Below are 65,689 nucleotides of genomic sequence, written 5' to 3'. Positions count from 1 at the left end.
CCCATCCTCAAGGTGGGCCCTAGTGATCTTAATGGGCCAGGCCTGCGCGAGGGGTGAGTCGCGCAGGGCCAGTAGGACCGTCCTCGAATACATTAGTAATCCAGCTGTGGGAGATCAAAAGAAGGGAGGAAGGGGGGGAAGGCAAGGATTTTCGGTCTCGGCCACACCAAAGAGTCCGACCTCGGGGGTAGTCCTTAAGATTCCCCATGGGGTCTCCTTCCATATGGAATACCCTGACAGGAGTGGTCTCAAACAACCTGGCCAGTGTAGGTAAGTTAGAAGCCTGTGTGATGGAAGAGGCAGGGTGACATTTTAGAGCTCTACCAGAATACCAAGCCTCTATATCCCTTTTGCATGGAGAACAAGGACAGTCTGGTAGTTATGACTCTGCTAACAACTTTGTTTTGGAGACTGCAAAACATATTGATCTACTTGTGCATGCAGTGGGTATGATTATGGCAAAGGTGAACATTTCCTTAAGAAGAATAATGCTTCAGGAATGAATGAGGAATGCCTGGTTTATATTGTCAATTGCCTTTCAGAGGTATCATTGGAATGGAAGGAGAGTATTAGAGCAATATGGCTAAAGAAAGAGTGTTCAAATATGGTAATCATAGGAGATAAGCATGCTCTTCTGTCTTTCCTTATTTACTTGTGTAGGGTGTCCTGTCCTGGTACTCTTTACTATTGGAATGGAATAGAGCCTATTCATCAAAAGTCTAGAAGTAGGGCTGGTTAGATGCTTAAACTCCATCTATGTGGATTATGGAATTATAGAAATTAATTGTTATGGATTATTTTTAAATGTAAACCCAGGCAACACACTGTTTACCAAATATTAAGGTGACTATGTTAAAAAAATCAATAAAATATATATTTTTAAAAACTACTGAGGAAATAATTCAGTGCACTTTAACTCATATCTATTAACCTGATGTCAATACCCTAGCCTTTGTGATATCACTGGTTTCATAGCAATCCTAGCTCAGGGACTCAAGTTGCAGGCATTGGCCTCTGTAAAAATTTGAGCCTGAATAGTTCCCATTTAAAAGAGATAAATGCAAAATCCTCAACCAATTGAGACTACTCTTGTCTCCTCAATGTCTGTGAATGGGAAAGAAAAACCACCCATGAGGGAAGGGAATCAGATACATCAATCAGTACCAGGTAACAGCATTGTTCTACTTCAGTGCCATGTCTCTCATCATAGAATTGCCCAGAGGAAGGACTACTTATTGTTCATCAAGATGCATCCTCAGAATTGGTAAGTCTCAGGAGGAGGACAAATACTTCCCCAAACCAGTCCATCTGACCCACATGATATTTGCCAGCAAGGGTTGCTCACCTCACTCTTCATCTTCTAAAAAAAGGGTTGATCCCACAGAATGAGGCTATTGGTCTGTCATTCAGCCTCCACTTGATCATATTCCTCATTGTCCAACTGTTTATATGCTAGTCCAATAGTAGACAACAATAGACAATAATAAAACTTGAAAACATTGTCATAAATATGTTTTCTTCCTGGGCAAAAAAACCCCTGATAAATATTCCTTGTTCCCAAGAATAGCATCATTACAACTGCTTTGAAAAATGAATTGGAACACTGCTGTCCTACATTTGCCCTCCACAATGACACCCCTAACAGAAAAGGACAGATCAAGTTTTAATGGGAGCCTCAACACTGAATGTATGAATGGCTGCCCATTCTTAAGAACAAAGATATGTTCAGAAATATTCTTCAAAAGGAGCAAGTTTTTCTTCCACAATTTCTTCCATTGCTTTTAACAACATTTCTTGTTGACAACATTAAAATCCCAAACATTGTTGGGATTTGTTCTGGTGCAGCAAGAGAAGAGAAGGACGGTGGAAGGAAATGTCTATTGTAATTACTGATCTATTGTATAATAGAACCTTCAGACTCTAGTGAGACTTTCAGCCAGTATTTGGGTTTAAATAGTCACAACTGCAATAAAGAATTAAAAAGAGATGCTACATCTCTGTGGAGCTTGTAAGAGGTCTATTTTCCTATATAACTTTTCCATAACTTTTCTCCAGCTTCAAGTCTCTAAGCAGGAAAGGTAGCTTAATAACACAAGATGGTGAAAGGATGTGGAAGGGTAGATGAGATGTAAACATTTATTTCTTTTAGGTCCCAAGGAAAGTATTCATGGGATCACTGGTGCCCACAGGCATCAGATTGTACAGCCTGCCATTTACTTAAACAATCATTCTGATTCTCTTAATCTTCAAGTACGGTATATTTACATATTTCAAGGTTTCTTCTGGGGAATTTGAGGATATTCCTAACAGTGGAATTTTCTCATGCCTCAGCACCTCAGCTGAAAGAATGTCCCCTGATAGTGTTTTCTCTTAACAGATGAGGAGAAAGAGAATAATAGAGCATCCAAACCGCACTCTACCCCAGCAACTCTGCAATGGTAAGATCTGTTTCTTGAAAAAAACACATTTATTCGCAAACAACTATTTTCAGGTAAATTAGAAATATTCAAGGGTATGATAAATACGTAGAAATGATTTTGACACTTTTGCATTGTTCTGGATTACTGACTACATCAACATTCTAGTTTATGCTCATTAAGTGTTCTGTGCTCAGAATTCAGGGTCTGAGGAATAATTTCTTTTTAAAAAATATGTTTAAAGGTTCTGTGCTTTGCTAGAATTTCAAAAGACAAATAAATAGCTCTAGCAAAACCTAGCAAAACACTATAAAATATCAATAAATGTATGCACATAAAAGTATTCAGTTATATCTCTTTTAGTTACCCATCTAATCACTGGAGACATAGAAACATAGAGAAGGGTCTCTGGAAACTGATTAGTTGAACATTTTCATATTCTTTTCTGAACTTATGCTCTCCTAAACTGTGTTAGCAAATGGTTATTCTTTCCCAAATATTTAAACAGCAATTCATTTCTTGCTATTGTTGTTCTTTTCCAGCAACTAATACTTCAAGCCTCCTCAGAAGGCAATTGCTTAGTCTTTCCTATAATTTGATGGACTCGTTTCAGCCAAATTGCCACAGCTAATTATCTCATAAAGCTCTTCTCCCAGGAGAAAGCAAGCCAATAATGGTAGCATCCTTAATCATAGAGGTTAATACATCCCAAAACTCCCAGGATATTCAGCTTGTTGGAATGTAGCCATTATTTGCTACCATGTTCCAATTGCCCAAGAGAGGCAATAAGCCATTTTCTATCATTCAGGCCACCATCTTTAGCAGCATAGCTGCCCTTGCGGCTTGTTTGTCCTTGCACTTTTATCTGCCCTAGTTGTGCTTGTCTGGGCTCATTGCAAAAGAACTTCATGTTCTCCTGAGTACAATAACGATCACCCCCTTTGTTTATCTGCATTTGATTCTAAGCTGCCGTATGCAGATAAACTATACATGTTTGATCATAACTTCAGCCTGTAGGACCTAAAATTTCAATGATTGTGAAGTAGAGGCACATCATTCTGCTTCCTAATAAGCCAGCAGCACTTTACCTCTTCCTCTTTTAAGCAATGTGACAATTACAATTAGTTTGGTCAGGGGGAGTCTGGAGTGGCATGAACAGCATTTGAAAAGGGATAAAGAGGAGGCAAAGTAGCTATGGCAGTGTGCCAGTCAGTCTAAACTATGTTTGGGCTAGCTAACATAATTTGATTTGGTCCATATATCATGCTTATTCATATATTATAGATTGCTTGTCTGAGCTTAGTGTGATGTGTGAATTCAGCCTATTGTGGCTTATCTGGCAAAAGATTTTTTTTTTTTTTAGCAAACTACAGCATAGCATGGTATATTAACCTAGCTGATGTTAGTTCTAGCTTCATCTCTGGCCAAGACTTTGGAAGACCAATGAATTGTGGTGGCAACAACCTGAGTGAGCTACATCCTCTGCATCTCATTTCAGGTTGTTTGGCCCGTGCAATCAAGGCTGAGCAGAGATGATGGAGCCCAACCTAACCAGCTGAATGAGAATGGAAGCTGCAGGGGATGAGTATGTGTTGGTGGGGAGAAGATAGCAAATAGAGAGGAGAGTTTAGAGAAAACAAAGGAGAAAGAAGCGAGGAAATGGCTGTGAGCATGGGAAAGTACATTTCTGTGCATCTGTTTTTTTTACTTCACAAATTAATTAGTTATTTATGAGTTTTGAATTGGCTACCATGAACTTGATGCATTATGTTCTCTGAAATCATCTGCCTTTTGTCCATGGATTCATTGATTATTCCATAGCAAGTGAGTCAGGCACATTTAGTGCTCTGTATCTGACACAGAACCTGGAATTTCTTAAGTTGATCTGTGTTGGCTTGAATCCAGTTATGTAGGGATTAATGTTGAGAATCTTGTAGGTTTATTGTCATAGTAAATATTGTCATAGGCATCTGGTACACTATAAGGACATACATGCATACATACATATATTTTATAGGCTGTCTGCTCCCAACAACACTGGGCAGCTTATAATTAAGGTTTTTTTTTAAAAGCATAAAACACCCACAAAGAGATTCATGATGGCCCCAGAAACTTAAAAAAAGTTCATTAATAATTTCATGAACATCATCAGGGTGGGAGACAACCAGATCTCTGGGAGGATATTATTCTGCAGGGCAAGGGCTACAGCAGTCATTCTTCCTAGGCCCCATAAGATGACATGAAGTAATGGGAGCTGGAGCACACCTATTCTGCCTGATTGCACCAGATGGACAGAAACAACTGAAAACAAGCAGTCCTTCAAATAATCTTGGCCTTTCGCCTTTATAGATGATAAATAGCACTTTAAATTGTACCTGGAAATGTATTGGTGCAGCTGTGGAACAATGGGGGGGGGGGTTCATCAACAAAGCATACCTAACATTGTCCATATCACTGCATTCTGGAACAGTTGTAGTTTCTGAATAGTTTTCAAGAGTAGCACCATGTGCAGCACATTGTTGTAATACGTTTATGAGGCTATGAGTGACTGTCTGACTGTCTGATGGGGCCCTGGTCCAAGAAAGAGTGCACCTGGCACACTAAATGTACTTAAGCAAGTTCCTCTTGGCCATAGCTAGTACCTGCTCTTCCAATAGAAGCTGTGTATCCAAGATGACCCTCTAGTTGTGCACTAACCTTGAATAGGAAAATGTAACACCACCCAAAACCAGATTGAAGATCACCAGAGCCTGAGGCTACCCATGAATTTTGGAAGTACTTTAACAGAATAACAAAGTTGGAAGAGACCTAGTCCAATCCCCTGCTCAGGCAGGAAACCCTATACCATTTCAGACAAATAGTTGTCCAATCTTGTCTTAAAAACTTCCACTGTTGGAGCATTCACAACTTCTGGAGGCAGGTTGCTCCACTGATTAATTGTTCTAACTGTCAGGAAATTTCTCCTTAGTTCTAGGTCAGTGATGGCAAACCTTTTAGAGACTGAGTGCCCAAACTGCAACCCAAAACCCACTTATGCATCGTCGAGTGCCGGGTGGGTGTGGCCCATTGGGTGGGTGTGGCCCATTGGGTGGGCATGGCCCGTTGGGTGGGCGTGGCTGCAGTGGTAACGGCGGACTGGGTGGGACTAAAAAGTTCAATCAATCAATTCCAACTTTGCAAGATCTTTTTTTTTCCCATGAGAAGTTGAAATTGACTGATTGAACCTTTTTTTTTTTTTGCACACAGCAGCGGAGGCCTAAAGCGAAAAGGTTTTATAAAACCCAGCTGAAGGCCTAGGACTGGGGCAATGGCACACGTGCCCACAGAGAGGGCTCTGAGTGCCGCCTCTGGCACCCGTGCCATAGGTTCGCCACCACTGTTCTAGGTTGTTTCTGTCCTTGATTAGTTTACATGCATTGCTTCTTTTTTTTTTTTTTCCCAATTTTTTTTTATTATTTTCCATCATAAAAAAAACAATCACAAGCATAATAAACACAATAACAAGTAAAAACCCCCCACCCCCCCGGACTTCCCAAACCTAATCCCAGGATAATATTCATATATGAGTACACAAATACTAATATCCCTAACTCCACAAAATATCTTAATCTACAAAAAAGATAGAAAGAATAAACAAAAATTAAAAAAATCTAAAAACCTAAGTTATAGTCTACCACTCTATGCTTCTTTTGAATATAAACAATCCATCTTCTCCATATTGATAAAAATTGTTCATTTGAATGATTCTTCAAATAAGCCGGAATCTTTGCCATTTCAGCAAGATACGAAACTTTCAATCTCCAGTCTTTACATGCATTGCTTCTTATCCTGTCCTTAGGTGCTTTGGAGAATAGGTTGACTCCCTCTTCTTTGTAGCAACCCCTAAGATATTAGAACACTGCTATCATGTCACTCTTAGTCCTTTTTTTCCATTAAATTAGACATACCTAATTCCAGCAACCATTCTTTACATGTTTTAGCCTCCAGTCCCCTAATAATCTTTGTTGTTCTTCTCTGCACTCTTTCTAGAGTCTCAACATTTTTTTATATATCATGGTGACCAAAACTAGATGCAGTATTCCATGTATGGTTTTACCAAAGCATTTATAGTCTATCCCAGTGATGGCGAACCTTTTAGAGACTGAGTGCCCAAACTGCAACCCAAAACCCACTTATGCATCGTCGAGTGCCAGGTGGGTGTGGCCCATTGGCTGGGTGTGGCCCATTGGGTGGGCATGCTGCGGTGGTAACGGCAGACTGCGTGGGACTAAAAAGTTCAATCAATCAATTCCAACTTTGCAAGATCTTTTTTTTCCCCGTGAGAAGTTCAAATTGATTGATTGAAACTTTTTTTTTGTACACGGCGGCAGAGGCCTAAAGCGAAAAGGTTTTATAAAACCCAGCTGAAGGCCTAGGGCTGGGGTGACAGTGCGCGTGCCCACAGAGAGGGCTCTGAGTGCCACCTCTGGCACCCGTGCCATAGGTTCGCCACCACTGGTCTATCCCTCTCTTAATGCAGCCTAGAACTGTGTTGGCTTTTTTGGCAGCTGCAGCACACTGCTGACTCATATTTAAGTAATTGTCCACTAACACTCCATGATCCCTCTCATAGTTACTACTGTTGAGCCAGGTACCACCTATACTACACTTGTGCATTTGGGTTTTCTTGCCTAAATGTAGAACTTTACTTTTTCACCATTGAATTTCATTTTGTTAGATAGATTATGGTGAACTAATTAACACTTCCAAGACTATATAGTACTTCTTTTAGATATTACAGCTCTTTATGGAACTGTGATAATGCTGAACTAGAATGAAATGTACAGTTGCTGAAAGCATTCTTTAGTCAGATACGTTCCTTTTTAATCCAGTTCAGGTTGTCAGAGCATTCATTAAATTCTACCGCTCTCTGTATTTGTGCCCTCTGAATGATAGATGGGTATTTTATCATAATAGTAATGAAAATTAAAATAACAGGTGGTTATGGAGAATTATACCTGATTACTTAACACAGTTCATTTAACTACAAATTATTTAATAAGCTATAATTGAGTGATCTTTTTCAATATGCTAAGCCATAAATCAAAGATTATGAACCATAATCAGTGGTGGGATTCATCCAGTTTGCACCATTTCGGCAGAACCTGTAGCTAATTTTTTGTTGTCCAGGCCCAGAATGGACTTCCGGAAGCAGCATCCACACAGAGAACCGGTTGTTCACATATTTGAATCCCACCACTGACCATAATGATTGTAACCACACAACCTACTAAGTAAATTCCAAGCAAAGCAAATTATGAGTGACTTTGATGCAGGAATCCAGCCTTCATTCTAATGACACGCCAATTTTATAACCTTGATTTGCTTGGATTTTTAAGAGTATATAATAGAATGCCAATGAATTTGTTTAGCAAATAAAATATACTGAAATGTTGCACATAATTTTAAAGATAGTGTTTTAAGGACATTGCTGATAAAATAAATAATCCAAGTTCATTATGACAATATAGGCTAGCCCAGAGTTCAAAATATGAACTCCTGAAATGACAAAAATATGTAAAACTATACAATGATCAAAATGGTTTTTGGTCATTAAAGAAAAGTTCAGACATAGCAAAAGATTGTTTAGCACAGACTAATGATTCACCAAGAAAGAATGGAGAGAAAAGAGGAAAATCATTAGATATTATGAAGAGAAATAATTGAGAGTCTTTCTTCCTATCCTGTCTTAGTCAGAGAAATTGATGTGCCAATTAGCACCTATGGCATACAAACAGTCTGTGTCCCTTGAAAAGAGGTTTTGTTCAGGGTCTGTGTATTTGAGGGCAAATGCAGCAATGATATTGTAGTAGACAGAAAACAAGAATAGATGCTGCCTTTAGAAACCAATTCTATTCAACCACTCTTATGTCTTAATGAAATTTTTGTAGAAAAAAAAATCATGTTAAGGCTAATGAAGTATTGGGGAGGAGAATCTCCAAACAATACAGCAAGACATATAAATCAGTTTTTCTAAGGAAGGTCTCCGCTAATTGGCTCACAGGTTACTTTAAGTTATTTTCAAATCCATATTTCTCTGAACTAGTGTTAATTGAAGCTTATTTTTATGCCACAGTTTAATAAGGTATTATACATAACAGTACAGCAGAGATACAAAGCTTAATTCAACCTATTAGATACCTAATATTCTTCCTCGATCATGTCTCCACTAAATAGTTTGGTCTTCACTGACCCAAGTATGCGTCTTCCATAATTAATCCTTCTAATGTTATTGGACATTACCAATGTTATTCCTAACAGTGTTAACAGCAGAAAGAAGATTTAGGGGAGCGTTTAACTGTAGAAGCACAGATGCTTCTGAAGTGCCCATCCTTCTAGTAATGCTTCAGAGGCTCCATTTACTTCCAAAAGTAGATGCAAGCAGCCAAAGAATTGCAAGAAGAGCTCTGAGTATTGCATGACATAATCAGAGTTGCTACTTTTAGCTTATGCTCAATTGGTAACAATCCATATTGTAGCAACCCAGGTAAGAATCAAGACTGCCTAGAACTGTTTTACCAAGGATGTTGTTGGGCTCTCCTTTGCTAAATGTATTCAAGCAGAGGCTGTACAGCCATCTGCTGGCAATGTTTTAATCTGGATTCCTGCACTGAACAGGAGACTGGACTCAGTGGACTAAATTAGTTTTCTAATTCTATGATTCTGTCTTGGCTGGAATTACTACAGAATGAAGGATGGATGCTATGGATGGAATACAGTGAGAATGGGGAGGGAGGAGAAAGGATAACAGAAGGTTAGGCTAAAGACATAAGTAAGTGAGCTGATGTAAATAGCATGGGAATGTAACTATGACTCCATATGTAAACGGACCTTAAGATAGTTCCATCCTTAGGTGTTTGGTCCTCAGGTCAAAGGTAGTTTTAAACTCTGGATTGAGGCAGGAGATACACTATCAAGGCTTACCTTTGTTATCTGCTTAGGTAGCAGGGTGGTTTAGATGAATTATATTACAAATGAAGAGCATATTTTGTTTTTCCTTTAAACTTTGAAAGAGAAGACTGGAAACGAATTCCAAAGTGATAACTATGTGTGTAACTTTGGCTGTAATAGGCTGTCATCCTCTAGCTGCACCTTGAAATGCTAGTAGAATTATTATGTGGTAAACTTTACAGAAAGGGTGCATAAGGAGCACATTGGAACAAGCACTGATACATGACTATCTTGGAAAGCCTTTGATGATATGGCAGGTCCCCTATGTGCAGTACACAGCTTTTGATGCTAGGATTGTTGTGCTAGGAAATGGAGCAAATTGGTTTGGAGGAGATTTGTGACTTCTTTTCTTTCAATTCTTTATACTTTAGTAACATAAATGATATTACAGAATCCTTTTGGAATTGAGTTACATATAACTGCAAAAATAAATAATAGATAATGCATCTCAAATTGTATTTCTTTTTACTCATTGATTGGATTCATACTCTGAGCAACACCATAAATGATAATGTGAAAATAGGGTAAATAGATTCATACCTTACAAAAAATTTAAAAATTACATTATGATTGAATGTGCAGATTATAAGAAACAGCTAAGAATATGTCTTTTTATGAATCTGTTTAAACATGTGCAAATTGTTCATTAGATGCTAATCTACTACTTGCTGTTCATTTCTGAATAGACTCATGTAAACATATGTTTGCTCTTTTCAGTGAGAGAAAGTACTTTTAAGAGTCAAAGCTAAAATATAGTGTTGTAGTATTCTGGGGTTTATTTTCATCTATGAAAGCATTGTAAAAAAAGTATATTTGTTTTCTTTGCTTTGTCCTTATTTTTAAGGCTGGAAGAGAATTACGAGATTGCCGAAGGTGTCTGCATCCCTCGAAGCGCTCTCTACATGCACTATTTGGATTTCTGTGAGAAAAATGATACCCAGCCTGTTAATGCTGCTAGTTTTGGAAAGGTGAGTATAACAAAACTTTCCAGCAACTAATTTCAGGGATTTACAAGATAACGACTATGGGATATAATAATAATTTATTAAACTGTATGCCCCCTAACTTCCAAAAATTCTGGGAAGCTCAAAACAATCAAACAAAGAAATTACAACAGAATCAATAAAAAATAAAAACACAGGAAAGAATGGTAGGATACATGAAATGAAGCAAGGTGTCTAACTCTCTCTTACCAAGGCTGGGGTGAAAAGCCAGTTCTTCCCTGCTCTTCTGAAAAACAGCAGAATGGGAACAACTCAGATCTTGGGGGAACCTCATTCCAGGGACCTATACGTTCCCCTTACATATTATCGTTATTCAAAGAAAAAAATAAACTGTTGATAGAACATTGTACAGTTGAAGATTTCTTTAGAGGTTCCAGGGAGAGGAAAGTTTTTGCTGGTTGAGTTTCACAAATTCCTTTGGTAAGATTAATTTTTTTAAAGTAACCCAGATAGCTTTGACTGACAGTTGATTCTGATATTAATGTCAGACTAAGAAATATCTTCAGAGATCGTTGCAGGCAATATGACACCAGACTACATAAAGGGTGGTGAAAAGTATAATGGGTGTAGCCGGTGGTGAAAGGGTTGCATGCAACCCACCAAAGTGCTACTTGCCTTCTCCAGTCCTTTATGTCTAAACCTACTGATCACAAGCCCTGACCCATGCCTGATTTATCTGGGCTACCACTAAAAGCCCCATTGCCTATCTCACCATATCATTTGGTGGAATCAAGAAAACTGTTCCTAAAGAAGTCTTGTTTGGGGGTTAGGAGTGTCCCTTTTTCTATCAAAAGACTGATAGTTCTTAGAAGATTGATCCCTCCTTTCCTGTCTAAAAATAACACACACACACACACGTTGCAATATAAGTTTCCCATCCATTGCAAGGAGACAATGCTTTGGATCACAGCTAGTATAACCCTAAAAGGGGATTCGGGCTTTATCCTCAGTCCCCAGTGTGATGCACAGATAAGTTTTGATTTTTAACATCCCATTGACAGGGGCTCCAGACCTTTATTTCTTAAAGGCAGGCCTTTTTTTGTCATAGAACGCCCAGAACGGAGTTCTGGCACCTCTTTTGGATGGAACCTTGTAGGGTAGGCAAGGCGGGTTGTATGACGTGTGTGAGTTCCGGCACCTTTTTTTTTTTTTTTTTTTTTTTACAAAAAAAGCACTGCTTAAAGGGTAAACAGAACTATATTGCTTTGCAAGTTTCAAGAGAAAAATAATAGTAAACCAATAGGAATGTTTTATTTGTCTTTGGGGTAGTTGAAGAAAAATCCCATTTGAGGAGTACTTGTCATACTTTCTAAATGACAACAGGCACCCTGCTCCCCTCTGAAAATTCAGAAAAATGCCTTCCTCCCTCCATAGTGCCTGGGTGCCCCCATCTCTGTCTGCCCAAACTGAAAGAGAGAGGGGTGGGATTAATGTGTAATTAAAGAGAATTTGGAAGCCTGAGATGTTGCGGAATGTTAGATCAGTAGCTGGAACAGCATGTGGTGTTCTTTAGGTAGGCTTCATTGAATTAGTACAAAAAGAGAGAGTCAGAGAAAGAGGCTGCCTGCCTGTCTGCTCATTTATCAAATAGCTAGGCTGAACTTTCACAGCTCCACAAAAGTGTTTTTCTGTTTGCTGATTTCCCCCCACCCCACCCCTTACTTCAGAATATAAATCTGTACAGCATTTTCCCCTGTTCTAAGGCTTATGAAATAAGACATTTTGGTTCCCCATTACTTAATAAATAAATAAGCAAATGTGGTAAAAAAAGGAAGATAAATAATTATGGCATGTCAGGTATTTGCATGATACTTTGACTCAGTTCCTTTTACAGGCCTTTTTGACATTCCCTTAGACTGTGTGGATGATTCCATGTATAACAGGAAGCAAAAGAAGGGATGTGTATGGAAAAGATCCATAAGATTAATTTAATCAGCTAAATCTTAGTGTGATTCCAGCTGAGGAGTTCTGCAGTGAACATTAAAAATGAAGCAGGCATATTTGTAGTTATAAATTCAGTTTTTCCAGTTTGAAACAGAGAACACTCTTATTTCAGACTTGGCCCTTCTTATTAAAATAACTCTCTTTTTTACCAATAAAGGAGAATATTTGTAGCTCAGGATTGAAATGAGGGGTCCTTGGTGCTCTCTGAGCTTGGTTGTTTTCCTGCAGACATTTCATTCCCCAACTAGGTAACATCATCAATGCTAGTCAATGCTAGAGCATTAGATGCCAAGATCCCTCATCTCTTCTTTTTTCTTAGTATTTCCTTTGATGTTTCTGTATGTAGTTTTATTTAAGTATATAGTATTAAGAATGTGGAAGAACTTAATTTAGAAGCAATTAAGTTAATGGTTTCTATACATTAACAGTACATTCTGCCAATAATCTTCTCCTCCAGCTATTTTATTTATAGATGGTTATTTATTGAATGTAGGGAAAATTCAAAATATATAGCATAGCTATAGACAAAAGAACAAGCATATAATAGTGCAATTTGATCAATTCTTTTCCATGTGTGCATATTTTTGCAATCAATATTATCTCATATAATGTATTTTATGTATATTTTTCTTTAATATATGCATTTGGAACAATTTTTGAATTATAACTGTAGGTTCTTGAAAATGACAAAAATATATATTTGTGCTCCTTAATATGTTCCAGTGATATAAAATAAGTGATTCTAAAACAGCTTATTTTGTTTCCAGTCAATTTTAATTCTTTTCTTACTTTCTCCTCAAATAAGCCATTGCTAAATATACGTGACTGGAATAGGATCTTATGTTTCTTAACATAAAATTATTATTATTTAATTATAATTTACAGATAATAAGACAACAGTTTCCACAGTTAACGACACGAAGATTAGGAACCAGAGGCCAATCAAAGTAAGCAATAATGTGTGTTTCATAATCACAGAAAGGCTAAATGTGTTATAGAAATGTGATTGTGGAAGATTTTATGCAATGTGTCTATGGCAAATGCTTATGTGTGGTGAGAGGAAATCCCATCGATAAGCAAAGCTGGTTCAGTAAATGGTGTTGCTTCTTATGTTCTACCTCTTCTGTTTGATAGAATCTACAGGCTTCCTAGACTCTGATATAACATGGTTAGTTGTAATGGAGGACTGGGTTCCCATGCCTCTAATAGTTGCATAGAAGAGGTTGCTTCAGCAAGTGCCAACATCTTCTTTTCCTCAGAGCTATTCAAGGTACAGAAGCACTGTCTTCTGTTGAATCCAGATCACTTTGGACTCTGATTTGTATGCCATTGCTTTACCAGTGGCTTTTCTAGAGCTTAAGAAAAGTGGCAGTGGCCATTCCATATACAAAGAGCAGTGGCCATGTTATCAATCGGTACATGGGTGTGTATACTATAAGCTGGAATTATATTCTCTGTTTGGTCCTATGTCCCATCTTCTCTTACCTGCTCTTTATCTCTCCTGGAACTTTGATAGTTATAGCCTGCAGGAGAGAGGATGGTTATATTTCAGACTGGAGGAATAACAGACTGGATAATCTGTGATTCCCAGTTTTAAAAAAATAAGACCAAATGCAAATATACAAATATGTTGATGAATTATATTATAAATTATAACAGGTTGCTGTTATTATAAATGCTTATGAAAAATTTGATAGGTAAGATTTGCTTCCTCCCTTAGCCAGGTGGGGATATGTGTTGGTTGTTTGCCTTAGCTGTGTCTGCCAGTTTCATTTGTGTGATGCAGTATTTTTTATTCTCCAACAATGGTGCTCTTGGACTTGGTGTAGAAGTATATTGTCATCATGTCAATTTATCTTTTCTGTAATGTATACTCGTGACATGACATATAAAGGCCCCATGTTCCTAACCTTTTATCACCAGACCATTTTAGTGCATCAGAGCGGTTTCATAGAGTATGGAAATCTACACTTTCTATTATAGATGTACTGTGCAATAGAACAGCAGCCAATCACAGCTTTCTAAGGAAGGTAATACCTTTTATGTCGAGTTCAGTGCTTGAGTTAAGGGGTGTAGGCACAATGAATGTGAGAGCTCAGTGCCATTTAGTCAGATATGGGTGCACTGGACAACTACTATTTCAGCATTTTTAGCTAAATAGATAGCAACATCTCTTGTGGATGCTGATGTCATGTACCAGGCCAGCCAGTGCTTTATGTTTAGCAGTCATGTACCTGCCCATGCTGAGGGACCAATACCACAGCTTCTCTTAACTTTTCCCAATGTTTCTCGTAAGCGATTGAATCACCAGTCCTCAGGCACATATGTGTTTATATCGGAGGCTACTCTGTAGAAGAAAAAGAAGAAGGAAACAGGGGTGTGACAGAAACAAGGTGACATCACAGTGGGATTGAAACTAACTTTTCAGTCCTTTGACAGATTTGGGGAGGTTATGCAAAACATACTGAAAAAATTACTTGAGGCTTAAATACACTTATTTTATGGATTACTTTGTTTAAGAAATGGTATTATTAAAAGTCTGTTAACGTACCAACAAGTATTGCACACCAAAAATATGTCTGGGAGGCTACAAATTAGGTTGTAATTTATCCAGTCCTCCCAACACCATTATACTTAGCAATAGAAACAGCTAAAAGTTCTGCCAGCAAACTTCTAAAGGAAGTTGCAAACTTCTAAAGCAGGGGTAGTCAACCTTGGCTCTTTTATGACTCATGGACTTCAATTCCCAGAATTCCTGAGCCAGCTTAGCTCCTGGCTCAGGAATTCTGGGAGTTGAAGTCCACAAGTCATAAAAGAGCCAAGGTTGACTACCCCTGTTCTAAAGGAAGCTACCAGTGCACAGTAACTCTGTGGCTGTCCTTAAAAGGGGCATGTATAGAGAGCTTAAGAAAAAATATTAATTGCCATATAACAAATTATATACTATTTTTTACCCACAGAAGAAAAGAAGGTATAGGATTATCCCTAGTTTTCTTCTACCAAATATATCTGGCTAGAGCTGAGGCAAAAGCACCAGGTTCTGCCAATTTGTATCTTTCTTGGGTGCTCCTGTGGATGGAAAATGCAGCTTGTTAAGCACTTGAATCATCAGCCTTATGTTCTGATGGTGAATTTGCACTCATGCATTAACTTGCAAATTGGCATGAAGTCTGTTTTGTTAGCAATTTTCCTTTTTAACCATACTTGAGTGAACAAGTTCTCTCTCTTTAAAAAAAATGTGTATTCAACATTTCAGGTACCATTACTATGGCATTGCAGTGAAAGAAAGCTCCCAGTATTATGACGTGATGTATTCTAAGAAAGGAGCAGCCTGGGTCAATGAAACAGGAAAAAAAGAAGTAATCAAACAGACAGTGGCATATTCACCACGATCCAAACTTGGGACGTTGCTGCCAGAATTTCCAAATGTCAAAGATCTAAATCTGCCAGCCAGCTTGCCAGAAGAGAAGGTGACGCTAGTAAAATATTCATTGGCTTGCTTTGGTCTCTGCTTTTTCTCTGTTGAGGAAAGGCTAACTTAAGTATGAAAAAGTGCCTCTTCAAAAGATTGAGTTTAAGAAGACTGTGACTTGATTTATGAAGGACTTGATTGCTTGCTGTACTTGAAACAAATAATTTCTCCCTGATTTATGGTATTTATCCAGTAATCTATAGATGAAAGAGACTGTACCTTCTGTATTGGTTCAAAGTAGACAATACGTCAAAGATCCATGATTGAATTTTCCAATATTTTTTTAGTAAAAACCCCCACCAACTTAGGGAAAGTAGATTAGTGCAAAAAGGCAGAGGACCAATTTTTTTCCTGGCATCATATCCCTAACTTAATTACAATCCAAAACTGCAACTAGCTACTCTCAGGAAGGAATCAGATGCAGTTAATATGTGGTGGTGGTGGTGGTAGCAAAATAATTTAATTTGGGCAAATGGCTCAAGCCCACCCCCAAGTACTGTGCTCCCAATCTTTCCTCCTCCCTTGAATGCTTTTAACTGCGAAACAAATTTAAGCAGAGAAATTGGATGGACAGCTTGACAATTTCTCAGGGATAGGACTTTTCTCTCACAATGGGGAATTCAGAATTTTGAAGGAGTAACTTTCTAGTCCAGAATGCTTCTGCTGGAATATCCTACATTTGGTGCTAAACGGGCTTTCTGGAACATAATGCTCTGAGGCAAAGATGACACACTTTTAGCAGCTTGCTCTGGAAACCATGATACATAGGTATTACGTAGGCTCTAACCTGGATTAAGGTTTATAGTTACACCTTATGAGACCTGAGATTGGTACTAGTGTTTTTGCTGCCTTGAGGTTTTAACCTTCTTCATCTCTATCTCCATTGCTAAGAATTTGTTAGGAGTTGGAGGTCATGATAGATTATACTAGAAATATTTTAAATATATGCTTAATAAGAATTTTTCTTTTTTATTCTTCTAGGTTTCTACTTTTATAATGATGTACAGAACACATTGTCAAAGGATACTTGATACTGTAATAAGGGCCAACTTTGATGAGGTTTGTAACGAAGTAAAACGTTTTTCATGGGATAGTTTATATTCAGTTATATTTATTGATGATAGTGAAAACGTTTATATTGACTGACTACATTGCTCCAAGGTTCAAAGTGTTTTCCACTGAGAATCGGAACTGTTGGAGATAATAGCATGTGTTAGTTCTGTTGGGTGAAAAGATTCTGAGAATAAAGGAAGCTAATGAACAGGATCCCTCAATACAAGGAAGCTGAAGAAATGGTGCAATCAGGCAATATACTGAAAAATAAATTGAGAAGAACAGCAGTATAAGAAAAAGGCTTATGTAAAAGGATGGAGGAGATGAGCAATTGAGATCAGAAGTATTAATGAGATAGAAGACTGTAAAAAAGCCCTCTGTATTACTCAAGATAACATAGATAATACATATGGAAAATAGAATAAATAAGTTCTTCCCTGTAGAGTGGAGTGGGATTATCCAGATTCTAGTACACCCTTAGTCATCGAAGCTTACTGAATGACTTTGGGCCAGTTGTTCTTTCTCAGTTCATGCTCCCTCATAGAGTTGGGGAAAATAGGAAGAAATGCTTTGTACATTGCCTTGAGCTCCTGAATTAAAGGGAGGATGGAAATTTATGAAGTACCTATACATATAGTATTTCATATCTATTATATACACACATCTATAGTTATATATAAATTTATACACATATACTTATGACTCATAAAGCTGAGAATATCTATGGCTCAGTTTTATATGCAATAATATTTGAAAGAAATCTTAGAATTAGTTCTGGAATATTAGTTTGGTGAATATGTCTTATGGAAAATGGATGCCATTTTTTTTAACACCAAGATCAACTAAACTAGTACAGAAAATTGATTTCTAAAGTTCCTGCTAGCTTGCTTTATTAAACCCCAACTTTAAAAATATCCTAGAGTTCTCTGCTTTTTCTCTTTCAATTCTCATTCATATGATATTTTTTTCATGTAGTCAGTCCAGATAACCAATACCTGTATAATGGCACAAATCTAAGGCTTTGTTTGTTTGTTTGCTGCCCATCTCACCACAAGGCGACATTACTTTAGATTTATATCTTAAATATATTTGCAATGAATCCCAAAGGTGCTTTTTCAAGAGTCAACTGGACTTTCTTGTTTTTCTTTGAAGACATTTTGCTTCAGCTTCTTGGATGAGAAGTGAAACATCTTCAAAGAAAATGAGAAAGTCCAATTTTCTCTTGAAAAAGCACTTTTGGGACAACCAGGACCTGGATGACTGAGAATCTCCATAGACATTTGCAATGAATGATAGTTAGTTACAGTCTATATAGGATGATTTAACTGCTTCCTACCCCTCAGTATAATGCATCTTTCATGATTTTGACTGCTTTTATATTTGATATGAGATTTCATATCTCTTTCATTATCATGAATGGGAACCAAGTTGCTGTCAACAGTCATGTATTTTCAGAGGAAATTTGTTAGGGCTCCTGTTAGTGTAATGGTATGTGGGAATGGCCTTGGTAGATGGGGGAGGAGCTGCATGCAGGAGAACAAGAGAACATAAGAAGCTGAGCCTGCAGATGGAAAAGGGGAATGGCAAACATCTCACAAGTTACCCTCCCTAGTTTTTTGGGCTGTAAATACAAGGGGGGAGAAATGTACTTTCTGACTTGCAAGATTTTGTTAATGTAACCTCACAACAATGTATAAATCGTTCATCTAGGCATGCTTCTTATCTGGACTATCTTGCAAGGCTGATGAGCAGAATCAAACCCAGTGGAACATGGACATGAAAGAAAGAAGGCAGAATCCACCCTTTATTTGCAACTCCTTTTTTCCCCTTTTTCATCAGCAAACTGCCATGGGTGAAACATATCATTTGATGGTGTTTTCCAAAAAGAAAATCAGAAGTGTATTTCTGCCACTCTAGAAGATAGACAAATAATAATTTTTAAAAATTACAAATTCCATTTATTTCTTCTGTTTGGGTGCATTTCTAGGTTCAAAGTTTCCTTCTGCACTTTTGGCAAGGGATGCCACCTCACATGCTTCCTGTACTGGGTTCTTCCACTGTAGTAAATATAGTTGGAGTTTGCGATTCAATATTGTATAAAGCTATTTCTGGAGTTTTGATGCCAACAGTCTTGCAAGCATTACCGGATAGGTGAGTATATTTTATTAGACTGACATTTGTGTGAAGGTATATGTGTGAGTTCGCTTGCAACATATGCCCTTTATACAGTCTAGATCAGGGGTCTTCAAACTTGGCTCTTTTATGACTTGTGGACTTCAACTCCCAGAATTCCTCAGCCAACAACGCTGGTGGATTTTCTCCATTTAGGAATGAAGGACAAATAAGTGGGCAATATAATTAAAATATTCTATACTTGCATGCTTCATTTTTGTTCCCTTCCCTACATTCTAAGAATGTTAGATTTTGGCAGTCTGTTTAATACAAGTGCAGTCAATTACATTTTTTATTTATCAGGTTTTCTTCCTTGAGATTCCATCTTGAATAATGCTTTTTTGTGAGTGTTACAGATCTTCATTCCTACATTGTTTTTTGTTCCAGCCTTCCCTAAATTAGTAGTCTATTGATGAGTTCAACATCTACTTCATATTTCCCAACCAGAGTATCTTAAGGACTAAATCTTCTTGTACATACTTTCCTGAACCCTGAGACCTCTAGATGGCTTTGTGGCCTGAGAACAGTTTTTATAAATGGTGATCCCCCTTATTCTGAAATGCCCTCAGCAATACAGTATGTCTTGTCCCTGTTTTAGTACCATTTGAGCGGCTGGCAAGATACAGTATACTTTTGTCCTCAGTTCTTAAACATGAAATACCCTAAATAGTAATGGAATCATTTAATTCAATCTGTTTCAGTTATTCCTGCTAACTAAAGTAGAGAACTGTGGTTATTTTAGTAGTAGTAGTAGGAGCAGTAATAGTAGTAGCAATAACATTTATTATTCTAAGTTTTAAACATTAAACACCTCTGCAAATTAATGTTATATAGCAGTTATGGATCCTAATTTTGAAAAGTGGCATAGTTCTGAAGAATGGAATATATATATTTCATTTATTTTTTTAAGATCTGGGAGGAACATCAAATGCAAGCATTTGTACTTATTCATTTCAGAACTCTATAGATGACTTTTTCTGTATACTTTGGTGTACTTTTCAGAGTCCTTATTATTAGGTAGCTGTAACATAATATATATTCTCAGTGCAATCCTATGCATGTAACTGGGAATTAGGTCTCACAAAGTTGTGGAACTAATGCTAGATACATCAGGTTAGGAAAATTTTCCAGTTTTGAACTATAGGACTAAAAATTGGGCAGTTGCACAACTAATATTTTCCTGCTTTTCTTCTGCAAAGAAAGACTCTTAACATATGTTCCTGAAGTGGTACTTTTCTTTTCAGCTTAACACAGGTGATCCGCAAGTTTGCCAAACAGCTGGATGAATGGCTAAAGGTAGCTCTTCATGACTTGCCTGAAAACCTACGAAATATCAAGTTTGAATGTACGTGTTACATACTTCCTTAATACAAGCAGAAAATTGTTTGTGATGCTGTAACATTAAAGTTAAAGATATTAATCAAAAGATAGTATGCTGGTACCAGTAGAACTTTAAAAAAACGCGAATGGTTTTTTTAAAATGAAAGAAACAGGACAGATAAAGAATTCAGTTCCCCTCACTATATATGTGGTATGGCAATATTCTTAATCAGATCAGTCCACTCTATGTTCTATGAGTAATTAAAAAAAACCTGAAAGGGCAGCTATAGAACACATATATTCTATGTTGTGGTTAAGTTCTTATTTACCTACCTCAATAACATGTGGAAGGTAGGGCAGTACATATGAATAGATTTAAGGGTGCATTAGGCCCACTCCTATTTTTTTAATCTACAACAATTAAATTTATTCTTCCAAAATCAGGATGCTGAAATGAAGAAAGTTTGGTATAACTATTAGATTTTATGTAAAAAAGCTATTCAGATATCGAAAACAAATGCTTAGAATAAAGGCATTCTTTAATTTAATGAAAGGAGTAGGCAACACAGTGTCTTTTGATGTCAAAATAATATATAATAATCCAAGAAAGCATTGGCAATCTTCCCAAATGTAAAAATGCCCCAAATCTCACATGATTTTATTGCCAAAAATGTTTAGGACTTTTAGGAGACATTTTGATAACTTTTTAAAAGTATCAGTATGCAAAATTGCATACATGCTTGAAAAGGTGCTGTGTGTCTTATTATCCTAACACAGTTTAAAAGAACAATAAGCATTGCATCTCTAATTTATCAATCACTAATCATCTCTAATTAATTTTGTCAATTCTTTCAGTAATATGTGTTTATATCACTGACTGGTCATAGTGATGAAGCCATATTAGTTACAATTAACTGATAAGTCTCCTGTCTTTGTGGAACAAATTAAACAGTCTCTCAAGGGATGGCCTGCAAATGCAAGCAATCAAGCACGTCTTCAAACTATAGTCCGAGGCCTTTGCCTCAAGTGTCAAAGTTTAAAAAATGAAGACAATCAAATTATCCCATCTCCACAGGAAGGGCACTACACTCTTTCTCTGTAGATGCCTGCCTTGCACATTATATCTTGAAAAAGTCTGCTTTATTTCATCAATCCTGCTCCTTTTATACGGCTAACTTCCACATCACAAGTTTTTTTGAAGAGAGAGAATGTGGGCGAAGTTGAAAAGGGGAGGGAAAAATTCATTTAGGAGACGGCTTAACCATTGATCAACATGAATGATTAAAAGCACCTTTGTTGAGGGGACTCAGAAAATGACCCATTCAACAACATGATTTTGTAATTTAATAATTTATTCAAATAATCCAAGGCATGTTCATTTCCTCAAAATGAATATGTTTTACTATATGTTTTGGAATTGATCTTAATAAAGCAGAGTTGCAGCCAGAAAGATCAGTGTGAATTTTCTTCACTTTAGTGAAGTCATATATTACTGGAGCTATTTGAAAAATCTCTGGAATCTGGATGCTAGCATTGTACATACATCAATGTCATTGATTTCAGCATATTTTTTATTTACCTATGGTAAAAAGATTAATACTATATAGCATTAGGAGTTACCCAAGGAAATATGGATATAAAGGTTACACTATTGATCAGTAGATAAAGAGATAGATAGATAGATAGATAGATAGCATGGATTTTATTCTGTGCATGGCCTTGCCAATATGTTTACATAACATATATTTAATCTTCATTTGTGTACTGCAGTCACTAATCATAAACCAGAGAATCTTAGTTCATTTGGTATCAACTACACAGTCCTAGCAACAAGAGGAAGACTTTCTATGGTGAATGACCTACTTCTTCAATTTTTGTTGGAATGGAAAGCAGAATTACTAATCCAGTTTCATCCAGTTGGAGTCTGTACATCTAGGCTATAATTGTATCAGAAGTGAGGAGGCTTTGGATATTATGAATCTAAAACTACTTTTGACACTTCCTGGGAATAGCCCTATTGGAGACTTTCTGGTCATGGGAACCAGCAAATCAGCACACACAGAACTTTCTGCAGGAACATAGAATTAAGGATTGTTCTACTTCAATTTGATTATCAATAGTTAACTTTCAATGGGATTTAAGGTTATTGATTTTATTGGGTAATGATTTCTATCCCAAACATGCTTTTTAAAAAAATGCCTAAAATATGTATATTCACATAACGTGCGTGTGTGTGTGTGTGTAGTTCTTACAAAACAAAATCAGTTAAAGGTGGTTGCTGTTAGCAGAATTAAAAGAAGATATGTTATATATTGTTTGGTGCCAAATAACCATTCTAGCTAATGACATAAATGATCTCCTTCATTGTCAGTATCCAGAAGATTTTCTCAGATTCTTCGGAGGCAGACTTCATTAAACCATCTATGCCAGGTATTTTATCTTTTTTTTTGGTTATGTTTATTTTATTCCTCAGCAAGTACACATATGTTAGTTTTCAGATAAATGATTTGCATGCATCTGAAAAATCAAAATATTTACACTGGATTTGTACACTGATTTGAAAAGGCATTCAGAGTTAAATGAAGCAGAAAAGCCATAGCTGCTTGCTATGTTGTTGGCTTAAATTATTTTCTATATTCTGGGAAGATAGGCCTATCAATGATGACTAATGTCTGTATGCAGTTTCTAGAACCCCAGAGAGCAGGTCTCAAATAATAGCTGCTAGGAAGCAAATGTAAAAGAGGACTTATCCCAGTGATGGCAAACCTTTTAGACACTGAGTGCCCAAAAATCGTGCCGCTCCTGCCCTCCTGCAGGGTTACCTACCACCTCCATGGCACGCCACAGCAGATTGCCCAGGTGGCCGTGCAGCGCCATGGAGGCCACGCCCTCTGCCCGCACTCTGCAGCAGCATCTGCATGCGATGGGGCGAAGTCTTGTTTCTGCTGCCCGGCTGCCATGTCCTTAAAATCCCAAATAGCATCTGAATAAATACAGACTGTTCTATTGAATAGTCTGTCCATTGTCATGTATGAAGGTCCCACCCTCAGACTTAAGCTATAAACAGTCTCTGATGTTCCACTTCCACATTCCTTTCTAGGTACACAAGACCAGAGGTTTGTTCAGTTTTATTAGTATTTGACATGTTCTGAGATAGGGCCTAGTTCCAATATTGAAAACATGCTTCAGGTACTTTACTTACTTTAGATGTGTGAGGATTTCAAATAATTGTTTCAATTATTTTGAAGTTGTGACTGAATGTACTATTTAAATGATTGTGATCATTTCAAAAGTAAAGGTCTAGATACAAATAATCTGAATTTAAGGGAGACAATGAAGCATGAAGAATGAAGAAAATGCCTTTTTCCCCAAATGAAGCAGAAGTATAGTATTACCTTAAATTTAGAACTTCCACATGAAATCTGTAATTTGAGAGGACTGGGAAAAGTTATATTCAAATTACCTATGATTTTTCCAGAACCTAAAGAGAAAAATCACCTTAGCAGAATCCTATCACAAAACCATATGAAGGGATAATGGGATATTATCTAAGGTAATAAACTCTAAGCTAATGAGTTGTTTGAATTGGATTATAGGCATCAAGAACTGTGATCCACAGTGCAGATATTACATTCCAAATGCTGGAAGACTGGAGGAATGTGGATCTTAATAGTATCACTAAACAAACACTATACACCATGGAAGATTCACAAGAGGAGCACAGGAAACTTATAATACAATGTAAGATTATAAGACTTTCAACTAAAAGAAATTAGCTCCAAATGTTAACAAAACAGAATGTGCTAGTATTGTTGCTTCCAAAATCAGCTCAGATAAAAAAAGATTCCAATTTTCCCCCACCTCCTCTAAATGTGATGGTAACAGAGATGACGTGGGATAAATATTGGTTGCCTAACACTTTCTCCACTTTCTGTTAAATTTCTCTTTGCTCTCCAACTACTTATCTATCACAATGGAAATTAGAGTAGGGCAGGACACTTGCATACAAGGGTTTTACTATGCAATCTTGGGTATGTTTACTAACAGCAAATCCTACAATATTTAATTTTTAAAGGTAAGCATGCATAAAGTTGCAATCTGAATTCCCTGTAGCATTTCTGCCTCTTAAATGCAGTTGTAAAACTTAATGCTACCTAGATTCATATTTCCATAATACCACAGGAGAGTGGCTCATATGCACTTTAGCACTTCTTACTTATAACATCTCAAAACTTGTTTCCCTCTAATTACCACTTTACAATTTTTTTTAAGAAAACATGTTTTTTGTGACTACAGTCTAGCTGCACTTTAAGAAATGGTTTCATCTTTCAAACATTCTTTCAAGGAAGAATGTATTTGAATGTACGGCCAATTAAAAGCAGTGCAGATTAGATACATTCCAAGTCCTCTAAAAACTTGGACTGGAGGTTCCTTATATGGGTAATAATTTCTATGAAGAAGATGATTGCAAAGCTGGACATTTTCTTGAATGGTTCAGGATGCTTCCGTTTCAAGGAAGAACACTTGCTGAATACCATTTTAGCTCAGTTTTTAGAGGAAAGAAACATCTAATGAATATTTAACTAGTAAGGATTTAGTATAGGACTGTAGTTGCGATGGTGAATATTTCACCAATTTGCAATACAGTAAAGAATTACTTTCAGAAATATTACGAGATTTTTTTATATTAAATAAGAAGATCTAGAATAATATCTTGAGAAACTATTAAGATCAATGAGACATCTGGCAATAAGGTTTCTGATATTTAGAAAATAAAAAAAATACAAATCACAAATCCACTAAGTATATATTGAATAAATTAGGCTAATATTAAATAAGATGTTCTTTCGGATGATGTAACACAAAGAAGATAGGTTTTTGGTTTTTTTTTAATTGTAACATAGAATCCCCTTATGTTCCACCAATATGTCCTGTATTTATAAGTAACTCTAAATAATTTAGGCAAAAATAACTTGCTTTTATGAGCTTTAACTTCTATTAACAGTACCACCTCTGGTCATCTTCAGATGTGTACCTCTGAAGAGTACCAGGTTAGAAAAGACTGACTTAACATAATTGGTTCTATATACAATAGAGGATAAAATTGAAATCTCAAGATTCCTTAAACTCTTTGTTAGACAATCATTCATTTCCCAAATACAAAATAATAATGTAATGATTTAACTTGGACTGCCTGGAGACTAAAAGTATCAGTTAAAGTAGAGAATATATATCATAATTTTCATAAACAATATTTTCTGACATCCTCTTTTATAACCTCTACATTCTCTCCCTCATTAACTACTTTGAAAATTAAAAATATCCAATTTTTCACTGACCATTTTTAAGCTCTTTCTCATAGCATCCTTCTGTTATGTACATTTCTCTGGCTCATACCTTTTCCCATTTTCCAAACTTAATTACAGAACATTTTAACTTTCTATTTGATTAAAAATAAAATAAAATAATGTAAGCAGTTCACTATTCCTAGTTAAGCCCATACAATAACTACCAACATTCATTATTTGAAAATTTTTATATATGTATATAAATTTAATGTTTTGTTTATTAACATATTGTCTGTTTTTTAACATGTAGCCTGCTAATTCTTAAAAATTCCTAATTCTTAAAAATCCAATCCAAAGTAGTTTGCATTATACTAAATTGGATTTTGCATGCTACAAAATATAGTAACAAAAAACAGCAAATCCAAAACCAACAACTATTTTTGCTTCCCTCCCTTTTTAAAGGATATTTTTATAAAACCAAATAGTGAAGACCTTGCACTGAACTCAGAGATTCAGAAAGATCTTTGAAATCCTTTTCATTATTCTTAAAAATAATTTAATTAATTTTGTTTTTCTTATGTATTTGCATCATTTTTCTCTTTTTTTTTGGTTTTTCTTTTATTTTCTCTTAGAAAACTTCTAAAAACATTTTTTAAAAATACAAAAACAATATTTAAAAAATAACTGACATAACATGATAATAAAAACAAAAGCAAGCCCAAACCATTTCTTCAGATGTACAAATTAAAGCAAGCTGCTCAGAATAAAAATGTCTTCTTTCCACTGCTTCATAATTTTTGTAAACCTTTTTATATATATAGAGAGAGAGTGATTTTGTAGCTTAATACTTATTTGTTATGGAATTCACTTTGACCAGGTGTGGCAATACTACCACTTTAGATTATTTTGAAGGACTAGAAAAATCCATAGTGGTAAGAATATATTTGTTTGTTTCAAACACTCATGTAACCATTCATCTTCTATCAAATTCTGAGATGCTTACAAGCAAGAGGTAAAACAACATCTTTTTTCAATAAAAATTATTAAAGCCAAACATTAAAATCCAAAGAGCTGGCGCCATGGCTAAGCTTGCATGCAGCTCACAACAAGTAGTAATAGCAATAGCACTTTATACTTACATATTGCTTCATAGTGCTTTACAGCCCTCCCTAAGCAGTTTACAGAGTTAGCATGTTGTCCCCAACAATCTGGGTCCTTATTTTACCGACTTCGGAAGGATGGAAGGCTGAGTCAACCTGAGCCTGTCAGGATTGAATTCCTGACAGTGGGCAGAGTTAGCCTGCAATACTGTATTCTAACCACCCTGCCACCATGGCTCTTTCAAGTACATCTCAATCTCACTCAATCCCAGTGCATAGGGTAGAAGTCAGATTTTAAGTGGTTTTTGGAAGGTTAAAAGAGTGGGGGCCTGCCAAGACTCAAAAGGAAGGGTCTTCCAAACAGCAGGGATTGCCATGAGAAGGCACAATTCCTAGGTCCTATAGGTTAGCAACATTTAAGGAGGAGAGGAGACTAGAAATGTGCCCACTTATACAATTTGGTAGGACAGGTTAGGTGTTCTTAGGGAGAGGTGGTTCTGCAAATAAATTGGTCAGTGAATGACCAATGACTATAATACTTCATAAGAGTATAACTTCAATAGCAAGTACAATTAGCAGAAAGCAAGTGTGGAAGAGAAAACCTGATGTTCTAATTATGAGCTTTCCGGATGTATCTCAATAACCATTGCAGTCTACATAGAATGTATAATCTATATAAAACTTTGACCTGATCCAACCAGACTCTCATGGTCCCATGGTTTTTAATGTGTTTCTAAGGCTGCGTGATAGTTACGAAACACACCACTCAGCTTTTGTCCAGCTTTCACTAGAATTTTATTTATGCATAATTCAAAATATCTACATTTGTTTATTGACAGAATGTTTGGGGTTGCAACTTAATAATGCTATATTTTGAAAAGGATGCCATTCATGTGTATTATAAGATCATTTGGACAGTTGCAAAATAAAATATTTATAAAAGTAAAAATACAATAAAACATGCTTAGTGCTTCTTTTCCTCATGTATCCCTATGGGCAACCCTGTGCCCAATTATCTCTAAACATCTCATAGCATTCTTGAAATGACAGAAAAGTGTATTTTAGGTATTGCAAATAACTGTTCCTTCTTTTCTACAGAATGTTTCTTGATGAGAAGGTGTTGCCTGCCCTGCATTTAAATAGCATCTTGGTGCATTTCTAAATGAATTTCATGCATGACCTTTTCTATTCTAAAGGGTCAGAGTCTTGATTTAGTCTTGGAAGAATGACTCTCAGAATGGAGTCTGACTTTTCCTTACAGATAAACAATACTGGAAAACATAGCAAAAAATCATGCAAAACTACTGATTATAGGCAATGTGACTAGGAAGGACTATATAACCAGAGGTGTTACAACATTACAAAAAAGATGTTGAGACTTTAGAAAAAGTACAAAGCAACTAAGATGATTAAAGGCCTGGAGACTAAAACATATATGAAGAATGTTTGCAGGATTTGGGAATGGCCATTCTAGAGAATAGAAGGACTATGGGGAACATGATAGTAGTATTCCAGTATTTGAGAGGCTGCCACAAAGAGGGGGGAGGGTCAATTTATTTTCCAAAGCACGTGAGATAGGATAAGAAACAATGGATGGAAACTAATCAAGGAGAGAAGCAACCTGGAATTAAGGAGAAACTTCCTAACAGTGAGGACAATTAACTAGTGGAACAGCTTGCCTTCAGACTTTGTGGGTGCTTCATTACTGGAGGTTTTTAAGAAGAGACTGGACAGTCACTTGTCTGAAATGGTATAGGTTCTCCTTCTTGAGCAGGGGCTGGACTAGAAGACCTGCAAGGTCCCTTCCAGCTCTATTCTGATTCTGATTCTGGTTATAAGCTGGGCAACTATATAAATACTTTAAATAAATAAATAGGAATAGTCATGACAAACAATTTAACTTTTCTCTTCTTAAATATAGCATTAATTTTCCGTTATTTAATTTAGTTAAGGGATTTTTATAACTGTTCATTTGCTTTCATTTGTCATCTAAGAGCCAACAGCAATTAATGATTTGGATTCCTGGGGTTTTATTTTGCCAGTATATCAGGAATTTGATCACCTTTTGGAAGAGCAGTCACCCATTGAATCATACATCGAATGGCTGGATTCCATGGTGGATAGATGTGTTGTGAAGGTCAGTAAAAAGAAGCAAAGGATGAAAGAAGCTAATTACATGGTGTATAAACCCTCATAAAACCTCCACATGTGTAGTTCTAAATCCAGTACTGGTTAATTTCTATTTAATAACTGGAGCTGAAGGCAACTTCTTGAAGCAACTTCCAAACTTGAGGATTTTTTCCCCTTCGATTCAGAAGACAATGTTTTGGTGATGTCAAGAGCATATTAGCCAAAGTGGTGATGCAGGTATATAGGAAGCTTAACATATGAGTCAGATCACTGATTCAATGACCCCATTATTGTCTGACAGGTAGCACCTGTTCAGTCTTTCAAACAGAGATCTTTCTCAGTCAGTCAGGAAACGATGGGGACCTTTTGCATGCAAATCATGGTTTCTACCAATAAACTACAGCCATCTCTGGCCAGAACTGGAAAGGAACAGTAGTTCAGAGTCAGCTGGTAGCTGGAACAGGGGTGAGGAGTTTGTAGTAAACTCTTTTTTATTTGAAATATCAATATTGGCACGTATTATGTTTCTTTCTGAAACCCTTTGTGACTTGGACAGTTTTCATATCCATGTACCTTTGATACGAGAACTGCAACTGTTCTAAAGCAATAAAACAAGTTTATAATCATATTTCCTGCTCTAACATATTAATTTTTTTGATAATAAATTTATCAGAAAATAGTATTTTTTTAATGTTATGGGTTGACAAGCATGACACACCTATTATTTATTCAACCAATTTCAGCAATTTCTTAGCAAACCAAAACATTAAGCAATATAACCAATATATTTTTATAAGCAAATGGGGTTGGTTTGCTTTCAGTGCTTGCTGTTTTTGATTTTAAGATTTGCTGTGCCAGATCTATTTGCTGTGGGTCACAGTAATTATAATAAACTTTTTGCAAGTGAGTTGTAAGTGATGAATTGCTTGAGACTATAATGGGGACAGAAAAAGAGCATACTGAGGCAGCAAATGATTTGGAAGCTCCAATGTGACCTACCTTGACTAGATATACTTATTTACCTGGAGCTTATCTGGATTCATGGGTTTTGTCTGAATTATCTGATACCACATGAGGTTCCTGGAGTACTTCACTGTATTTCACTGTACAAATCTATCAGGGGAATCCCAAAACAGAAAACAAAAACAAAAATAAAAAAGAGGGGAAAAAACTTCGTTGATTTGAACAATGACAATAAAATTGAAATATGAAATAAAAAGTTTTATTCTTTCCATTGTATTTGCAAAGTTATAAATAATGTTAAATGGGAAGTATTCATTTTCTGAAGATGTTAGTTGAGGCAGTTTGGTACTGGTACTGAAATTTTCAGAAGTACTTTCTATTCCAGGCATGTCAAACTTGTGACATCACGTGACGTCCCACGACGTATTGTGACTTTTTCCCCATTGCCGGCAATGGGGTGGGTGCGGTTTCAGTATGATGCATCCGGCCCATGGGCTGGCAGTTTGACATGCCTTTTGTATTCCATAAGATCATTTTCACGCACCTGTATCTCACCCTTTCCCTTAGTTTCACAAAAACATTACTGTATTTCGTTCCCCCTTTTCAAGTCTAAATTCATTTTCTTTACCATTTACTTCTCTCACACAGTTGCAATCTTCCATATGCCATCATTATCATCTTCAGATTGGCTGGTATATATTGACCTCTGTTATTTATCATGTTTTATCAACTGAGACATTCATATGACAAAGAAGATATAGACTAAATTATCTGCCTTATACTGTTGTCCATATGCAACATTGCCTAATAACATTAATGCCGGTGCCAATCGGATTTGGCAGATTTTGGCAACAATTGCAATTTTAGCTAAATAGGCTCATGCTATTCTCTGTTAACAAAGATCTCTAATCTAAAGGCTACCTTGCAACCCAATGTACTACAGCCGGCATCTCTCCTATAAGAATGCAGCCTAGGCAAAATATTGACATATACTCGGGATGATACCTTGTAAGCCCACTTGGATCACTTGTTTCTTTTTATTGACAGGTAGCTGCAAAAAGACCAGGTTACTTGAAGAAAGTGGCTCCGCAGTTCCTCTTGATGTGGTCCTGTTTTGGCACAAGAGTAATTCGGGATATGACTTTGCATAGTGCACCTAGCTTCGGTACTTTTTTTTTTTTCTGGGATTTGAGGAAGAGCAATTTTGCACCATAATAAAAAAAAAGTGGGGACGGAGAAGTTTCATGTCTTTCCATGTATACAAGGTTGGGGAGTGGCTGTTTTCAAGGAGAAAATGGGCTCCAGTGGAGTTGAAGGTAGTAATAATGGTGATGATAGTTTTTGAGAAAAAAATGTTCTGGTTTTTTTTTCCTATAACCCTAAGCGTCTACCCAAATAGCCAGTTTCTATTGTGGCATAGTACAGTAGTTCTTATGACCACAATTGAGTCCAAATTTTCTGTTGCTAAGCAAGACAGTTATTAAATTAATTTTGCCTCATTACTTTTCTTGCTACAGTTGTTAAATGAATCACTGTAGCTGTTAAGTTAGTAATATGGATGTTAAGTGAATCTGGCTTCCTCATGGACTTTACTTGTCAAAAGATTGCAAAAGAGGATCACATGACCCTGGGACACTGCAACCGTCATAAATATGAGTCAGTTGCCAAGTGTCTGAATTTTGATCACGTGATCCTGGGCATGCTGCAATGGTTGTTAGTGTGAAAAATGGTCATAAGTCACTTTTTTCAGTGCCCTTGTAACTTTGAATGGTCACTAAATGAACTGTTGTAAGTCAAGGACTACCTGTATAAAAAGGTAATTGTTGAAATTAACAATAAGAGGAGTTTGATGGTAGAATTTCTTATCCAGAGAATTTCCCCTTTACTGGATATATTCAGTTAGAGGCTAGACAGCCATCTGTCAAGGATCTTTTAATCTCATAGGGCAAGAAGTGAACCCATCCATTTTGATGTGGGCATGGAGGGAGGCAGGAAGCAGTATCAGAATAATATACTTTTTCACATTTTAAAAAATGGATAACCCTAATGTAGGCAACAGAGAAGCTCAAGTAGCCCAACTAATATAAAATAAGCAAATACATTGAATATTATTAATTAATAAACATGTATAAAATCACAGTGTAAACAATAATTTAATGTCCTTTCATATTATCTTAACATAAGTTGATATGGCTATTTTTGCATCTTAACATTGAATTTCTCCCTATATATTACATAGTTATTTGATAAGAGAGATAAATATTAATGTGTAAGGAGAGGTTAGAAAGAAACAAAAGAAAAATCTTGGCTTGACTGAAGGGCAATCATGTTAGAATGTTGTCCTCAAGCAGGTCCATGTTTTGTCCAAGTTTAAGTAAGATTGGCTGTTTTTTGCATTTGCTTCAAATCTTTGGGAGCTGATATATAACAGAAAGTCTAGATTATCAAATTATCAAATCAGATTGAAAAAAATACAATCATTAATTCTGTCTGAAATTGATAATTATTATAAAGGTCATTCTAGACACGGCAATTTTCTAGTCCCCCCAGGGGGTGCTCTATTTCCTCTGACGCAATCTTCCATAATCTGGTGTCTTGTATATCTGATAAATTTCAACTGCTGATTAGAAAGGCTAAATCCAATATATCTGGAACCAGGCTTTTATAATTAGTATCTGAGTTAAAAACCAAATGTCATCCATCCTCCATTCCGCATGTAAAACCAGTATGCCATACTGCTGAGAGAGCCTGTGCGACGCCAGAGCTAAGGTGTAGTCCGTACACCAGGAAGATGCATCAGCTGCAAAAGTTTCCTGGGTGACTTTGGGCGAGAGTCTCTCTCCAAAGTCATTCTTGTAGGGCAAAACGTAACTGCTGCCTACATCACCCTGAGCTCTTGGATGGATGGTAGGATAGTCATCTAACAAAAAAATAAATAAAATTTTGAAGCTGGCCAGCTTGCCAGCTGATTCTGCCACTGTACCAGTTTGAGGAAGCAGGACACATGCACTCATTTTCTTCATGTTAGGTTGCTATTAATTTGTCTGTTTTGTATTTTGGTTTTTAAAGGTGCCATTATTCCAATCTGCTCTCAGTTGTCAGATTCAGCAGTGTGCAAATGTAATAAATAAATTTGTTTCATCCACTAGAAGGCAATTGATGAGAAGTTGGGGAAGAACAGTTGAGAGATCTGTTTCACACTGCCCAGTGACAGAGCTGAACCACCACTATGGAAAGCACCAAACTGATATTAGGCAAAGCAGAGTTTCCTTATCATATTTATTGTAAAGCAAATTCCTTGATTGCACTAGATTTGCTGTTTATTCAGAAGTGTACCCAGTGTGATTGATAACCACAACAGTTTTTTTTATAACATTTCCTTCTATTGCTAACTGCTAGCTTAGTGTAGTGGTTAAAGCATGAGGCAAAGAATCAAGCAACTCTTAGTTCCAGTCTTACCCTAACCCTCTAAATAAACTTGGCCCTGTCACTTCTTTTAGCCCTAGAAATATTGAGCTGGCAAGCCACTTTCAAAAAAGGCTGCCAAGAGAACTGCAGAGAACAGTTGCCAGAAGTCAAAACTGACTCAAAGGCACAGCATTTTTGTCTATCAAGCAACTGATTGATGGGCAGGCAGGAGCAGTGCAACTCCGCACCCATGGCCAGCCTCTTTGTGTCTTTGGTAGCATCTCTCATATTGCCTGCAACCAGAGCGGATCACCCCAACTGCCTCCCTTGGGTACCATAGTTTTTTTCTTTCACTTGAAGCTCACAATTAAGTGATTAATAGCAGGACTGCAAACGCCAATGAGTTTCATGCAAATGGCATTCACTTTTTTCCTCACATTATTTTGTCACCAGGATCTTTTCACCTTATTCACCTGATGTTTGATGACTATGTGTTGTACTTGTTAGAATCACTCCACTGCCAGGAGAGAGCCAATGAATTGATGAGGGCAATGAAAGGTGGCACTGGAATAGGTGAGATGGTTCTCTTGAAGTTACATCAATCTACCCCAAATGGTCCCATGTTTGTCTATGTTTGTTATTATTAGAATAGTAGAAAAAAAATGTGGCAGTGGAACATCTGCTTTTGTGTGTGGTACTAAGGACAAAAATTTATTGGGCCTGACTGTGCTTACACATTATAATAAGTCATAATGAAATGACTGGCTTTGACTTATTTTTTTATATGATTCCCTGTTGTTTGGATTTCTGTACCCTGGGTTCTGGGTTAATGCTCAATGGTTACAAAGATGCTTTGCACGGTGGGGGGGGGGACTACAATGTCTTTGTTAGAGACTGGGGAGCTGGGCTAGAAACACCTGTGGACATTATGGGCTAGATGAAAGTTTTATAAATCAAAAAGCTATATGGTAGCTGAAGCATGTATCTTATCTAAATCAGGGCAAAGGAAACACTTCAGTTTGCAGGCTTGAATTCATAGAAAGGTCACAAAGCTTTAATTTCCAAGTAGAAGAGTGTGGCACCTTCCTTATGTAATCTCTGTAGAGCAGAAAGGACTCCAGTTTTGCATCTGTAACTTTCTTTCAGGCCTGGATTAGCCATTCAGCAAAATAAGCATGTGTTTAGGGCACCAAGGTAGAGGGGGTACCATTGAGTTTTTTCTACTAATTATCATCTTAATTCTTTTACTGCCATACTTGATTTTCAATATTTTTTTATATTTGCATTTTTCCTTTTGCAAAAGGCACTAAAGGCTTATTTGCTGGTGCATGACATAGAAGAGGAAGTCTGATCAACAACGCCAACCAAAGTTTTCTAAAGACTGCTTTATACAAAGTTCTCCCTCCTACTTTAGCAAAATAGGAACAATGTCCTTTCCTGCAGGATCAGAAAGGCACATTAAAATAGCAGTTGCTTCCAAATTACTCTCAAATGTAGCTGCTATTATGCAGTAGCATTCCCAGAAGATCACAGTTCCCACCAGTTTTCTCCAATTTGATGCCTTGCAGTTGTGTTACATGTAAACTCCTGTTATATCCAGATAGTTTGGCCGGTTAACTTCAGCTCTCTAAACCCAGATTTCTCATTCTAGACTAGAGATTCTCAATGCACCAGGACTGGTTCCACTATATTATCTACTTATTTTTTTAAAACTAGGCATTCCGCTCAATTAACTTAATTCATTTGATTTAGGTTTATTTATTTCATTTACATTTATTAATAAATACCAACAGTAATTGACATTCATTTATTATCAAGTTTACTTATTTATTTTATATCCTGCCTTTATTATTTTTACAAATAAGTCAAGACAGCAAACATACCTAATACTCCTTCCTTCTCCTTCCTCCCCCCCCCCCACAACAGTGGGTCGGCCAGAGAGAGAGAACAGCTGACCCACCAGAAAAGCTTCTCTTAAGGCATGACAGATGTTTGTACTAAAGTGCCTAGCGATAAAGTAAAGTCTGCTTTGGGAGCTTGCAATATTCACTTAGAATTTTATTGAAGATGTGCATCCTAAAAAAAAAAAAGAATAAATACAGAAAAAAGAATGCTGGGATATAATTCTCATGTTTATATTTTCTACTCCTTTTTCTCCTGGCTGCAGTTGAAGTACGAGAAGAGAGCACAGTGGCAGAACCTGTCCCATCGAGTCCCTCCCCTGTTGCTTTTTCTCCAGCGAAATCTGCCACCTCAGTGGATGTTCCATCCGTTCCCTCTCCTATAACCAGCCAGTCCCCAGAGTATGCTGGCTTAGCAACCTCCACAGGTTGGTAAGGCTAAGAAGAACTGTAGATTTTTGAAAGGATAATGTTGACCTAAAACTGCAAGGGAGGAAGAAGTTTTCATTACACTCCAAATTTATACAGAATGATAAATACAGTAATTTCTTTAAGACTATCTGATCATCAGTAGCATCAGTGAATTATTAGGCGCAGAGTTGCAAAATTTAATCTGTCTTTTTAACATCATATCAAATCCTTTGGATAAAACTGGAGGCAGATCAGGGATGGGATTTGCTGATTTAGTTATTAGCAAAATTTAGATTCTACCCAACTCTAAGCAACTCTTTGTGGCTTATGTTAAAAATAATAATAATAAAAAGAAACCAATAGAAAATTCCATGCTTTTGGCAGTACATTCCCTCAGACAGGAAACATCACCAATAAGGCTCCACAGATATTCTAGCCCAAGCCCTGGAAGAACAGCCAATTTTTAGAACATTTGGAACATCATTAGGGTGAGAATTCTGGGAGGGTTATATCCTTCCAGAGGCCAGTGCTGCAACAGAAAAGGTACATTACCTGGGATACAGTAGATAGGAAAACTGGACTCACACACGAAGAGAAAGATTTGTGATTTTAATGAATGAGAATGGCCCAGCCTGCTTTCCATACAGTGCTTCTCTTCCATTCAGTTTTTACAAAAGAATTATTTCCAAGAATGTTAAAAGAAAACCAAATGTATTTCTGAGATAAGCACAGAAAAAGAGACATTTGGAATGGAAGGAAATAAGATGGAAACAAATTTCCATCACTGATATTCTGTTGTTCTAGCCCCATCCCTATCCTTGGTCATTTTGGTTAGTCTTTTCTACAGATTTTCCAGGCTACAATATCCTTTTTATTTATTATTTATTAAATTTATTGGCCACCCATCTTACCACATGGTAAGATGCAATTTTTGAGTTGCAGCAATCAGAATTTGCTTCCATAAGGTAATGAAAATGGCCTTAGAGAAGAAGTGAAAACCACATGCAAATGCCTATAATAAATTCCTGTTTACCAAAAAGGTTTGGAAAGATTGTTTGGAATGGGCATATTAATGTGAGGAAGGAGGAAAGGTAAGGCCTTTGCCATTTTTCTACTCCTGTGCTACCATGCCTATTCAGTCATCTTCTGGGAACAATTTGCAAGTGTAAACCTCTCTGGAATTTGATAGGAGACAAAATTAACTATTGGAAGGGAGAGATACATTTACAATCATCTCTTCCTCAGTCTGACCCCAGTCGCACTCTTAATACTGAATCCTTTAAAGCAGGGATGTCCAACCTTGGCAATTTAAGACTTGTGGATTTCAATTCCCATGCTGACTAGGGAATTCTGGAAGTTGAAGTCCACAAGTCTTAACATTGCCAAAGTTGGACACCCCACTTTAAAGGGTTGTGTGCGTTGTGGAAATGGTCCATTTGTCAATGACACGGCATGGCACAATATACAGGGTACATGCATAAAGTCCCAGGATTTTGAGCATTGTATTGGAAAAGGGTTCTTCTCTTGCATTGTCACTTTTACTTTTCCATTTTTTCAGCCTGACATATTTCTGCAACAGTTTGCCTCAAGAAACAAACAAACAAACAAAAGCTATCCTACTATAGATGCCCTGGATAAGCAGGACTGGAATTTGTTGGTTCTTGGATGGGAAAGAAAATAAGGACCAATACTTTCTATATTATCACTTCATGGACATAGATATAACATCACCAAGACTTCAGAGTTTTTATATCTGTGCCTTCAACAGAAGCTCTTCTGCAGCATTTATCAGCTGATGTAGTCTTACATGTTCTGTGTGGTCTTCATATATAGAATCTGCCTTCACAGATATGGCTCCTTACTATGCAACATTAATGTGAGGAAGAGCATATTCTGAACAGTTGAGAGGATCTTTCCTTTGCTATTTTAACCCCTTTCAAATATAATACATGAAAATATTTTCTCTGCATGTTATTAGATCATGATTTATTATAATTAACCATCTTTGTTCTCTTAGTAGGGAAATGTAACGTGTACAGTTCCAAGCAGCTTACTTTATGAAATTGACCGGTGGTTATCTTTTGTACACAAAGCTTTCCCAATCCTTCTCTCAAAACTTGTAGAGCTATCTAGGATTCTAGCATTTATCATCAGGTCCCCTTCCTCCTCCTCCTCCCTCCTCCTCCGTTAGGAATCTACAAGATCTATAGAGTATCCTTGCATTTGATTTTAATAGAGATTATAAAGTATTTAGAAGCTAACTGACTCTTTCTGTTTTATGTAGGGGCCATGCAGTCCTATACATGGTCTCTCACCTACACTGTAACTACAGCTGCTGGATCACCCGCTGAAAACTCTCAACAGCTGCCTTGCATGAGAAGTCCTCATGTTCCTCATTCATCTGTGACACACAGGATACCTGTTTATCACCACAGGGAAGAGCATGGGTAGGTTAATACTTTTTCTTTTTTTGCAGAGGAAAGGAGTAAACAAGCATACAACATCCTTCCTTAGTCTTGTGCCTTCGGACTATTATTTTGGTTTTTTTTATATCCCACCATTTTTTTGCAAATAACTCAAGACGGTATCTCCAATACACCTTCCTCCTCCTATTTTCCCCACCACAACAACCCTGTAAGGTGGATTGGGCTGAGAGAGAGTGAATGGCCTAAGGCCACCGAACTAGCTTTCATGGTGAAAGTGGGAATTGAACTCATAATATCTGGCTTTCTAGCCTGGTGCCTTAACCAATAGACCAAACTGGCTTCTCCAATTAGCCTCAGTTTGGGGAAGGGATTGTTGTATGAAATACCGTTCCAAGATTCTTCTGTGTTTTTCCAGGTACACAGGAAGTTACAACTATGGTACTTATGGAAACCAGCATTCCCACCCAATGCAGAGCCAGTATCCATCTTTACCACACGACAGCACTATTTCTGCACCCCTCCATTACTCAGCTTATCACCGAAACTCTTCACAGGTCAGTGTCAATCCCTCCACGTCAATGTCCTAGCTCATTAGGTTTAATGAAACATCCATCAGGGCAGCCACAAGAAGTGGTTTCAAAAAGCCAGGGTGGTAGCTGTGGCCATAAGATCAACCCTGTCCCTTTTCACATTTGGCCAGTCAATGTTTGATTGTTCATTTGCTTTTAAGTTTGTTAGTTGACAAGAAAATTGATACAGTTCTGACAGATGCAGGCTATATGCCGTGTTTCCCTGAAAGTAAGACCTACCCTGAAAATAAACCCTAGCTTGATTTTGGGGGGAAGCGGACCTAAAAATCAAGTTAAGGCAGGGCTAGAGCTGCCCCACACACCCCGCACTTGCTTACTGTTGCAGCCAGGCCTCCCATGAATCGAAACCTGCCTCACTGGTCCACTTCTTCTGCGGTGCCCCTCAACCTGCATTTCACCATCAGAGGCCTTCCAGAAAGGCCTCTCATGGCAAAATGCAGGCCGGAGCTCCATTCTCAGCTGCAGAAGCATTTCCTTCAGCTGCAGAAGAAATGGGCTGGCTGGACAGGGCTATTGGTGCCACCGCCGAAGGTGAGACCGTGGAAAAGACACTCCCCGAAAATAAGACCTGATGCCTCTTCTGGAGGCAAAAAATAAAAAAATAAAAAATAAGACCAGGTCTTATTTTGGGGAAAACACAAGCACTTGCAATATTTATGAATAGTAAACAATTAAACTTCTAAAGAGGAACTTCCAAGGGCCTCCAGGTTTGATGTGCCTATTTTATTTTACTGCTTTTGAGCAGAATAAAATGCATGTGTGAACAAAACAAGACTTTCTTTCCTTTTAATGGAGCATGAATGGGAGAATTGTCAGGTTCAGGGCACTTGCATCCTTCCCCTTATTGAAGTTATTTGTATCCCATTGGCCGGTCATATTTCCTTGGGGACAAAAAGTACAACTTGCCACAAAGCATCTCTGAGATTTTACACTAATGTTTGAGTGGCATTAACCCTAAAATTAAATTTGTCTCTGCTTGTTTCCTTTTGGGCAAACCTACTTCACCCAGTGGATTTACCAGACTTGCCTCCATGATTTTATTAGGAGCCTTGTTAAAAATTGAACAGAAAAAACCCTTTCTTGGCTTGATGATGAGCAATACTCCACCTCTTATTTTCAGTCTGAAAAGCTGAAAAAGATCAAGTGCCGACCATAACAAACGGGGAGGAAAAGATTTAATGAAGCTGACTAAATAACCCATGTGCATTCAAGTTGTAAACAAGGAGTTTGTCTTGGGGCCCAGAGATCATGTAAAGCTATATTGAGATTCATTTGGTTTCAGCTTAGACCAGTGATGGCAAACCTTTTAGAGACCGAGTGCCCAAACTGCAACCCAAAACCCACTTATGCATCGTTGGGTGCTGGATGGGTGTGGCCCATTGGGTGGGCGTGGCTGTGGTGGTAACGGCAAACTGGGTGGGACTAAAAAGTTCAATCAATTCCAACTTTGCAAGATCTTTTTTTTTCCCCGTGAGAAGTTGAAATTGACTGATTGAACTTTTTTTTTTTTTTTTGCACACGGCGGCAGAGGCCTAAAGCGAAAAGGTTTTATAAAACCCAGCTGAAGGCCTAGGACTGGGGCTACGGCACGCATGCCCACAGAGAGGGCTCTGAGTGCCGCCTCTGGCACCCGTGCCATAGGTTCGCCACCACTGGCTTAGACTTTTGCATGTACTCAGCTGTAATGACTTATAAACCATGTGTTGTGATACAGGTGGTCAACCTATGGCTCCAAGATTACATTCAGCTCTTAAAATCTTTTATGTGGTCCCTTCTAGTACAGTTATTAAAACTGATAACATTTTATTTATTTAAAACATTTATATGTCCACCTGCCTTATAACCAACTCTGAGTGGCTCCCAACAAAAGGTAAAACAGTGCAAAATCCATAATAAAAACATAAAACTAAACAAAATATTAAAAACAAAATACTGGTGCCAAGCCAAACTTCTGAGTGCTGTCATCTCATTTTATTCCAGTGCTGGGAGAAAAAGCCAGGTCTCCAAAGCTTTATGGAAGGCTAGGAGAGTAGAGGCCTGCTGAGCTTCAGGGGGAAGTATTCCAGTATTTGAGAGGCTGCCACAAAGAAGAGGGGGTGAAATTATTCTCCAAAGCACCAGAGGGCAGGACAAGAAACAATGGTTGGAAACTGATCAAAGAGAGAAGCAACCTGGAATTAAGGAGAAAGTTCCTAACAGTGAGGACAATTAACCAGTGGAACAGCTTGGCTTCAGAAATCGTGGGCGCTCCATCACTGGAGGTTTTTAAGAAGAGACTGGACAGTCACTTGTCTGAGATGGTATAGGTTCTCCTGCTTGAGCTGGGGGCTGGACTAGAAGACCTCCAGGGTCCCTTCCAGCTCTATTCTATTCCATAGGGCAGGGACTGACTAACATCTCCTGCTCAAGGAGCAGATGGCAGCCATAGCTAGAAGTCTTTGCATAGATTTATCTAGTGTACCAATTGCACCCTTTTCTGGACGGGGAGGCCTTGATTCTTATGACTCATGCCTTGGTCACCTCCCATTTGGATTACTGCAAAGTGCTCTAAATGAGCTGTGCTTAAAGACCACCGGCAAACTTCAACTAGTCTAGGATGCAGCAATGTGCAAAATAATGGGGGAGGGGACTAGGTTTGCCCTTGTAACACCTTTGTTGCACAGGCTGCACTGTCTTCTAGGTGCAATTCAAGATGCTGATCATCACCTTTAAGCACTTTAAAATATGACCACCTATTCCTAAGGATATCTTTCAAGTCAGATAGGATAGGCTTGCTCCTTCCCCTAAATATTGCCATCTGATTGGAGCTAGAAGTGTGCCTTTTCTGTCATGGTTTCATACCACCAAGAAGTAGAAAAACACATAAAAATTCTTTATTTAGTTTAACACAGTTAAAACAAATAGAAAACACTTTTCCTCAGACTAAAGCACCCTGTATCTGCCCACTTTAACCTTTGTTCTTCCCTAAGTAGTTAAGTATGATATTCAGAAGACAAATTTCCTTCTTGTATGGAGCTAATTCAAGTCTCAGTATAATATTTATTTTATTGTGGGGTGGGCCAATCCCAGTGGGATGAAATGATCCCTCAAGTAGCCTGGACCCATGCCACCAACGGTTTTAAATGTGATTACCAACTCCTTGAATTGCACCCAGAAGCAGACCGGCACCCAGTGTGGCTCGTGAAATAGCGGTGTACATGAGCCATTCTTGGGGTCCCAAGAACTGCCTGTGCTGTCACACTCTGCACCAGCTATAGCTTCTGAATGCTCTTCTAGGGTAGCCCCATCTAGACCACATTGCAGTAGTCCAACTATGAGATGACTAAGGCCTGAATGACTAAGTGCAAGGACTCCTGATCTAGGAAAGGCCACAACTGGCACATAACCTGAAGTTGCACAAATACTCTCCTAGCTGCGACTGCTACCTGCTTTTTGAGCAGGAGTTGCAAATCCAAGGAGAACCCCCAACTTGCAGACTGGATACATCTGGGATAGTGCGACCACATCCAGAATTAAAGATGACAAAGTCCTGGATCTCGGGGCTCCATGCATCCAATGCCATTCGGTTTTGCCATGGTTCAGTCGAAGCCTGTTGTCCCCCATCCAGGCTCCCACAGTCTCCAGGCACCAAAAGAGGGCAGTAACAGAACAGTGGAGGACAGTATCTTGAGCTAGAACTGGGTTTTTTAATCCCGCTTTTATTATTTTTATTATTATTTTTATAAATAAGGCAGCAACTAGAACTAGGACTAGAACTTACAATCTTCTGCTTTGTAGCCTGGTGCCTTAACCACTAAACCAACATGGCTATCTTCTGAAATCACCAACTGAATTTCAATAATCCCATAATATTGTATAGTAAGTGAAAGATAGAGAAACATTTGACATGGAAAACAAGGGTTGTAATAATATATATAAAGTCATCAATTTAAAAAAATCTGTATCATGTCTTGATTTTACAACATACATTCCATACTTTCTAATGTGCATTTTTAAAAGACCAGTGAAATATATTACAACTCTGTAAGACTAAATATTTGAAAGCAATATTTTGCTTTATATCAGAGATAGAGTAAATTTTCTAAAATATGAACAAAACTCTTATCATGTTAAGAATTGCATTTATAAGGAAAATATTTTTGCTGTTTGAACAGAGGCACCTTTCATTCTGCATAATCAACCAGGAATCTGAAGGATAAGAATAAAAAGATTATTCTTCAGATTGATCTTCAAGAACTCAACCTTGGTTGGGTGGAGGAGAACTTAAAATAGCATTTCCTAAAATAATAACGGGAAAGAACTAGAGCTCATTTTAAATTTGAGGGAGAAAGAGCCTTAACAATAATCAGCTCAAAGTCACCCCAACTTAAAGGGGCCAGTGTTTCTTGTCAAGGTTCAACGGCATGGGGATGGCAAGTGCGTTGACCCAGAAAATGGTAATTTCCTGTCAAGAGCTCTCCAACAAATGTCGCCTTTATACTAGGCAAAGATCACTAGGCCCCAGTGTTTTGAGATCAGCGTGCTTAAGCACTCTTCATTAAACCGGATGCAGAGTGTGAAAGGTGATTCAGCTTCTTGGGCAGGCATCCGCGCAGATGGTGAAGGCTTGGACACTCCAACAAGCCTGAATAGATGCTTCACTAGTGGAGTTAATAGGCAGGCAGGGTCCAAGGCGGATTTTAAAAATATTGTTTCTCAATAGTCTCTTCACTGGAAGGAAAAAGAAGTCCCTGACTCATTTGCAATTAGCTGACCTACCCATACAAATCTTTCCATGCTGGGGCTTCAGCCATCACAGATTTTATTGTAAAAATACTACATATTTGCAATGCCATATTATTTTCCAGCAATTATTCTTTCTTATATTCATGATACATTCATAAACGCAGCTGCATCAACGGGGGGGGGGGGAGTGACAGGGTTGGCTGCACAGAGAAACAACTCACTGTGTCCCTGATTCCCTTGTTTTTACAGTTGTTTATTAGCTCTTTCTTTTTGCCTGGGCTTGCTTGCCTCAGAATGTTAATAAAACGGAGAATGGTGGGTCATAGTATCTATGGCCATGTTTAAGGAGACTTTTTTCTTCTCTGGCAATCTGCACTGCCAATGAGAAGAAATAGTTTTATCCCATCAAGATTCAGTAATGGCAACTATATTGTATCTGCCTTCATGTACTAATACTTTAAGTTCACCCTGTTTGTTCCCTAAACTTTGAGTGTTAGTGTATAGGCATTTGAATCCTTTTGTGGGTTTGGGGTATGTTTCTTATATCTCCTACTTTGTAATTGGAGTTGCCATCCTTTCCATCACTCTCTACTTTGTTATGTTTTCCTTTTTTCATTTCTTCTTTTTCTTTACTCCCTATTTCCTTATGTGATTGGTTATCTAGTGTTTTTTGCTTGGAATTAGGTTCTAAAGTTCATGAAGATTGCCCCTCCTCCCACCTCAATTTGAGTTTAAAACCCTTTTGATAAGATGAACCAGTCATTTTCTGAATATATTATTTCCAGTTCTTGTGAGTTCAGTCCATCCCTTGCCAGTAGCCCTTTATGTAGATAACGCAGACCATGGTCTAGGAAGCCATTGTCTTGCCCCAGTATTATGCACTGTGTCATGCCTCAATGAATGATATACAAGAAATGGTTTATTTATTTATTTATTTATATTGAGAATTTTACATACATTAAAAGCCAAATCTAAAGAAAAATAGAAAAGAAAAGAAGAAAAGGGGACAGTAAAAAAATAAGGTTATGAAGCATGTCTTCTGATCTTCTCTTCAACAAACATAATCTTATAATCCTCCCTCCTAGATGTCATACAGATCCCTTCAAGCCCTCACATTGTCCACATCTTTTTTAATTCTCAACCCACGAATTATCATATCATTTTTATTTTTTTCAGCAAAAAAGTCCATATAAGGTTTCCATTTAGAAATCTAATCAAATATTAATATGTCTGATTGAAAATGGTTTTTTTAAATTAGGCCTTCCCCCCTGTTTCCAAATAAAGAATATGGTTTTCAAGTGAGGAGATACAGGTTTCAGGTAGGCCTGAAATCTGGAGCAAAAGAGGTCTGGAATAAAGGAGGAAACTGAATGAAAAAACTTCTTTCACATCAAGGCTTATTCCCATACAATAGAATACACAGCTTCCTCCAATCTGCTTGATTTTTTACCTTACTTTAGTTGTAAGATCAGGAGCTTTTCACTTAGGAATTCATTAAAACATTCAATGTAACTAGGTGGGCCTAAATGTTTGCATACAATTGTACAATATGCGATAGTATATGACAGTGGTGGCGAACCTATGGCACACTCAGAGCCCTCTCTGTGGGCACGCGCACTGTCGCCCCAGCCCTGCCTCCCCCTGTGGCCCCCTCCTCATCAGCAGCCCCGCAGGAGGAGAGTCGCCCCCAGGCATGGAGCAGTGCAGCCAAGCACACCGCAGCGGGGCAGCAGGGACAAGACTCCACCCTCGCACCTCGTTGCACGCAGATGATGCTGTGGAGCGCAGATGGAGGGCGTGTCCACCATGGCACTGCAAGGCTGCCTGAGCGATCTGCGGCGGGCCATGGAGGCGGTGGGTGGCCCAGCAGGTGGGGGTGGAACGGGCTGGGCGGAGCAATGGGGACGGGGTGGTTTTTGGGCACTCGGTCTCTAAAAGATTCACCATCACTGGTATATGATATAATGTGAGAAATGTTTATTTTGTATTAATTGCAATAGCAAACCTTTATTATTTATCTTGTGCTTGCTGATTTGATGGAAGGGATAGATTTATTGTATACTAGGTTAAAATTCCTAGACCACCTTTGTTTTCCCTTGCACAATCACCAGTTTTTGTAATTGTGTATTTCCCACCATAAAAAGTTAAGGAGACCGCTTTGACAGAATTTGCATTTTATTTATTTCTTTTCGAGTGGGGGGGATATGAAAGGTAGTTGCATGACAATTTTTTTTCACAATATACTTTTGTGTCTTTAGTACCCTTTCAATAGCCCGTCTTCACGGATGGAACCCTGCTTGATGAGCAGCACCCCAAGACTGCATCCCTCTCCAGTTACACCTCGCTGGCCAGAGGTGCCCTCGGCAAACCCTTGCTATACAAGTCCATCCATGCATTCCACAAGATATGGAAATTCCAGTGACATGTACACCCCATTAACCACACGGAGAAATTCTGAATATGAGCACATGCAACACTTTCCTGGCTTTGCCTACATCAATGGGGAAGCAACCACAGGATGGGCAAAATAAACATGACTGGTAATAATATCAATCCTACATATTTAATAAAAATCAGACAAAAAAGTCTATGCCTGTTAGTAGAGTAACAGAAGTCTTATCTGGACATTGGTAATGACTATGAAGATGGGAAATCTCCTCGGCACATGACTATAAACATGGCATGCTCTAGGCCAGTGCAATGGTTCCTCCAAGCAAGCAAGGTTTTAGTGCTGCTATTAGCATTATGTAGGCCAAGATGTGCCTTTTATTTTGTGTTTTTCTCCACATGCTAGAATCTGCCCTAAGTTAGTTGTCACCTCAGTCATCACTGAATGTTCTCCATCTGCTTTGCTTGTTCATAAACCTACAGTTGCAGTAGACCTTATCTGCATCAGAGAAGCCTATATTCCTCAGAACACCATGGAGGCATAATGGACTTTAAAATCATCCAGTCTGATCATCAAAAAAATACAAGTCTTGATTTAACAATCCACATTACACTAAGCTACCATAAAAAGAATCGTCTCATTTTCCTGTCTTGAGTCCTTTTTTTTTTTTTTGGTTAAAACTGTGTGGAGCTAGCTTCTTGAAATCCTCTTTCAAATGCAGCCATTAATATGGTTAAAAAATGTCTAGACCCTTAAGCTACATATGGGAGGTCTTACAATGAGGAGGGCATGTTTTCCTTTTCAGTGCATGGCTTACCATTTTATCATTATCAACCTATACAGTTTAACAACTAGAAGTGTTGACGGAGAAGCACCCAGTTTGCCTATGGGCCAGAAATACACCTATGGTTAAAATGAGATTGCTTCCATTTCTTCTATTAAAAAAATAGATAAGATTTTAAAGTGCACCGCAGGCAGGCAAGACAAGGGTATCAGTGCTTTCCCCCCTAAGTAAATACTTATTTACCATTTCATATGCTTGTTCCATATGCTTATTTTAACTTCTCAGTGGAATGTAGGCAGTCCCCATTGAGAAAAGCAGAATGGGAGGGAGCACAATCAAAGAAAATGGAAAATAACTCCTTCCTGTCCATACTGCTCTTCTTAGTTTCTCCTGAACCATCGAAGTATCACATGTCATGCAAGTAATGGCATTGTGCAACACAACCTGTAATGCAGTGATTATAATACTGCCTTACTTATCTGAGATTTGAAAAGATGTCTGATGTGCAGTGTTTGATCAGCATCCACATTTTCTCACTGAGACTTTGTAAGTGATGTTTAAGGAAAACATACTGGAATGAGCAAATTTTTACTAAAGGAAAATGAAATAAGGTTTTCGCCTCTCCTTAAAAACTTTCACTTGCTTTTTCTAGAGTTATTACTGTTGTCCTCAGTTTCTAATGATATTTGAGGCTTTTTAAAGCAGCACGTTAGTTGTGTTTTGGTGAATTTCAATTGTACCTTTATATCATGGTGCACTTTCCTATTGATCAAATAAGTGTTACCTTGAAAAAAGATATGTAGCATTGAATGATCACTGCCTTAAATTGCTGTGTTTTGTACTATGTTATCAGTATTTACATCATTCTATGGTTATTAAAGGTAATTCACCCTTAATTACAAGAGATGCTGCCCCATTTCCACAGAACATTACTGTGTGTGTGAAAGAGAAGGGGTATATTGTAAAGACCAGGTAGGAAAAAACATACTCTGCTACTGAGCAGCTCTCATGTGGATGTGTAACGTCAGCCTTCGTGAAATCCTTCCTTCCTTCCATAACTTCACATTGCTTTCCACCTGACCCCAGGCACAACTCTAGGCCTTCTTTCCCCTGAAGTTACTCGTAAACCAATCTGGTGATCTAGGGCAATGGTATACTATCTGGGGAATTCTGGGAGTTGAAGTCCATACATGTTAAGAGTTGCCAAGATTAAAAAACACTGATCCAAAGCATAGCTAGTAGTTGGATAGTTCATTGGGATGTGTGGAAGAGCCCTAAATAGTATCTCTTGATGTTGGATATTAAAACTATGGCAATTAGCAGAAAAGCATCCAAGAAGAGGGCTATTTGGGCTCCTGTGGGACAACCGCTATGGAAAGAACCTTACGAGAGCAAAAAGAAAGTGAGTGTTATGTGTGAGACTTACCATAAAAGATGACAACCAATTTATAAAGCCTGGTCCTGATTCCTTTGCTAAGACAATTCCTTACATTTATACAAATTTCAAAGTTGTGCCTTTTTAAACCTATTCTGTGTTATGTAAGTAAGAAGAAATTGTATTTTTGAGTCTTATTTTTCATTGGTATTTTTGGTGAAATTCATAGTTCTTTGTGAATTTTTTTGTAGAAGAACTATTAACATAGGGTGTTATGCTTCTGTATTATATAAAAAGCACCTAGTAATTATGGTGGACTTATTACCCTATGGGTAAGATATTACAAGAAAATCTGGCATCAGGCATTTTAATATTTTGTAAATAAAATATTTGATAGCACTCAACTGTGGTGATAACTGTTTATGGTTAAAATGGAATTATGTTATTTGTACAGTTATCCAATATATATATATATTGTATATATATATATATATAAAGACTTTTCACACTTAAATAAAAAAATGGAACCAATATTATCTTAATTAACTTGAAATATTTTAAGATCTAGACAGGCAACCAAGAATGGTGGTTTTTATATATTACACTTCTAAATGTGTCAGAAAGAATATCTACTGTATACTACATAAAATAAAATAAAATAAGTTTGGAACCAAAGTTAAAGGAGGACTTTCCTGCTCTCTGTCCTACAAAGTATCTCTAGAGAGTTGATGGCTTGTACGTAGAAATGATTCCTGAACCATGTGGGGTGGTATAAGAGAAACTTTCTGAGACAAGATAGATTATGTAAGGTCATATGCTCATACCTCCTTTTGAAGACATTTGTTCCCCTCCACAAAAAAAGTTGTTTTCTGATCCTGAATAACATATGGTGGTTTGTAGAGGGTTAATGAGACTTCCCCCAAATTTCAGGAGTTTTTTTCAGGTAGCTGGAGAAAGAAGGACAGAATTAAAAGGCTGCTTATTCTTAACTATAATTATGTGAGCAGTTTCTGCAGCCATAGCCCATTAGAAACCTTCTGTAACTGAACTTTTTTTTTTAAAGGAAGTGGGCTCTTCCTATGCTTGTTCCTGGATGCTATTCTCACTGTTCTCCCAGTGTTTTAATAATCACTTAGTAATAAATTAGAGAGCTGGTTTTGTGCACTGGTTAAGGCGTCAAGCTAGAAACCAGGAGACTGTGAGATTTAGATCTGCCTCACACATGAAAGCCGGCTGGATGATCTTGGGTTCTCTCTCAGATCCAGAAAGTAAGCAATGGCAAATCACTTCTGAAAATCTTGCCCAGGCAGTCATCACGAGTCAACACTGACTTGAAGAGACTAAAAAAAAAAAGTTAATGATCAATTTAAAGAAAAAAGTTATTGAAGCAGGCTTTTGAACAGCGCACAATGGCATCCCCATTTGATGAGCAGCATTTTTAAAAAAAATATCTTTTATATTCCATCCTTTCTGTCATTTGCTTTTGAGCTGAACAGATTTCACTGTCAAAAATATGTTCAGTTCTGGGACTCTTGAGATATCACAACTCTTGATTATGAAGGAAGTCACCTTCAGTTACACATTGGTGACTGTTCATGAATAGCTGTCTTCTATCTGATTTTATTTCTTTGAAGACAATTTCACTTCAGCCACAAAAAGGAGTGACTTAAGTTTATTCCATTACAACTTGTTTTTATTCATATTGTGGTATTAAATACTAATGAAAGATCATGCTCTATACTTGATGTTTGCTTTCAACAAATATATCCAACCAAGATTCAGAATGAGAGTATTTCAGATTAGTTTTCTTCAGAAGACTTAGGTGACATCTATTTCTATGTGGCTATTTTCCCAAAAGATTTATTTATGTTCAGCAAAATGTATTCATTTTGTCAGGTAGTATATTGGAACTACCATAGTTTCTGAATTCTCAGCCACTGGGTCATATAAATATATAGAAGTGCTGTCTGGGCCTTTCCCAAGTCATAAATCAGGGTCTATCTAGATCCTCAGTCAACATGGGCATCTCTTCAGGTCCTAATTTCCACAATGAATGTGTTGGTTTGGACATGGCCTGATCAGTATTGATTTATTCACTCAAGATTGGATCTCCAAGGATGGGGCTTGATTCTCCCTTTTGTATGTCTCTTAGTAGGTTCATTCTGTTACAGTTGTCACTTTTTTGTGGCTATAGATAACCCCTGAACTGGTTAGATAGCCCATTGTGCTGATTCATTGTGAGAAAAAAAAAAGGATGCTGGAAGAGTAGTTATGCCCATAGCTCCCAATTCAGAGGTCTACTTCAATAACTTTTTTCCTTAGGTTGTTTATGAAAGGAGTAGATTATTAATCAGAAATTTCTTATGAGTCTAAAGTTCGATAGAAGAATCCATCTGAAAGTCATAAATTCAGACAAGTTAATTACATACAAATAGGAAAAGCAGAAGCTAATGGCTAAGTGAAACCGCAAGTAGAGGAAGCACAAACACTCAGGATAAAGTTTAGGGCTTAAGCTAGCAAAGATATAACCGCAAACAAATATATAGATGATTATAAGAATTGAGCTTTGTTAACAGAAAATTAGATGGCGATAGATAAGATGTGCACAAAGGGGCTTCCTGGAATATGGGAGGGATAGTGGTTTTAGGCGGGCCGGATTAGTTTATTGGATGATTAGGGAAGGGGCGTTGAGTGTGATAGGGGAGGGGGGAATCTGCGTCGGGGGTAGGATATAAAAATGTGTCAAACAGCTCTTTAAGGTGTGGCTAGACTTGTACGTGTGCTTCAGCTCACCAAGCCTTTGCAAATGCTTCTTTTCTGGAATTCCACGTGAGTTTGTTTGTTTTGGGATCTTAGCCACGTTCCAAACAACTTGGGGGCTCATCTGGGATATCCAAATGGTCCCTGGATACACGAGAGTGGCCACCCCTAAGGGGGCAGGTGCCACATCAATTTCGATGGTCTCCTGAAAGGTGACCACCTCTGGCCCGGCACCCATGAAGAACCGGATGCTAAATAATGGATTCCAGGAACAAATCAGGTCAGGTCAATTATTTTGGATGCCCCAAGAGTCCTGAAAGACTGACAAGACATACATGCCCTACAAGGTGTGAATGTTCCGAGGGTCTGAAGGACTGGCAAGGCGAGGAGGTGGGTGAAATACCAATTGCCGGGAAACTCTGCACAGACCCAGGTAAGAAAATCCGGGAATTTTCACATTTACCTGGGTGGCTGGGTGGGTAGGCTGGTGTGAATCTGAGACCTGTGAGAGTGTGACTGAGATGCTCCGAGGTCCATAAGGGCTGGCAAGGCAAAGGGAGAGCAGACTCCTGAGTACGAGTTTCCATACCTCCGCGAGGAGATTGGCCGGAAAAGGAGGAAGCGGCTTGCTGAAGCGAAAAGTGGTCTCACTAGGTTGGTAAGGATACCAAAACCAGATGGCAACCACCTGTTGGTAATAAACCTTCCAAGAAGCCTTGTAACGGTCAAAAGGGGGACCTCCAAGAAGATGTGGGGAAGGGAGATAATGTCTCCATTCCTCCTCACAGTCCCCTGGGTAAGATCCTGGCTGGATGGAATCATCCTCCTTATAATAGTATGGTAAAAGATTTAGATAAAGACCTGATGATTCAATATTGTTATTTTACTTGGGGACAAAAACAAATAGATGAGGGAACTCAGTGGCCATGATTAGGTAGTTTTAATTATTTTGTCAGTCCTTGTATGAATATGTATTTGCTAAAAAGAAAAAGGGCCCTATGCTGTAATGTGGACACCAGATAAATGGCCTCCAGAGAAAAATCACTTATTCCTCAGTACTGACAAAAGCCAAACAGAAAATAAAAGTTTATTAATTGAAAAGGAAGAATTTTGAATTTTTTTGAATTTTATTATATTTATACCCCGCCCTTCTCCCGGAGGACTCAGGGCGGCTTACAGCCAGTTTAAAAACAACTAATACAATACAATACAAAATTTAAGAAAGGGAAAAGGGGATTCAAATGTAGAATTAGAACATTTCTGCATGGATATTATAGACCTACAAACTAAAATAAGAAGCAATTTGCAGGATTCTCCACTAGAAAAGTGACTACACTGATTTATAGATGGGTCATCTCATGTGGTAGAAGGGAAGAGACAAAACTGCTATGCAACTGTAGATGGAACTGATAAGACTCTGATAGAGGCTGGAAGCTTGCCTAAATCTTGGTCTGCGCAGACCTGTGAACTGTACGCCCTTAGACAAAGTTTGAAATTATTAAAAGGAACATCTGGCACTATTTACACTGACTTTAAATATGCCTGTGGAGTGGTCCACACATTTGGAAAAATTTGGTTAGAAAGGGGATTGATGAATTCAAAAGAAAAAGAGTTAATACATGAGGACTTAGTTAAAGAAGTAATAGAAGCTTTAAAACTACCCAAACACATTGCTATAGTACATATAGCCGGACATCAAACAGGAGCAACTTTTGAAGCTATAGGAAATAATTTCACTGACCATAAGGCTAAGGCAGCAGGAAGTCAAGAACCAGAGATTATTATGTTTACAACTCCAACTTTAAAAGGAGAGTTAGTCCCAATTTTCAGTGACGTTGAAGAGATGTTGTCAGAAATGGGGGCAGAAAGGAATGCAGAAGGAAAGTGGATATTACCTGATGGAAGGCAGATGTTGAATAAGCCCATAACACGTGAGGTGATCCAAACTCTCCATGAGGGATCGCATTGGGGAGCTCAGGCTTTAGTGCAGTGTTTCTCAACCTTGACAATTTTAAGGCATGTGGACTTCAACTCCCAGAATTCCACAGCCAGCATTGCTGGCTGTGGAATTCTGGGAGTTGAAGTCCACATGCCTTAAAATTGTCAAGGTTGAGAAACACTGCTTTAGTGGATGTGTTTTTGAAAAAGTATGGTTGCAAGGGAGTTTTCACACCATTCTAAGCTGAAATGTGATTGCTTGTTCACAGTTCAGTATGAACCAACCAGTTAGATCAATTCAGTTAACAATTAAATAAATTATGGATTAACAAATGCAGCTATCGAATCTATTTGTGATACAATTAACATATATATGATCATACAAAGCTTTTTTATACAGAGGTTCTTTAGTATAAAGTATTGTGTAGTGGGCTTCAGTAGGCAAAGAGCAGAACAGCATAGTTACAACGTTATTTATTGACTCAAACTAGAACTGGGGAACTGCAGGCAATTGCCTGTAATTTATACTCTGAGCCCACAAGGCCTTAACCAATCACAATACTTGAAAAAACCTGCCCAAATATGAATGTTCAAGGTTTCCCTCCAAAACAGTTGGAGTTAACAATCAGAGTCATCTAAAGGTTAGTTTCATTTTAGCTTCACAAGCAGTTGGAGTTAAGTTAGTTTCACTTTAGCAGGGATTAACACAACTTTATATATATATTCAATACATAACAAAAGTGTCCGCATTATCTCTAGGATCTTCAACTACAGGTCCTTAGCACTGAATCTCGTTCCTCTGCGTTCAAAACATGTGCTTTTACGCCTATGAAATGTGAATATTGCAAAGGTTTTTTTTAATTTCCTATTAACACCTATGTAATAAATACTGTGAAATTATTGGTTTCCTTATAGTATAGCCATTGCTTGTATGTATGACGATTTACACAGAAGTTGGCAGTGATTTGCATTATATTTGCAAAATTAATAAAGTGTGGAATTTGCTGCCATCATATATGATAAATTAACTAATTTAAAAGGGAACTGGACAAATTAATGAGATATCAGGTTATCTGGATTTTAAGGCTGTTTATTAATTTTGGTATCACAGGCAACATACCTTAAATAACAATTGCCATAGAACAAGAATGTCCTCCTAGCCATGTAAATATATGCATATGATTCCAACACTAAATGGACCAAGCCTTATGTTTCCTTGAAGGGCTAGAGACTTAGAAGGGGAACAGCAATGGAAATCAGATGGATCAAATAAATCCACCTTTTTTGTTCAGATTTCCACTTATTTTGAAGGTTAGCAGGCTTTAACAAAATGGATTCTGATCTTCTTCAACGCCGATGTGACTGACTGCAAAGTCATGACCTTCTGAAGCCAACTGCCAAATACTTGCAGAGATTAAATTTAGCTACTATCAGAAAACTTGCACCATGTACTTAGTTGGACACTCCACTCTTCAAAGAAGAAAATGGAATTTATTTTGCATTTTCTCATTTAATTTCTGATCCTTAACTTTTTTTCCTGATAACTTCACAAGTATAAAATGCACTGCTGACAAGTTTCTCAGTCCATTTAGTAACCTACTGAAAAATCTTGAGAAACGCTCTTCCTGACTAAAAGCTAATATAGGTAATAATAATAATAATAATAATAATAATAATAATAATAATAATAATAATAATAATAATAATAATAATAATAATAATAATAATAATAATAATAATAATAAAGTTGGAAGGGACCTTGGAGATCATCGAGTCCAACCCCCTGCTCAGGCAGAAACCCTACACCATTTCGGACAAATGGATGTCCAGTTTCTTCTTAAAAACTTCCAGTGTTGGAGCATTCACCACTTCTGGAGGCAGGTTGTTCCACTGGTTAATTGTTCTAACTGTCAGGAAGTTTCTCCTTAATTCTAGGTTGCTTCTCTCCTTGATTAATTTCCATCTGTTGCTTCTTGTCCGGCCTTCAGGCACTTTGGAAAATAGCTTGACTCCCTCTTCTTTGTGGCAGCCCCTGAGATATTGGAACACTGCTATCATGTCCCCCCTCGTCCTTCTTTTCATTAAACTAGACCAGTGATGGTGAACCTTTTAGAGACCGAGTGCCCAAAAACCACCCCGCCTCCCCGCCCACCCTCGCTCTGTACCCCGCCAACCTGCATGGCCACCCACCGCCTCCATGGCCCACCACAGATCACCCATGCCGCCCAGCAGCACCATGGCAGCCACACCCTCCACCCATGCCCCTCAGCATCATCTGTGTGTGACGGCACAAGGGCAAAGTCTTGTCCCTGCTGCCTGGCTGCCATGCCCTTGGCTGTGCTGCTCTGCGCAGACTGCGCTCGGGGACAACTCTCCTCTGGGGGGGCTGCTGAGGGGGCCGCAGGGGGCTGGGGCAACGGTGCACGTGCCCACAGAGGGCTCTGAGTGCCACCTCTGACACGCGTGGCATAGGTTCACCACCACTGAACTAGACATATCCAATTCCAGCAACCGTTCCTTATATGTTTTAGCCTCCAGTCCCCTAATCATCTTTGTTGCTCTTCTCTACACTTTTTAGAATCTCAACATCTTTTTTACATCGTGGTGATCAAAACTGGATGCAGTATTCCAAATGTGGCCTTACCAAGGCATTATAAAATGGTATTAATACTTCACGTGATCTTGATTCTTTGTTTAGTGACCACAATTGGGACCAGCTGTTTGTCCTTACGTTTTATTTACATTTTAATACATGAGTATACTAAGCATTTAACAATGCTGGAAAAGCTTCCTTCTTTGGTAGTTGCCCAGATTGTAACTTCAGGATATATTCAGACAACATCAGAGAAATGAACAAGTTCTTCAAACTTGCTATGTCAACTGAGCTTCTCTCCCTGTTGCCTCTGTGGAGGCAGTTGCTGTTATATGAACAAACTCCTTCTGTGAACTTCCTTCAGGGCTTTAAAATCCTTTGAAGTGTGATCTTCAAAATATTCCTTTACCACAATCTGGAAAGCAAGTGTTATGTGATACCTACAGAGCAGAAGGCCATTTCCCAGTTTTGGCTTCCTTCCACAAATGAAGGAGAATCGGTTGATAGCTCATAAGTCTTGTGCAGCTTTTAAACAGATTATTGGAACTTTAGAAACAATTTGTGGGGACAAATAGATAAAGACAAGATAGTGAAGGACACTCATGTTGGAGTTTTTTCCAAGGCATATGAATGAGCACTTCAATGACTTTATTGGTGTTTATTGAACCAGAGATTCTCACAAGATAATTTATTTAGAAGGTTACATTCTTCAAGGTATACTTGCTAGAAAATCAATGCAATTTCTAATAATTAAATTTATCCTTCTAGTAGATATGCTCTATTTCTATGGTTAGCTAACAAGGGAAAGCTATAGTAATAACTTTTTTAATTTTAAAAAATTAAGTGAAATCAAGTACATTTATCACTCCTCTGCTACTGGGAAGATTGGCTTCTCATGGGGGAATTACTTAAATTAAGTAACTATTAATCTCTTGAGCTAATCTACAATGATATAAACCAAGTAGTTTGATAGTGTCAAAGAAATTGTGATCCAGGTGCCTCTTGAGCAAATGTTATCCATAAAACCAAAAAAATAATATTTGTCTAAGGAGTTGGCCTTGTGTGGATATGTTACAGCAAAAATTGTATCAAGGACTTTAACAAATCAACATTTATTATGGTAATACAGTAGTTTTGGGTGGATTAGAATCCTACATTGACCTAATGCAGGAAATGTCATTTTCAATTCCAGATTGAGGTTAAATGGAAATAAAATGTAGAAAATATTTTAATTATATTAAGAATAACCAAGACAAAAAAAGAGAAAACACACACATATATTGTATGCATGTAAACTTTTTTGGGGGGGGGCGGGTGCCTTTAAATCTGTTTTTGACTCCTACCCACTGCCTGGACAAGTCTCTGCAGTTTTCTTGCCGAGGTTTTTTTGGAAGTGGTTTGTCTTTGCCTCCTTCTTAAGGTTAAGCAATAGTGTGACTGTTCCAAGGTCACCTAGTTGGCTTCAGGCTTAAGGTGGGACTAGAACTCAAGAGTCTCTAGCTAGCTGGTACCTTAACCATTACACTAAATTGATTCTCATGCCTGAACATGAACAGGAGGTCTATTTTCATCTATAGATGACATTCAAGACTTTTCCACCCAGGAACTACAGCTTAAATTAAAATTCTGTTCTCATCTCATAATTTCGATTTACACCCAGGTGTGTTTACTGTGGCTATTGCCAGAGCGATCCTGCTAACATGGGCAAGATATGTATACGCTACACAGAGGGGGGGGGGGACTCTGTTACCTAGGAGGGGAGGGAGCGAGAGAAATTGAAATCCATTTCAGTTTCAGATCACCGGACGAGGAACGCAATAACATAAACCCCACGTAATACGACTTATTCCCAAGGAATCGTGCTTTTCACTCGTATACACACACACGAGTCCCATTCTAACTTCCCCACCTCCATCCTCTCCTTTAGTGAACAACGTTCCGCCAACTAGAGGGGGGGGAAAACCCCCATAATGCAATACATCCTTTCTAGCGTCTCCAAGTGCGGCTCCAAAGCCTGCCGGAAAATGTAGTATCTTCTAAGAATCCATTTCTTCCGCAACATCCCTCTCCTCCCCGAAGTAAATAACACTCAACCAATAAAAGGAGACTCACCCGCCTCTTCGGCTTCCCGTTAGCCAATCGAAACCCATTTTGCCTCCAGAGGCCGGGACGGTTGCTGGGGCTTACCGTGGCGTCATTCGAGGTCAAAGGTAGAAGAGTTAAAAAAAAAAGAGAGAGAGAGAGAGAGAGAGAGGCGGTGGTTGCTGCTGCTTCCTGGCCGTGAGAAGGAGCTGGCCGTCTGGCCGCGCCCTAGTCAAGAATGGCGGTAGAAGCGGCGCTGGCAGCGGTCGGAGGGAGAGACGGGGCTGAGCAGGTCCTGAGCCGCTTCAACGAGCAGGTACTGACAAGATTCCGCTGGTCCTCGCTCTGTTAGCGGCACCGCCCCCCTTTGTCAGCCGGTAGCCTTCGGGGCACCCTTCCCATCTTCCGCCCTCCAGGTGCTGGAGAAGCAACGCCCATAATTCCCACTTGGATTAAGTCTGGCGCACTGGGGAGAATGGGAGTTGCACAGTCCATGCACCCTTGCATGACGCTAGGATAAAGAAGCCTCTGAAGAGAAGCCCACCCCTCCCGCCAGTCCTCTGGGCATCCTTCCTGAGCCCTTCACTAGGGTCTGGGCTGCCTAGAGCAAAGATGGATCCTCCCTTGCTGTTCTCGAGAGAAGCCAGTTCTTGCACCACCACCACCCCACCCCGACACCCTCAGCAAAGTGCATAATCTGGGTAATAGTGCATAAGATTGCCACGTCCTTACCTCTTCCATGCCATGCAATGCTACGCCATCATTACCTTTGTCTAACGGAAAGCTGGCCTTTTTTGTTCTGCCAAATATGAGCATTCAGCTCTGCCTATCATCCATACCAAGGATGTTTTTTTCTTTCTAGGCTTAATCCATTTCTTGTATCTTTCCCAGTAATAATAATATTTTCTCTTATCTTTTTTTTTGAGCCAATGCTATTAAATTTTACCCATCGTGCATTTTCTGCCCAACATCCAGTACTGCCATGGTGATCACCATCACTATTTGTAGGCTGTAATTTCTGCTATTTCAATATTTATATTTTTCCAGAATATAATGCATAGATTCTCAAAAACCTTTCCCACTTCCTTTAGGGTCATGTTACTTCCTCTTCTGTGTATGCATACGAAAATGCAAGCTTACGCAATGAATTCAACAAAGTCTGTGCCAAAAAACCCATGACACTATTAACCACAGTAAAGGTTCTATAACAGTTAGAATTATAATTTTACACTTTGTGTAAAAGTGACACTTCTGAGACAAAAAAATTGTCAAACATTAAGTTCCATGAAAATAAGTAACTGATTTAATTTTTCTCCAGGATCATATTTTACTCCTTTTCTCTTTGAACTTTCCTCATTTTTAGGATTTGGGTTTTCTTTTTGTTTTTTTTATAATTTGAAGAATGGAAAGCAAAATTCTTCATTTGGTTAGATATAAACCTATGTTTGTTTTTCTGTGTTATGAGTTGAGTAATTAAGTTCTTCTAGTCCTTTGGGTACTCTCTACAAAAAATTACCTTCAGCAGCCCGCCCTCCCCCCACAGGTAGTTGCTTGGCTACTAAAAAGACAGCTCTAGCAACACTGCTAATCGATACTGCTTGGTAGTATATTGCTAAGATAATTGAAATGTCTAGTTAAAGTAATTTGCTAGGCCCTATCAATTGCTTGATGGTGATGTCAAGAATTTTTCTAACTTGAGTCAAAACACATCCTGTAATTTGTTAGAACATATTACTACTTGCATTATGTAGTCCCAGATGTTTGTATGCGGATTAAAATTTGAGATGCTTCTTGCCACATATTTGATGCAATAACTCTTTCACTGCTGAATATTTTAATAGGCATATTCACTTCTAGCTTCCTTTTTGTTGCCATGGTTAATAGTCATGGTAACCTGTTGTCCATGAACTCATACTTTGTAAAATCCATCTTGGCACTGTCTTGGTAAGGGCCTTTTGCTAATAACTCTATTGTAATAATTCTGATAGAGCAATCCTGTATAAACCCCTCTGAGCTTGATGGGGTTTCATTCTAAGTACACATCCTTAGGATTGCACTGTCAAGAGTATTAAGGCTGGCATTTCAGAGGATGGTTTGTCAACTGGCTGGGGAAAAATCGCTAACTGTGCAGTCCTAAGTGGGTTAGGGCTGCTCTGTCCAACATGATCATTCGTAATTGTAAAAAAATGTATTAAGCCTCAATAACTGTGCCTCAGATTTCCATTTCTCCAATTAAACATAGGTATAGAAGGCAAATGAATTGCTAGCTAATCTGTATTCATGTTTAATTCAAAACTAACTCAATTTTGGTAAAGATTCAGACATTAAATTAAAGTTTGTTTTAGCAAACTGCAAGTGTGTATGAAAAATGTATATTCACAATTTTTTTTAAAAGAATGACTTTTGCTTATCTCTTCAGAATAGGGCTACTTTCAAATTTGAGTCATCAGATGAAGAAAAAAGAAAGGTAAGCATGTTAATTCCGGGCATCAAACTGTGTGTACATGAAAAAATATTATGATATATGAAGTTTGGTTTGATTGAGTAGTACCCATGTGATTGAAGCTGACAGCTTTTACAACAGCAATACAATTATGTTATTGTACTTGAAGGTACAGAAAAAAAACATTTTTCACACAAGGCAATTGAATTGATTATAGCAACAACCAACATTTCGTTCCCAAAGAGGAATCAGGCATCCTAAATGCACATGATGTCATGGTTCCGACAGATGAAACTCTTCAAAAGAACTTCGAGACATTGTTTATCTTAAAGAATCTTTTATTCGAGAAACAAAGTATCGGCACTACATANTTGCTTCTCAAGCTTTTTTGTTTAGGTCATGTCTTTGAACTAAAAAACATGGGTAGTTATTTAGTTTAATTTTTCCACAACATTATGCAAATTGGATTATTGCAATATTGTTGGTGATTCAGGATGCCTCTTAAAAAATAGATAAATTGATGGTGACTGCAGGCTTATTCTGCACTGTACGAGGGGGATCCCAAGCCTACATTTTCTAGTAACTGTAGTTTCATGATTTTTTACATTATATGCAAACTTGTCCCTTATATGTACATTGAGTTTCTCTGGTTGTGGGATCAGTACCCCAATCATAGAAAAGAGAAAAATGAAACAGACAAATGAAAATTTTATCCTTCAGAATGTTGTCTGCAGATGGTTGGTATTGAGAACAAGTTTTACCATCCTCAACTTATGACCATAATTGAGGCCAAAATTTCTGTTACTAAACGAGGTATTTGTTAAGTGGGTTTTTCTCCATTTTACAACCCGTTCTTGCCATAGTTGTTAGGCGAATCACTGCAGTTGTTAAGATAGTAACATGGTTATTAAGCAAATCTGGCTTCCCCATTAACTTTGCTTCAGAATGGTGTCTGCAGATGGTTGGTATTGAGAACAAATTTTACTGTCCTCGACTTAAATGACCATAATTGAGGCTTAGCTGTGAACTGCACCCCCCTGTCAGATTATTCGTTTAGATGCACCATGCAGTCTGTAGATGTGTTTCAGGAACATTTTGCTGGGCGGACAGGAGCCCTCCTTTGCAGGCAATGAAGTGAGTCTGTTTTGAAAACAGATCTATCACAGTCCAGATGACCATATTTCCCCTACTTTCAGGTAGATCTACTATAAAATCCATAGCAATTTCTTCCCATGGTTGCGAAGGGTCTGCCAGCAGTTGGCAAAATTCAGGGGTTTTCCCCAGAATTCTTTTCATGGTGGCACATACAGCACAACTCCGGACATAGTTTTCCACGTCCTGTTTCAGTCCCGGCCACCAGAATTGATGGAGGATGAAGTGTAGTGTTTTTAAATATCCAAAGTGCCCAGCCTGTTTTATGTCATGGCCGTGTTGGAGCGCGTTAAGGCGGAGGGTATCTGGCAAATATAGTTTTCCCCCTTTGTAAGCCAAACCATCCCCGCGTGTTAGGGAGGTTTGATTGTCCTTGAACCATTGGTTGGTGAAGAGCTGTTGTTTTATTTTCTTTGTCCCAGGGTCATTGGGATTGGGGGCTCTTGAAGGTGGGACTCTGCACTGCGTAACTTGAGAAGCAGTTTGTGGATTGGAAATAATTGCCTCATTAACCTCTTCATGCTGGCTTTTGTACTGGGGCAGTCTGGATAGAGCATCAGCTAAGAAGTTTTTTCCTCCCGGTATGTACTTTAGGGTGAAGTTAAAACGGTTAAAGTACTGCGCCCATAGTACTTGTTTTGGGGACAATTTGCGGGGAGTCTTTAGTGCTTCTAGGATTTTGTGATCAGTTCATACCTCAAAAAGCACCTTACTCCCTTCTAGATAGTGTTACCAGTTTAATGGAGCCCAACGGATTACGAAAGCTTCCTTTTCCCACACAGTCCATCTCCTCTCGCAGTCAGTGAATTTTTTTGAGGTATAGGCGCAGGGTTGTAGGGTGCCACTCTGGTTCTTTTGTAATAACATAGCTCCAATGGCCACATCGCTGGCATCGGCTTGAATCACAAAGGGCTTCTCTGGGCAAGGATGCTTTAAGACTGGTTCAACCGCAAATAGTCTTTTTAAATTTTCAAAAGCGGTTTGACAGTTCATAGTCCATGCTAGTGGTTGGCCTGGACGTGGCTTTCCTCCCTCTTTGCTTGTTTTTAGTAATTCCATAAGGGGCAGGGCAATTTCAGCAAAGGAAGGGATGAATTGACGGTAGAAGTTGGTGAATCCCAGAAAGCTCTGGAGTTGTTTGCAAGTCTTTGGGGATTGCCATTCAATTATGGCTTTCACTTTAGTTGGGTCCATTTCAATGCCCTCACTGGAAATTCTGTAGCCAAGATAATCCAGTCGGGTCTGATGAAACTCACACTTTGATAGTTTAACATAAAGTTTGGCGTTCAACAGTTTCTTTAGCACTTCTCTCACTAGTTTTACGTGGTCAGCCATATTCATGCTGTATATCAGGATGTCATCAAGATACACCAAAACCCCTTTGTAGTACTTGATTAATCAGTTGCATGAAGACAACTGGAGCCTCTTGCAGTCCAAAAGGCATGACTTTAAATTGGTAGCTCCCCATGGGACAGTTAAAAGCAGTCTTCCACTCATCTCCCACCTTTATCCTCACCTGGTAATAATCCTCTCTCAAGTCCAACTTAGTGAAGAACCTCCCCTTTGCCAGGTGGGTCAGTAAGTCCTTCAGGAGGGGAAGGGGGTATTTGTTTTCCACGCTCACTGCGTTCAGGCCTTTATAATCTATGCAGAGACGAAGCAACCCATCTTTTTTTTTCTTTAAATAACACCGGGGCTCCCACGGCAGATTTGGCCTGTTCGATAAATCCCCTCACTAGATTTTTGTCCACATATTGCTGCATCTCTTCCATCTCAAGAGGGGAAATGGCGTACATTCTTGGTCGTGGGAGTTTGGCTCCCGGTAATAGTTTGATAGAGCAATCATTGGGTCGGTGGGGAGGCAGGGTGTCGCATTCTTTCTCACTAAATGCCTCCACTAGGTCCCGGTATTCACTGGGGATGAATGGCTCACCTGGCTGAGACAAGGCAGCCATGTACACTGGCTCATTGGATGGGCTAAAGTCTCCTGTAACGTCTGTCGAGTTAAAGGGGGGGCTTGGGTCCTATAGGTAACCTCACAGTCCTCATTCCCTTCTCCCACCAGATAAACGGCTTCCATTTGTCCAACAGGCTAGTCCTAGAATCACAACCTCAGTCATGTTCAGAGCCACCATGAAACGAATGAAATCCCAGTGCTCACCTAATTCTAAGCATAGGGTTTCAGTCAATTGTGTGATTAAAGTTCCTCCCATTAGGGAGCCATCGGCTTGCTCAAACCTCACGGGTTGGGAGAGCAGCCTTGCTCGTATGCCCATTTTCAGGGCAAGTGACAAGCTAATAATGCACCGGGAGCATCTAGAGTCAACTAGTACTTTCAAATCTACCTGTGCCCCCGTCTTACGAATTATGAGTTTGGCATGTAGCGAAAAAGGTTGGGCGTGTCGACTCACCATTGGATCATTCTCTCCTTTGTCGTCGCTGTCGTAGGAGGGTAGAGTGGCGGCAGGTCCGGCTTGTGGTTCGGCACTCTCCTGCATGGGGGACATAACTTGGGTGACAGGTTCCTGCATGATTCAGTTGGATTTCTCTTTCGCCAGCTGCTGGGCTGGTTTCTTTCTCACTGGTGGTCCCTGTCTATTCTGTTGCTGAGGGTAAGGGACTGGGCAACTTGCTGTGTCCTGTTGTCCACATCTGAAGCACTTGATCGGTAGGCCTGCAGGTAGCCTGGGATTGTCAATAGCCGTGGCGGTTGGAGGCTTTCGGGGGGGTGGTGGCTGTCATTTGGGTTGATCTGGCTTCGGCTGGTCTTCTTGTGGGGGTGGCTTCTTATAGCAGGTGAGCTGAATGTCCAGTCTTACTGCTGCCTGCTACCATTCTTGCAGCTGATTAGGAACTGCTTGATAGGTACAAGCCTGGGAGAGGTGGTCATCCAGTCACTCCTTGAAGTGATGGACTAGGGATTGCTCGGGCCACCTCTCTATTCGGCTGGCTATCTTGCGAAACTCTCATACGTATTCCATTGCAGGCCTGCCGGCTTGCTTTATCTTGTGAACTTGCTCCTCCACTTTGAGGGCAATGGATGGGTCCTCAAATCTTGCTCTCAGCCCTAGGAGTCCTCCGGTTCGGGTGCTTGCTTGTTATATAGATTGTTTAGCCACTCAGATGCTTCCCCTTCCAAGCTAGAAGCAACCATGTCAACCATAGCGGCTGGGTTCAGGTAGAAATAGGCACAGTGTTTCAAGTGAGAGTGCACCTGGTTGAGGAAAAAGATCAGCTTCTTCCGGTCCCCATCAAAGGTTGCTCTAAGAGGTGGCACGACCAGTGGTTCCTGGCCTCCCCACTGTGGATGTTGCACTCCCAATTGTTGCTGGGCCCCCCATGGTGGCTGCCGTATCCCCAGTTGCTGTAAGCTTTCCAGTGGTTGTTGCACATTCGGGGGCTGTTGCCACCTGCACAACTGTTGCTGCATTGCCGCTGGCTGTGGCATCCCCAACTGCTGTACGATCCCCAACAGTCTCAGCGGCTGCTGTAATGGCACCCCCAAGTGCTGCAGGCCTCCCAGTGGTTGCTGCATGGGTGGGGGCTGCTGCCATCCCCACTGCTGCTGGCCTGCAGGGGATTGTGGTATCCCCAGTTGCTGCAGGCCCCCCTGCGGCCCTGGAGGTGGTTGTTGGATTCCCATCAGTTGCGGGCCCCTTAGTGATTGCTGCACATTCGGAGGCGGCGGCCAGCCCCATCTGGGCTTTTGGAGGGACGACAACTCCGCAGGGCTGGAGGCCATGGTAGGTGGCTTCGAGGATGGGGAGGCTGCCTGATCTGCAGAGGTGGAACTAGGGGCTCCCCTTGGCAGGAGTTGGTGGCTTCCTCGCCGATCATCATGAACGCTCACGTATGGGGGACGGGAAAGTTGTTCTCCACTTTTCATCTCTAGTTCCTCAAATCTTTCCACCAACTTTTCCACTGATTGACTATGGGCTGCAGACAGGTACTTCCACTTACCCGAATCCTCTGCGGTAGTCAATTTTGTGGTTCTCCACCGGTCTGGGGAACGCGATGTGCGGGAATCCCCTCTTTGCAGCTCAACCTCATCTACCCTCAAAGCACTTGATTGTGGCAAGGCTGTCTCGAGGTGTCTGGAGTCTCTACTGGGTAGGGTCCATTCCAATGACCAGATCAGCTGTCCTCATGGCTTGGGCCTTGCCCCCAACTGAGAGGCCTGAAAAAGTTCCTTCTCCACCGGCGCACTGGCTTGTGCTCCCCCCTCTGGGGTAGCAGCCACTGCCGGGGTGCTGGTTCCAGGCGCTCTTTCTTTCTCCATGCTGAAATCTTCCCCGAACCTTTGTCAGTCTATCCCTCAATTCTAGGGATAGTGACTGGGGCTCGGGACCCCATGTTTTTGGCTTAATATCATGGTTCCGAGAGATGAAACTCTTCAAAAGAACTTCGAGGCATTGTTTACCTTAAAGAATCCTTTATTTGAGAAACAAAGTATGGGCACTACATAATTAAAGCCAAAAACTGAATTCCCCTTCCCTGGGCACAAAGTAGCAAAGCACAATTCTCTCCTCCAATTAACAGTCATAAATCACATTCCCCAATTAGTTTGAAGCACGGGCTTTCTCCTCAGCTCTCCAGCTCCCCAAATCTTTATCAACTCTGGGCGCAATAACCTTGGATTCCCACAACTGAGTTATTATTGTTATGACTAACTGGACTCTCATCCACATCCCCCCTCCCAGCATCAACTAACTCTAAAAGCGAAAGAGAAAAGATGGCTACATTCCCATCTGTTGTCAAAGCAAGAACATCCGATGTTAGCAGCGTTGACACATGAGTTGTTTAATTTGCTTGTTTGCTTCTCAAGCTTTTTTGTTTAGGTCATGTCTTTGAACTAAAAA

The 65,689-nt window shown here is 38.8% G+C and overlaps 2 protein-coding genes across 2 annotated transcripts in view; both read left to right on the top strand.

The window, feature by feature from the left end:
• The first annotated feature begins 10,294 nt into the window (after window positions 1-10,294).
• RFX4 (regulatory factor X4) lies at window positions 10,295-45,845 on the top strand. Its single transcript, XM_015812846.1, has 15 exons — window positions 10,295-10,375; window positions 13,241-13,302; window positions 15,612-15,825; window positions 16,809-16,886; window positions 18,868-19,031; window positions 20,297-20,397; window positions 22,744-22,802; window positions 23,969-24,113; window positions 28,803-28,897; window positions 30,901-31,018; window positions 33,715-33,834; window positions 35,429-35,590; window positions 37,858-38,020; window positions 38,415-38,553; window positions 45,573-45,845. Exons 1-15 carry the CDS (start codon window positions 10,310-10,312, stop codon window positions 45,843-45,845), a joined length of 1,959 nt encoding a protein of 652 aa, XP_015668332.1. The 5' UTR covers window positions 10,295-10,309.
• Window positions 45,846-57,400: 11,555 nt separating this feature from the next.
• RIC8B (RIC8 guanine nucleotide exchange factor B) overlaps window positions 57,401-65,689 on the top strand; it is a 38,387-nt gene continuing 30,098 nt past the window's right edge. Inside the window, exons 1-2 of the mRNA XM_015812843.2 lie at window positions 57,401-57,551; window positions 59,655-59,702. Coding sequence (XP_015668329.1) covers window positions 57,474-57,551; window positions 59,655-59,702 — 126 coding nt within the window. The 5' untranslated portion in view covers window positions 57,401-57,473. The remainder of the gene's footprint in view (window positions 57,552-59,654; window positions 59,703-65,689) is intronic.

Source organism: Protobothrops mucrosquamatus, unplaced genomic scaffold (genome assembly GCF_001527695.2).
Source record: "Protobothrops mucrosquamatus isolate PMUCROS unplaced genomic scaffold, P.Mucros_1.0 scaffold113, whole genome shotgun sequence".
NCBI lineage: Eukaryota > Metazoa > Chordata > Lepidosauria > Squamata > Viperidae > Protobothrops > Protobothrops mucrosquamatus.
Note: the sequence above shows the minus strand (reverse complement) of the source record. Positions and strands in the feature narration are given on the sequence as shown.

Coding starts and splice junctions, on each gene's coding strand:
- RFX4 (XM_015812846.1), top strand. CDS start 10,310: ATGCACTATTTGGATTTCTGTGAGAAAAATGATACCCAGCCTGTTAAT. Junction 24,114..28,802: donor CAGGAAACTTATAATACAAT/GTAAGATTATAA, acceptor TTATTTTGCCAG/TATATCAGGAATTTGATCAC. Junction 31,019..33,714: donor GCATAGTGCACCTAGCTTCG/GTACTTTTTTTT, acceptor TTTTGTCACCAG/GATCTTTTCACCTTATTCAC.